Source organism: Haliotis rubra, unplaced genomic scaffold, assembly GCF_003918875.1.
Source record: "Haliotis rubra isolate DU_JTF1 unplaced genomic scaffold, ASM391887v1 Scf225, whole genome shotgun sequence".
Classification (NCBI taxonomy): Eukaryota; Metazoa; Mollusca; class Gastropoda; order Lepetellida; family Haliotidae; genus Haliotis; species Haliotis rubra.
In genome coordinates this window covers 85,139-157,227 of record NW_025766281.1, presented here as the reverse complement: position 1 = coordinate 157,227, position 72,089 = coordinate 85,139, and the positions used below count along the sequence as shown (strand labels likewise).

The 72,089-nt window shown below is 42.2% G+C and overlaps 3 protein-coding genes across 3 annotated transcripts; all 3 read left to right on the top strand.

Annotated features, from left to right (window-relative positions):
* Window positions 1-34,706: 34,706 nt before the first annotated feature.
* LOC124277668 lies at window positions 34,707-44,603 on the top strand. The gene is made up of 4 exons (XM_046713400.1): window positions 34,707-34,834; window positions 35,522-35,861; window positions 43,121-43,197; window positions 43,599-44,603. Exons 1-4 carry the CDS (start codon window positions 34,808-34,810, stop codon window positions 44,601-44,603), a joined length of 1,449 nt encoding a protein of 482 aa, XP_046569356.1. The 5' UTR covers window positions 34,707-34,807.
* On the top strand, window positions 44,604-48,476 carry LOC124277628 (phytanoyl-CoA hydroxylase-interacting protein-like). The gene is made up of 2 exons (XM_046713350.1): window positions 44,604-45,022; window positions 46,434-48,476. Exons 1-2 carry the CDS (start codon window positions 44,821-44,823, stop codon window positions 47,153-47,155), a joined length of 924 nt encoding a protein of 307 aa, XP_046569306.1. The 5' UTR covers window positions 44,604-44,820; the 3' UTR covers window positions 47,156-48,476.
* A 12,566-nt stretch (window positions 48,477-61,042) lies between these two features.
* On the top strand, window positions 61,043-71,372 carry LOC124277626. Its single transcript, XM_046713349.1, has 4 exons — window positions 61,043-61,213; window positions 66,946-67,057; window positions 68,608-68,741; window positions 70,834-71,372. Exons 1-4 carry the CDS (start codon window positions 61,177-61,179, stop codon window positions 70,908-70,910), a joined length of 360 nt encoding a protein of 119 aa, XP_046569305.1. The 5' UTR covers window positions 61,043-61,176; the 3' UTR covers window positions 70,911-71,372.
* The last annotated feature ends 717 nt before the right edge of the window (window positions 71,373-72,089 follow it).

Genomic DNA, 72,089 nt, shown 5'->3' with positions numbered 1-72,089 from the left:
AAGGTGGTGGTGAATGCTGGTTTTGTATAATCCTATAAGAACACCAGTTTAAGGGACCTTTTCACTGTTTTTTAATCTATTTAAACAAAGTGTGGCTACATCATTTCTGTTTGTTTATTCATTAGAAACAAAAAAAATTTCAAATCATCTGGTTCAAGAACATAATTACCAAATTCATTTTGTTCCAGTTTTGTAACAAAAACAAAAGTCAGTTCATGACATTATGTATTGTGTCTCCCATTTCTGACAAAACCAGCTGGATCTTTACATGTCTTTAAGGCAATGAATACTAGTTTAAATCACAACTTCTAGATTATTTTAATAAGAAGAACAAGTTGTCCCTGTACAAGACTGATATCTGATTTCTAGACTTGTCTATTCTATAAGTATAGAATTATTATATATGCTTGGACTTAATTCAATAGAGACTTAGAGCAAGGCTAATGTACAAATAGTATGCGTTATCATGCGTTGAAAAGTTGTCAACATGCAGATACTGTAAATGCACTGAAATCCCTGATCTCAAGATCTTCAAAGCATGATACAACAATTCTTTAATTTTCATGTCACACTTCGACCTAACAATTCTTGAACAACAGAATGAAAGATGTATTCTCCTCTATACTTTATAAAGATATTCTGCTTGCTGAGGTGTGGAAGGAATGTGACCAGATTAGTGTCCTTGTAACTTTCAGTTTCATACTTTTAAATAAACATAGAACCACAATCTGAAATAACAATGCATGCATACATTAATGAAAAAAAATGCAACCATAAAAAAACCAAAAAACAATCCTTCAAAACAAAACAAAAAACAGTTGTTGAGTTTTGTATCAGTGCAATGTATCCTTATAAAACATTGAGTAATACAGGTGTACATAATTGAGAAGAAAACATTGCTGAAGGGGCTGTTGAGAACAGGTGGCCGGAGGGGCTAAGTACAGGTAAGATTGTCAGGTAGATGTTTCAAGAAGACATTCTCCTACGTCATTGTTATAACTGGCAACTACCACCACTGTGAATTCCTTTTCACAAAGACTGAATGACGTTGGTGTTAATCTTCTGCCCAAAGATATTCCGACATCCTATCTCCTGGACATACAAGCTGCCCCTGGGAAGTCACATGACTTCCTGTATTGGCTACCCGCCTTCCTACTTCAGTAAATCCACCCTGACAAAGGCTGGGAGAAACTCCAGATCTTGCGAGAGTATGCTCATGGAACACAGACAGATTCATGGGGCCGACCACGATGGCTATCTCTTGGGGCTACTGGGGCAAGAGCCATGGCTCACCACAAGGACACTCAGCTCTATCTGCGATGCTGTCATGGTTTATGCAAGGAACTGTGGACTGTTTTAGAAAATAGATCGGATTTCACCCTGACCATCAGATGCCAGGATGTCAGACTCCAGCTTAGCAATACCTCAAGGACATTTACACTGGCATGTGGGTGTGTCACCAGGTGGGTCCTTGGCGTGATGAATCACTGCTTTTGGAAACAACCTACTGTAGCCACTGTTGAATGGCAGGTTCTAGTGTCTGATCTCATCCAAAATGACTACGATCACTGAAGTGGCTGTTCTAGTGTCTGATCTCATCCAAAAGACAACAGGCACTGAAGTGCTGTTATGGCTACCTGGTATGGCTACGTGGCTGTCCTAGTGTGTGATCTAAACCGATTGACTGTTATGGCTATCTGGCTGTTCTAGTGTCTGATATGACCCATTATGGCTATCTGGCTGTTCTAGTGAGTGAGTGAGTGAGTGAGTTAGGTTTTACGCCGCTTTTAGCAATATTCCAGCAATATCACGACGGGGACACCAGAAATGGGCTTCACACATTGTGCCCATGTGGGGAATCGAACCCGGGCTGTTCTAGTGTCTGATATGACCCATTATGGCTACCTGGCTGTTTAGTGTCTGATCTGACCCAAATGACTGTTGTTAAGGCTACCTGGCTGTTCTAGTGTCTGATCTAACCCAAATGTTCAATAATCTTATGCATACCAGGGCACTTCCTTAAACAATGACCTTATTCATCCAATTTCATTAAACTGAGTGAGAATGGTTTACGCGGCTATTAGCATTCTTCCAGCAGGGGACACCAGAAATGGCACCCATGGGGTGAATCAAACCTGAGCCTTCAGCATGCCGAGCGAACGCTTTAACCACTAGGCTACCCCACGCCCCAGTTTCAATAAAGATTTAGGATACTTCAGTGGAAACATGACAAGCTGTCAAGCAAAAAAGAGTACACACTTGAAAACTGGATTTAGCAAAACCACAATACCACAATTTACAACACCTCTGTCACTGAGTCACTGAAAATGCTGAAAACATCTGGGCCGTAAACAAACAGCCATTTTATTCCACGCATACACGTGATGTAATGCATTATCACTGATTAACTACTTGTGTCTTTTTCATTTCTACAGGGGCTTGGGGTAGCCTAGTGGTTAAAGCGCTGGCTCGTCACGCCAAAGACCCGGGTTCGAATCCCCACATGGGTACATTGTGTGAAGCCCATTTCTGGTGTCCCCCGCTGTGATGTTGCTGGAATATTGCTAAAAGCGGCATAAAACCAAACTCAGTCAGTCAGTCAGTCAATTTCTACAACCATCAAAAACTGGGTATATACTTTCCCTTGTTAATGTGGAACCAGTGTGCATGCTGAAACCTTGCCTCAGACCATATAATTCACTACTGACAAAACTAATAAAAAGAATACCTGTAACTGATTCAAATTAGGCAATAAAGTTCAGTGAATGGCCCCAGTCTATATAGAGTACCCACTTGATCAGATAAGCTAACACAGACAGTAGAAGTACAGAGCCCCAGGCTATTAACACCCAGCACATGTCTCTGTCTCAACATTACACACCACCATTATGTTCAATCACTCGCTTCATTTACTGTCAACTACACCAGTTATCTCGCAATATAGTCATCCTGTGGTTCAGTGAAAGTCATCAAGTCAGAATGTTGGGGTGTGTGGTTTAACAGATCTTTAATTGCAGAAATAAAGTTCCCTACTTAAACATATATATCTAAGAAAACATAAATAAAAACAATCCAAGAGCTCGGGAAAATTCCCATTATTGCCTAATTTCAGAGAGCTTGAGCTGAGGCAATCTGAACTTGCCCAATCATTGGGAAGCAGACTAAATTTCCATTTACTACCACCAGGAATAAAAGCATATAATTTATTAATACATTTATACTTAAATGCATAAAATCCAAACAGAACAAAGCTTAATTTCAGAGCTAAGGCAACCTAAACTTGCCAAACCTTTTATGTCGTGCATTCATTTTGACTTTATTCTCTAGGATCAGGGTGACAGAATTATTTGCTTCTATCAAAACTATGTACATTCACAGACTACATGTCAGTCAAATTCATAGTAACCCTTGGCATGTGCAAACCAGGGCCCTGTTCACAAAGCTCTCGTAAGCCTAAGATCTCATAACTTTTCTCGCAGCATTCGTACTTCCCATACTGTAACATTGACTTACGATAGTCATAGCGCTACGAGAGCTTTGGGAATGGGGCCCTGGACTCCTGATATAAATCCACAAAATGTTTTTTCTCACTCAAACAGACTTCAAACTTTAATCTTAGTGACGATGACACCTCCCCAATCAGTTGTAGGAAATGTTTGTCTGTCATGGTTTGGCTATATTTCACAAGACATCAATTACATATTGTTGCGTTTCTCACCTGTAACGCTGTATGATCTGGGAGTCTGAATGTCAGTATTTCACGCCTCTGTGTCAATGCTTCCATGTTTAGTAACAGCAATACCACAAACACCACTACGCCCATCGGAACAAGACAATTTTTCTATTGGTAAAATTGGTACCAGGTCCTTTTTCACATGGGGCATTGTGTTGCCCCTCACGGGGACATGAAGATGAGATTAATTGGCTGGTTGGCATGAAAATCTGAGGGGCAGACAGAACAGTCCGACAGTGTTAGAGGAAATCATTCGACTGCCATCATGTCAACCTGCATGTAAAGGGGCCTATTCTGACTCCCATATTTCAATCTTGGTGTTGATATATCACCGTGACAAATGGTGCATGTTTAAAAGGACTACTCACCACTTTATAACCCCCCTCAACACACATCTCATACAACCTCACAAAGAACACATTCTCGTGTAGAAAATCATCTTCAGATTTGTAACCCACTGATAAAGTTTGTACCAACACAGGTCTGATATATGGGTTTGTAAAATTGTAATTGAAAATACACTACATGTTTGTACTTTAACGTGTGAGTGTTATTGTGTCAGGGTGGGTATCAATAATTGGAGAGCGCTTGTTGAAACTAAACACAGTTGTGAGATTTATAAAGTATGTGATTTATTGATGTAACTGAATAGCTGTCCAAATGTTTGACTGAGTTGCACGTGATAATACTATATCTGTTTATTCAAGCATATTTTCATTAAGCAGTTTCTCCTATTCATACTTTATACACAGAAATCTTTGAATGGTATTTAGAATGAGTGAGTTTAGTTTTACACCACACTCAGAAAAATTCCAGCTATATGGTCTGTAAATAATCGAGTCTGGACCAGACAATCCAGTGATCAACGACATGAGCATCGATTACAGAATTGGGATACGTATGACATGTGTTATCATGGATATCAACTTCTGTGTTTAGCCTGACCAAACCGATCCCGATGCCGTTAGTCACCTTCTACACGACAAGCATGTGATTTTAAGGACTGAAGATCAATTCTAACCCAGATCTTCTGGTATATTTATTAGACAAATTGTGTGACTAGAGGGTGCTATGTACATAAATCCACATCTGTTTTGCCCTGTAGTTAAAATTTTATCAGTTTTTGAGGACAGTCAAGACTAATCTTTGCCGCTGATGTTTTATATATTCAAATTTCATGTAATGGTCATTACAAGTTTACACAACACTGTCAACATTTCCTGAAAGCCTGTCTTGAAATTTGCGTAGAAATGAAAGACACAACTAAACCATCTCCAAACAGAACAATAATTGTCTGACAACAACATCTAACTTCAATCACGTGACTCGCGTAACAAAGGGCTTAGAATGTCCAAAAGAATATTGTTTTAGTTTCAGCCAAATGTAACTGTCCAATCAACAGCTTATTAAACATTTAATGCAAGTCCATGAAAAATAGAGACATCTGTCATTAAAACAGCAATTTAACTTGTGCCAAACAAATGTATTATTTTCTAAACACGGAGATGAAAGCATGTGTGTAAAAGGTTGGAAATGAAGCATGGCGACTCTGGGTTAAATTAAAGGGGACTGTTTGAGGCGATTCTCCACATCAGCGAACAATACCGTTCTGCATCATTAACACCATGTGTGCACCGAGCATGTAGATTAAATAGTCCTCTCCATTAACACCGCCAGATACAGGATCAGGGAGCAAAAGACCCAACTAGCAGCGTGCGCTTATCTGGGGGAAATCAACATTCTGATATACAGATAAACAGACATATGTTCATACCTGGCTTAATCTGATAAACAGAATCAGATTCTTGGGTCTAATGGCCTTGTTCATCTAGGACTTATCAGCATTGATCAGCTGTGTGATAAACACATTTATATACTACCTGATTGTCTCCACGTAGAATGTATCCAGTTTCCAACTCTCCTTAGTTTATGTGGAGACTTAATGTATTTGACATATTCAGCGCCCATGCACGAAAAAAAAGTTTCAATGGGTGGGTGGGTATGAAAGAGTAAACATTCCACTTTGTTTACACGAGTCTAACATTCCACCTTTACAAATATTTCATTAGCATGTTAAAAAGATAAATATCACATCTCTTCCTTTTAGGATGCTCAGATAAAAATGGATCAGTCATGGGTGCTTGTTAGATGTTCAAATGTCGTCTTGGAATTTAAGTGTGGTAACATGAATATACTACTAATCCATGTTTGAAATGGTGAGTTTTGTTTCACTATGAGAGTGTTTACAAACGGCAATAATTTAGAAAGTTTGCCCATTGTCTTTTCAGTGAAATTTTAACACTATTTCAACTTATAGATGCCCAGGGCCCCGTTTCACAAAGCTATCGTGGCGCTATGACTGTCATGACTCTATACTGTAACATAGACTTATGACAGGCGTAGAGCTATGATAGCTTTGTGAAACGGGGCCCAGTACCGTACTCACTTGTATATTTTGTGTGCAATCTCAACGGCTTACCTGCTCTATTGTATGAAACTTAAGTAGAGAAAAGGGGCCCGTTTCTCAAAGCTATCGTAGCGCTATGACTGTCATAACTCCTATACTGTAACATAGACTTACGACAGTCGTAGCGCTACGATAGCTTTGTGAAACAGGGCCGAGGACCCTTGAAATTAGTAATTGGATCTTCTGGACCCCTATTTTTTATGGCAGGTAAACCCTGTAATCTATATTTGTAACAAGCGGGGATAAGATTTTCGAAGCTCTCTTAGCGCTAAGATAGTCGTAAGTTAATGTTAATGTATGGCACTTACGACTACCTTAGTGCTAAGAGAGCTTCGAAAATCTAGGCCCAGAATCATTAACTGCCTGCTGATGAAGGAGAAGTGCTGCCTCCTGAATATGTTGAACTATGGAGTTGGGGAGCTTGAGTCTATGACTTAGAATCATTACGGCACTGTACATCATACTTTGACAACATGGCAAGAATCTGTTGATAGCAAGGAAAATGTCACATTCTGGAAAAAAACATTCTTCAACATATTTTATCTTTTTCTATCAACTTATCTGAAAAACATGAATCAAATCTTCTGACATCAAATGTTTCATCTCAGGACAGAAGCTACGTCATCATCTTGTATGTGTGTTCGTGTAAAGGGGGAAGGGGTGGGGAAAGGATTGCATCCCTCTGTATCCCCAACACTCTGTATCTCCCACATATATATTTACAAGTAGTAAAATCATGTATTTGCTTATCACATTGTGACATTTTCTATTTTACTGGAGAGGGCAAGTAACAAACAGTTTCCATTGGCCACTGTTTCAACCCTACATCACAACCTCCTCCTAATTTCCCCCAGAATCTCCATGTCTGATGTCAGGCAGTAGCACAATGCTGTGGCCCAGAATCTTACACCAAACAACAGCAATGGGTGATGTTGACAAGGTAACAAGATTATCTCTGACCATAGCTGGTCAATAGATTAGGCAAACTTTTCACCCATATGACGTTAATTCTGCATAGTCCACCTTTATTTACAACTGACCACATTCCTCCCAGGGACTGGCCCAGGTAATCCCCAGCTATCAAAGAGGGTCGTGGCTCAACCACAGGTTTGATAAGCGGAGAGGAAAACATGTCTGCTTGCCGTGTGTACGCAGCCAGGAAAGCAAACAGAGCGGGGTCGTGGGGCCAGCACATGACGATGAAGTTAGGACTGGTGCTATAATGACCACTGGCCACTGTGAGAACTGGGAATGACTGGAATGTACCGGAATTTATTTGTCTTTTTCCACAGACCGCCCGGAGTTGTATCGTCACATCCATCACATGTTATCAGTCGAAGCTGATGAGAATCAACACTATATGAGAGCAGGGGGTCAGATTTGCAGTGTTTTGTTTCTTGAATTTGGAAATAGTTCCTTTACTAATTCAGATGTAGGGTGGATTCGTGTAATTTTACAGATTATGTAGCCCGGGTCCTTGTTCAAAGGTCTCACTGAATGTTTACTCATTCATTATCATGACAATACATAGAAATATTGTAACCAATCACATTTCACAAAGTTGCTTTTCAGATAGACTAACAACTAGTCTCTGAAATGAACATATTTTACACACAAAAACAGTTCATAATAAGAAAAAAACTATATATAATGAAAAGGAGCCCTGAAGCTTTCTACATTTTCAGACACCCTGAAACTGTGGAAATCTAGAATTGCCACATATTCTAAACTTGCATGGGCTTTCTTGGATATATTTGTTTCAGAGTCTGTATGACACTACTTTACAGATTATGAAAGACATAAAGTCCTAACCCACTTCCTCATTTGATCATAACCTCAAAGATCTGAAGAAGAAGCTGTGATTAGAGTGATGCTCTCCTATCCCCCCTCCCACTCTGCCACCTGCTGACTATGTGTGACATCACATATATTACCCTGTCATGAACAGGTGCTCATGCTGTCAGCCACTGGTTTAGCAAAACACTGATCAGCATAACACCAAAGACTTATTCTCCCCACAACTAATTAACATCCTGAAAGGGCTGTATGGTATTCAAGTGGTTAAGGCATTCCCCTGTGTGCATGGGTACAATGTGTGAAGACATTATTTGGTGTTCCCACCGTGATATTGTTGGAATACTTCTAAAAGTGGCTTAAAACCACACTCACTCGCCATGGACCTTGATCATTCTCTCTACAGTCACAGTTAAATGAACACAGTATTTCCTCTTAATTCCCTGTGTAAGGTCACTGATACAAGCTACTGGGATATCTAGCATGTGATCAACGGTATCATTACTGAAACTGGGATACCATATCAGATACATATCAGTAAGAATATAACATATATGATTTAGTACATGAATGTATGACAATATATAACACATGTAACTGTGAGCTATCATCAAACATGTAACAGTATTAAACAGTGGCAACATTGTTGTAAGCTGCCAAACTCTCTAGTCAAATACTACCTACTCAAGATAACTCACAGTAAAAACATGTGTTTACCACACACAGATGTATATTTGGCATTGATTGAAACAGGCTAATTTCAGTTTCACTGTGGACATTGTTACTTTCATTAACTATGATTTGACATGATCCTTAGGGAAAATATTTAGCTTCTGCATCAGTGGAGAGCATTCATTTTAAGGCCTTCATATAAAACACTGTTAACAACTACATAAACACACATAGGTATTACTAATATGGATAAAACAAACCTTTATGACTTTAATAGACATCTCACTTTGGAAAGTCCAACACAGTATGGAGATACAATGTTTGGAGACAATGTATGGACAGTGTATAAGACATAACTACTGAGTTTTTAGGTTTGTTATTATTATCCAACACAGTATGGAGATACAATGTTTGGAGACAATGTATGGACAGTGTATAAGACATAACTACTGAGTTTTTAGGTTTGTTATTATTATATACATGTTTGAGAAACAATTAATAGTGTTGAATTAAATTAGATGCTCCTTTTGTAAAATAAATGTCAACTTTTATGATCACTTTAAATCAAATAAATGTACAGTGGTGTTTTAAACATTGGTAGAGATCAGACAACCCTGGAACGTTTACACCAGTTCACTTTGTGATAAAATAACAGTTTTACTTGACAGGAGGTTCATAAACCATTTTCTCAAATTTCCAACAATAATTATATTTCACTAGTATCAGGTCATAAATTCTCAAATTTGGGGTCCAGTTCCTCGAGGATCCCCCTGGGTGTTTTATCAAATCATCTGGTCTCAGAGTGCCCTTCCTCCCCCAAATTCTTTCCCCTTGACAAAGCGTGATCAAAGAATTGATAGGGACTTGTTGGGGTCATAATACCCCACTGTTCCCCCAAAGACGAGGGACAATGGGGAAAATGTCCCCCCGTTAGCACGGTACAGAGTCCTCAACAAAGACGGACGCACCCTAACTAAATCATCTGTTTTTACGGTCTGTTTTGTTTTTCATAACAATCTACTGCCCGTGGCAGGGAAGATTTGCGGGGCTATGAACTCGTGAAATAGCAAGTTACTCGCCTGCTTGTGTATAACGCTTCAACGGGCCCTTCGGTCTGACCCGTCCAATATACGATGTCACTGGTCATAAACTTCAAAGAGAATGTCTGTCGCTGCGTCCGTAGATAAAACACCTGAGTGTTTGAATATCTCGTAACTGTTTTGTGATCAAATAAAAAAGGAAGAAATTCGCCCTACCTCCGTTGTATCCCCTGTATCCTAATGCCACTCGTCCTAAAAAAGCGGCTAAGGTAAAAATGAGAATGACAGTGCAAGACACCATTCTTCGCTATACGAGGGGTCGAGGCCCCGCCTGGCCACTCGTCGAAACACACAGTCCGATGGTATCCAAATTTGAAGTAAATCCACAAAAACCAAGCATATTGAAACACTGCCACTATTCAACAGGTGAAAAATCCATCGTTTTCAGGTAGATGTCACACGAACGCTCAGGTAGATTGGCCGTCGACTCTCTGGGCCATTCATGAGAGTTGTTCGTAGTACACACCGCCAAATGTGGCGTGACGTAAACACTGTAACGGCGGTCCCGCGTGGACCGCGAGAAAAGGGGCGGGGCTTATTGGAGTAGCGGGAATCCCATGCACGCGGGGACCGTGGATTAAAGGTATACTCCCGTTAACGGTATGACGATAGTACCGTAAAGCATGTAAAAATCGATGCGTATAAACTAAAATGGGTGTGACATTGTTTTTCAAACAATTTGTTGGTATATCCTGCGCAATCTGTGCCCCACTGTTTTATTCTTTGTATCCAGATTGACAACAGAAAACTTATACCGAAGACAGGGTTCATTTATATTTTAACTTTTGGCGAATTTTCTTGAAAAGCGACTCGATATAGATACTAAACCAAGCGCGGATGAAACGGGTATGTGTCGGGGAGATGTGTGTGCGCGTGCGTGCGTGTGCGTGCGTGTGTGCCTTCGCGCGCGCACACTCAGCATACAAGCTTAATTGTTGTAAATTGTATTGAAAACATATCATCATTTCATTTAAAGTACATTTTACACCTGTTTCTTGTATAACGCCACATTCAGCAATATTACAGCAATATGAGAGTGGGCTATGAATAATCGAACCTCGATCAGACATTCCAGTGATTGACATCATGAGCACCGGTCAGGGATAATTTATATGTTTACTTTTGTCGAATTGTCTTGAAAAGCGACTCGATATAGATACTAAACCTAGCGCGGATGAAACGTGTATGTGTCGGGGATGTGTGTGTGTGCGCGCGTTCGCGCGCGCACACTCAGCATACAACAAGCTAAATTCGAGTAAATTGTATTGAAAACATATCACCATTTCATTTAAAGTACATTTTACACCTGTTTCTTGTATAACGCCACATTCAGCAATATTTACAGCAATATGAGGGCGGGCTAAATAATAATCGAACCTCGACCAGACATTCCAGTGATTGACATCATGAGAAAACGATGACAAGCCAGTTCAGCGAGCCTGACCACCTGATCCCGTTAGTCGCCTATTACGACAGGCAGGGTTGCTCTGAACCAATTCTAACTCGTTTTTAACCTTCTTAATCGTTTTGTGTTACATTTACTGTTTTTGTGTTACATTTAACAGTGCTTAACTGTTAAGTGTGCGTCCACACAAAGCGAGGGTGTACGCCTCCTAGGGATGTAGTTATCTAGCAAGTGATCAGCGACTGGGCGGTATAGGACATGGTTATATATAGACAAGGTTACATATACACTGAGATTAACAGAAACAACAAACAGGATGACAAACGACAAGGGATGAAGCCGTATTGTCGTGGCCACAGGTTCATGACAAATGAGTGAGTGAGTGAGTATGGTTTTACGCCGCTTTTAGCAATATGCCAGCAATATCACGGTGGGGGACACCAGAAACGGGCGGCGGTACGATCGGAAGCTTCAACCATTAGGCTCCAACACATCCCCTTCATGACAAGACCCATGAAGATCCGGGTTAGAATTGATCTTCAGTAAACCATGCTTGTCAAATTACTCACTCAGTTGGCCGGTATATATTTCAGCTCAACGACAGCGGCCTGTATATAATTGAGCCTTCACTGGATAAACTAGTCTGTCTCACAGTCCCTGAACCACATTAATTTCCCTACTGCCAAGCCCTCTCTGCAGTGCTAAAGCCCTAAATAGAGCAAGTCTAGATTTCTTCAGGTTCTGAATCTCTGGTCTCCCTAGGGCTCCTTTTCAATATAAATGGGCTTGTTTGTTACTATCAAAATTATATATATTCAGAGACTAAGCCTTAGTCTATGGATAAACCTGTGGTTAATAGTGTGAGCAAAGATTCACGCCGTCGCTGTACACACTATGTATATAAGGTCGCAGAGGCCATTTTGTGAGTTATTCACGGGGAATATACACTGACTATATTCCCTGTAAACACTGTCCATGGTGTTTCAAGTAGTTGTCCACTCCTATGCGTCAATATATAAGAATATAGATGGCTATTCCTATAATACCTGGACTTGTCACTTAAGAAAACAGTAGCCGAATATGTCGAGTCATCACATTTGCAAGTCCACCTCATCCTACTGGACCTCTGTGCTACAGTGGGGCGGCCGCCAGCCCTGTGTTGGTATAATATACACTCGTGGCTACGGCTGATGTATATCGGGTATTCTTGATAAGGGCGTGAAATAAACTAGATATTCCACACCGATACCGATATACATCGCGTTATTGTTAACGGTAATTCGGTGTCTACTGTGACTGGCCAGCAGCTGTAGTGGACATGAAACGGCCGTCAGAACTTATGTATATTACAGACGCCATTTTTGTGCGTCTGTTCTTATCGCCCACCGTGGGCACGTGTTGTCAGTTGTCGATGATAAATCCGCTGTGACACTACCATCAATTCCAATTACCTATCTCTTCAGATGTAAATATCCTGGATTATCATTTATTGATGGAAATTTTGGGATACTGGGGATACTGCTTTTAACGTTGAAAACATGGAGCACTTTTACAGTTATTTTATTACTATAGATGAGATAGGTTAGGGTTTGATGTGAGAAATTTTATGTGGTGAGAAATATTCTATGAATTCAATTTGATCATAAATAATGTTTCAACTATGCATGATTGATCTGTATCAATCAGTTTCATTCCTGTGGGTTTCATATTCATTATTCTAAGACTTAAATACACACGCCCTCACCCTCGAGGGTGTTCGCGCCATTCACCATGGAGGTAAAAGTGTAAAACATGCGTCACTTTAAACAACTCACTCACTATCAATTCCCATAAAATACTTTTCAACACTGTGTAGTTCATAATTTGAGGAGATTATAAGAACGCTTGCTCACCTAAACAAATCTACCTTGTTCTCGTTAAGTGAATGAGTGCGCTTTTAGCAACATTCCAGCAATATCAAGGCGGGGGGCACCAGAAATGGGCTTCACACATTGTACCCATATGGGGAATCGAACCCGGGTACTCAGAGCGGACGCTGTTTATAACCACTAGGTTACCCCACCATCCCTCGTTCTCGTTAAGAACCGACGTTGACTTCAGTGTACAAGATAAAGAGTGAATATAGTTTTACGTTGCTTTGGTTGATAGCATGAACATGATCCACGCCGACGAATCTCCGATCCTCGTTAAACTGTTCTGACGACAGATATGTGACATTTGGGACCTCCCCGGCCCCCAAATTACCACAAGTGTCACCAGCAAAGAATGCCATAAAACAGTCCATCAATTGCGTATCAACGTTTTTGTGAAAACCATGACTGGATGCGAACGTCTTATTGCGAAATACTGTCCACCACAGACAGTCGATATTGATTCATTGCATTGATTCAATGACACAAAACAACCATCAATCCGCAATATGGTGAACATAAGACTGAAAAGCTTTCAAAGAACATGAACGCTGTTCAACACTTCCCGTTTGAGATAGCTCGCTCTGATTCTGTTTCTCCTTAGTGGTACACGGGGCATGAGTGGCCTGGGGCGGTGGGGTAGCCTAGTGGTTAAAGCGTTGGCTCGTCACGCCGAAGACCCGGGTTCGAATCCCCACATGGGTACAATGTGTGAAGCCCATTTCTGGTGTCCCCCGCCGTGATGTTGCTGGAATATTGCTAAAAGCGGCGTAAAACCAAACTCAGTCAGTCAGTCAGTCATGAGTGGCCTAGTTCTCAAAGGCGCCGCAATTAGCTATGCAGCGTTACGTCCCTTGATAGTGTGTTCGAATTTCTGTTCTCCTCCTTATGTTTCTTGCTTTGACAACACCATATCCGTGTCTTTCGCCAAAGTGCTACACGCCCGAGGCTTGCATAACTTCGGGGTTTCCTCCCACATTAAGCTGGCATGACGTCATATAACCAGACCACTGTTCGATGCTGTGTTCAACCCAACTTACACCAAAGCGGTACATTGATCTCTTAACCTTTTATCCCACATCAAACTGACAACATCCTTTTAATCATGATCAGCGTTAAACCCGACTCACTCACTCACTCACTCACTCACTCACTCACTCACTCACTCACTCACTCACTCACTCACTCACTCACTCACTCACTCACTCACTCACTCACTCACTCACTCACTCACTCACTCCATTGGAACATTGGCCGCTGCAAACCGAGCTCCCAGTTTATCCTAATCAATGTTCCCGTGAAGAATCTGGTTAGAATTAGTCTTCAGGAACCCTGCGAGTCGAAAGAGGTTCGCTGATAGTAAATATATGCTCATGACATCAATCATTGGAATGTAGGGTTCTGACTAGTATTTATAAACCGCCGTCCAATATCTAAAATATTGCTGTCAACAACTGCCTTAAACAGCAAACAAACATAATAATACTTTAACAATATTCCAGCAATGTAACGGCTGGGGACACCAGAAATGGGATCCACACATTATACCCATGTGGGGAATCGAACCCGGGTCCCTGGCGTTACGAGCGAACGCTTTAATCACTAGGCTACCCCGCCGCCCCGGCTCATCCAAGCTGTATAATGCTGTATATAGGTTACAAAGCTAATAGAATATCTACATATCACCACCAGCCACACTTACTCGGCAGCTGTCAGGGGTATCCGAGAACAGAGCTGTCTCAAACAGTTATAAGACAGACATCACGAAGTCGTATGCAGCCATAGATACGCCGGGGCAGTCGACGCCGTCCCTGACAGCGTTATTTTTCTCACTGATGTTCATCGAAGATTAATGTGATGGTGATATTACAGTATATCTCCAGGCCATGTGTGTTTTATATGTCGGAGACGGTCTGTTGTGATTGTCAGTCAAGTTCAGACCGTTGTGAAATCTCTGACGTTAATTCTCGGGAGCGTGGTCACCACCATCAATACGCTGACCGCAAATCAGTAGACACACTCTCATATACGACCAGACACATCTGCATCATGACATCTGACGCCCTAAAAACCTCTGCATCATGACACCTAACGCCCGGACACCTCAACATCATGACATCTGACGCCTGGACACCTCTACACCATGACATCTGACGCCCGGACAACTTTACATCATGACATCTGACGCCCAGATACCTCGGCATCATGACACCTGACGCCTGGACACCTCTACATCATGACATCTTACGCCCGGACACCTCTACACCATGACACCCGGACACATATACATCATGACACCCGACGCCCGGACACATATACATCATGACATCTTACGCCCAGACACCTCGACATAATGAAATCTGGTACCCAGACACCTCTACATCATGACACCTGACGCATCATGACTTCTGGTACCAGATACTTCTACATCATGACACCAGACACAAGGACACATCGGCATCATGACGTCTGACGCCCAGAGGCCTAGACACGGTCCCCTAATTTTCTAATTTTGTTTGTGTATGGTCCCTGACTTGATTGATCTATAGGCTGTACACAGTCCAATGGTTTACTGGTCTAGACTGTACACAGTCCAATGGTTTACTGGTCTAGACTGCACACAGTCCAATGGTTTACTGGTCTAGACTGTACACAGTCCAATGGTTTACTGGTCTAGACTGCACACAGTCTCCTGTATTACTGGTCTAGACTGTACACAGTCTCCTGTATTACTGGTCTAGACTGCACACAGTCCAATGGTTTACTGGTCTAGACTGTGCACAGTCTCCTGTATTACTGGTCTAGACTGTACACAGTCCAATGGTTTACTGGTCTAGACTGTACACAGTCTCCTGTATTACTGGTCTAGACTGTACACAGTCCAATGGTTTACTGGTCTAGACTGTGCACAGTCTCCTGTATTACTGGTCTAGACTGTACACAGTCCAATGGTTTACTGGTCTAGACTGCACACAGTCCAATGGTTTACTGGTCTAGACTGTACACAGTCCAATGGTTTACTGGTCTAGACTGCACACAGTCCAATGGTTTACTGGTCTAGACTGTACACAGTCCAATGGTTTACTGGTCTAGACTGCACACAGTCCAATGGTTTACTGGTCTAGACTGCACAGAGTCCAATGGTTTACTGGTCTAGACTGTACACAGTCCCCTGTTTAACTGGTCTAGACTGTACACAGTCCAATGGTTTACTGGTCTAGACTGTACACAGTCCAATGGTTTACTGGTCTAGACTGTGCACAGTCTCCTGTATTACTGGTCTAGACTGTACACAGTCCCCTGTTTAACTGGTCTAGACTGTACACAGTCCCCTATTTTACTGGTCTAAACTGTACACAGTCTCCTGTTTTACTGGTCTAGACTGTACACAATCCCCCTTTTTACTGGTTTAGACTGTACACAGTCCCCTGTTTAACTGGTCTAGACTGTACACAATCTCCTGTTTTACTGGTCTAGACTGTACACTGTCCCCTGTTTTACTGGTCTAGACTGTACACGGTCCCCTGTTATACTTGTCTAGACTGTACACAATCTCCTGTTTTACTGGTCTAGACTGTACACGGTCCCTGTTTTTCTGGTCTAGACTGTACACAATCTCCTGTTTTGCTTGTCTAGAATGTAAACAGTCCCCTGTTTTGCTGGTCTAGACTATAAACAGTCCCCTATTTTACTGGTCTAGACTATAAACAGTCCCCAGTTTTAGTGATCTAGGCTGTACAGTCCATTTTTTACTGATCTAGACTGCACACAGTCTCCTGTTTTACTGGTAAAGAGTGTAAACAGTCCCCTGTTTTACTGGTCTAAACTGTACACCATCCCCTGGTTTACTGGTCTAGACTGTGAACACTCTCCAGTCACCTGATTTACTGGTCTAGACTGTACACAGTCTCCTGTTTTACTGGTCAAGAGTGTAAACAGTCCCCTGTTTTACTGATCTAAACTACCAAAGGAGAAGACACGTGGAGTCGACTTGATATCTTTCATTAACCCTCTTACAAATGTTATTCAAACACATCTTGACCAGTCTTAATTCGCGACTATTGTTCCGTGTTATAAAGTTAATAGACTCCATGCCTAGCCATACATATGTCCACGCTACATATGCTGTTACCTCCTGCCACTGGCTGATGTATCACATAACCCTATATACGACGGCAGGTGATAACAAGTAATAGTAACCCAACGCCACAAGGCAATAGTCTTTTACCTGAATTGTATGTATACAACTGCATGGAAACACAACGAAGCACTTCTTCTATATTTTTGTGTACAGTTGTTTGTATTGTTTTATTGTAAATCATATTTTTTAACATATTTGTATTTGTTTGCATGTGACAGATTCAGTTGTCAATACAAAACCCAATCGATTACCAAGTCGTCAAAGGCACCGCAATTACTCTCCAACATAGGCAGCCGGTATTGATTCATTGTATAAGGATGTAAAACCAGGACAAGATGACACAAGACATCTATCAATCCTCAGTGAGGTGAACATATTCAGACTGAGTCGCTTCCAATGAACATGGACGCTGTTTAACACTTCCTCTTAGAGGCAGTTCGCTCTGATTATGATCCTCGAGTTTCTTTAATGGACTGACTGACTGAGTTTGGTTTTACGCCGCTTTTAGCAATATTCCAGCAAAATCACGGCGGGGTACACCAGAAATGGGCTTCACACATTGTACCAGTGTGGGGATTCGAACCCGGATCTTCGGCTTGACGAGCCAACGCTTTAACCACTAGGCTACCCCACCGCCCTTTCTGTAATGGAACACGGTGGCCTTGTGGTCAAATGCGCCGCAATTGGGTGTGTAGAGTTGCGTCCCTTGATATTGTGTTCGAGTCTCTGTTCTCCAAGATTTTGTTTCCAGCTAGTGTGTTTCACCAAACGGGTACCAAACGGGCACAAGTCTGAGACTTGCATTGCTCCGGTCTTTCCTGAAAAGGTCATTTCCAGTTGAAGCCATCTGTATAGGAACTGCAGTGCTTTTTAGTCAATTGCCCAAGAGGCATCAGTGGACAATGAACATTTTTTCAATACCTGTTATCAAAACAAAGAAGTGGGGTTTTAGATTTGTACATGTATAATAAGTGATTTTACTAATTTGAGACCCGTGAAGATCCGGGTTAGAATTCTTCAGTAACCCATACTTGTCGTAAAAGGCGACAGACGGGATCGGGTGGTCAAGCTCGCTAAATTGGTTGACACACGCCATCGTATACCAATAGCGTAGATCGATGCTCATGCTGTTGATCAGTGGAGTGTCTGGACTCGATTATTTACAGACCGCCGCCATATAGCTGGAATATTGCTGAGTGCGGCGTAAAAGTAAACTCACTCACTACTAATTTGAACTTTGAGGATATGTCAGCTCATATTTGCATGCATGTGCCTGGAGAAAAAACGGACAACCAAAACAAATATTTTAATAAACTTCCTTATTATATCATACATTAAAATTCCCCGCATGTCTGAGTCACGCATATACGTACACCTTGCAAGTAACAACACACGTGACACATAACGCTGCATGCCATTATGTCTACCTGTCACGCGTGTCTACTTGCGGGTCCCTTTGATCTAACAGGTGAGATAAATTGATTAAAACATCAAACGACGAAAAAGTCATATTTTATCCTTAACCTCTGTGAAAGTAGGTTGACGGCAACATGAGAAAAAACATGAATTTAATCATCAGGTGCACTCATATGCAATAGATCCCAGACACCACCGACCTGCTTAATTAGTTTTAAATATACTCTTGTCCTGTCCACTAAAAACATAGATCCACTCTATATGAAAGTGCCCTGTGCCAATTTCGCTGTAAAGTGGTCTCCAAGGCACGATGTGAGTTTAATAAACCAAGTGAGTGAGTGAGTGGAGTGAGTGAGTGAGTGAGTTGGGTTTTACACCGCTTTTAGCAATATTCCAGCAATATCACTTCGGGAGACACCAGAAATGGGCTTCACACATTGTACCTATGTGGGGTACGGAACCCGGGCCTTAGGCGTGACTAGCGAACGCCAGTAGTTTACTCCACTGCTCAATTAACCCATGAAGGGAATGAACAGGTGGTCACACACTGGCAGGTTTGAAAGTACATAACAGGGTGCCCACATGGTTATGGAGTGAGTCCTATATTCCAGTTATATCCCTGCGTGCCAGCTTGATGTTAGCCTGTCTCACAGTCCCTGAACCGCGTTATTTTTTCTCTGTCTAACCCTCCCTGCAATGCTAAAGCCCTAACTGAAACAAGTCTAGATGTCCCCCAAGTTCTGAATCTCCCATGTTACTGGGGTTCCTCTTCAGTTCAAAAGGAATTGTTTGTTTCTATCAAACTTATATAGAGTCAGAGACTAAACGTTAGTCTAGCTTGGTGTTGCGGGAAAGCTAGACTAACAACTAGTCTCTGAAATGAACATATTTTCCAGAAGCTATGGAAATCTAGACTTGCCACATTTTCTAGACTTGCGTGGGATTTCTTGGATATATTTGCTTCATGGTCTGTATGACAGACTAGGGGAAAGCTTGAAATGACACTTGGTCATAGGTTTCTGGTACATATAAGGGACGCAACTTTGTACAGCGAATTGGTTCCTGTATAAAAGTTGGCAGAACAGTGACTGAGTGAGTTTAGTTTTACGCCGCACTCAGCAATATTCCAGCTATATGGCAGCGGTCTCTTGATAATCGAGTCTGGACCAGACAATCCAGTGATCAACAGCATGAGCATCGATCTGCGCAATTGGGATACGATGACATATGTCAACCAAGTCAGCGAGTCTGACTACCCGATCCCGTTAGTCGCCTCTTACAACAAGCATGGGTTAGATGATTCTAACCCCGATCTTCACGAGTTGCAAGTGTGCGTGGAACTAGAGCGTTATAGCCAATACCTTTGATAGCAGTACTACATGGAGATGTATGTAGACAGTGCCAGCAAAGGACCCATGTGTTCAGTACTTGGACGTTAGAGACACCTCTGGTAGATATACTAGTTTAATTATTCACATCGTTCGTGTAGTGTTCCTTGGCGTTGAAATGCATGGTTAGAATTAAGCTTCGAAAAACCCATGCTTGCCATAGCTGGCGGGAATGGGTGTCGTATGAGGCGACTCACGGGATCAGGTGGTCAGACGTACTGACTGGGTTCTTGCATGTCATCGTATCCCAGTTGCGCACATCGATGCTCATGCTGTCAATCACTGGTTATCCCCTTCAGACACGGTTATTTACAAACCGCCGTTGGGTCGATGGGGGCAGCCTAGTGGTTAAAACATTCACTCGTCACGCCAAAGACCCGGGTTCGATGGGCACAATGTGTGAAGCCCATTTCTGGTGTCCCCCGCTGTGATATTGCAGGAATATTGCTAAAAGCGGCGTTAAACCATACTAATTTAACTCACTACAAACCGCCGTCATACTTCTGGAATATTGCCGAATGTGGTGTTAGCAAGCAAACAAATTGAAAACTTGGAAGGTTCCTTGGCTCTATTTAAACACGCCGACGTCTGACACTTGTATTACTGGAGGTCTAATGGCGTGTAAACAAATATACCATAATGAACTGACTTTAAATTAACCCCTTTCCTATCTTTCATGGAAGCTGCCCAAAGGAGGTGTTGTCACGTGCATTTCGACATACAACATGTGTTTCAGCAGGACGCGTGCTCGCGCGTGCCTTTGCATTGCGTGTCAACCTAACAAGTAGAAACAATTAGCGACTGTCTGTCGCACGCAACCTCGACCGTTTGAATGCCTAACCACGGCCTTGTTTTGACAGGTTTAATCCACCTGGCGTCATTAACGGGTACTATTGTACAGGGGAGACAATCGGGTATTGTCACGCTAGGATATTTGTAACTGGTTCACACGACGGCGAATATGAAATGAACGTTCAAAGTGCATAGGTGCTCTGTCCCAAATCTGCTGTCAGTGTTATACACTCCAGATACAATATGGTTGTATTTTACTGCGGTGTAGTGACGATTTGCTTCAGAACAGCCACAGAAAATTCTCACTAAAGTACATATTAGAGGACTTCTGAGGCACAAATTCGCAGTGCAGAGTTGCTTCCCTTGGGCACACAAGAAACTTATGATTGTGGGTTCGAGTCTAAGGTCTATCCTGTTACGTCTCTATGTTTATCACTATCATTCTCGCGGGTTTCACCGACTGAGACCTTCATCACTTCGGATTTTCTTTCCACATTAAGAGGGCGGTGGGGTAGCCTGGTGGCTAAAGCCTTCGCTCGTCACGCCGAAGGCCCGGGTTCGATTCCCTACACAATGTGTGGAGCCCAGTTCTGGTGTCCCCGCCGTGATGTTGCTGGAATATTGCTACAAGCGATGTAAAACTAAACCCACTCACTCTACATTAAGATGGCACGTGATACAAGTGGAACACTCTTCGAAGCGGCCTTAAACCCAGATGACTGGAGTGAGTGAGGTGGGTTGGGCTTTAGGTTCCTTTTAGCTCTAATCCAGAAGTATCATGACAGCGTTCTTTGATAATAGTTCGCAATAATCAAGCATTCAAGCGTTACATTCAGCCCACGTCAACAAACGTGTCAGGGAACGTTGATGTCACATGCGCCGTACTGCCTTGGTGAAAACTTGTACATTGTAACGCAGTGGTTTTAATAAGCCATTTTCCCATTAGGATTCACTTAAGCCAAATAATACACCACGATCCACTGACTATTGGCAGAATGCGACATGAAAGGTCCGACCTGTCGCCGCACCTGCGCACCTGTCCCCCTCGCTACGCTCCCACAGCCTCATTAACTCTCCCTCACGTCACAGGTGAGGAGGGGGTCTCTGGCTCGTGCCTAGGGGCAGTTCGCACGCCCTCGTCTCGTGCCCCTCGCATTTTGCTTGTTACCTGATAACAAGGTAACTCTACCTGTAGTAAAATCTAAGGTCAGTGCGCGCCATCTCTCGTGACATCTTTTGTTGATAAAGCTAATAAAACAACTTCTTTTGAATATGCTTACATTTTCATAAGGAAAGGTGCCCCTCATTTAGTTACATTTTAAATATCATTGATGTGTGTCAGTTCTGTATAAAACCTCTGGTCCCCGTTCCACAAAGGGATCTTAGCACTAAGAGCAACGTAACTCCCTTACCTTCACAATCGCTTTGAGGAACCGGGATCTGGTGGTCTAAACAATAACATTATATTTGTACATGATTTTGTACATGCCTACCCTCGTAACAGTTAACAATTGTGTACAGAAACTTCATTTTGTGCATGACATGAAGTGCATTGTAGACTTATATGTTCTCTCGTGGGTGTTGGATATACCACCATGCTTCTGCTTTGCTGTCGGCTTATATCCAGGTGTAAGACTATACTGGCCACATAAAGAAACTGTGCACACAGAAAATTTAAAGATAGGCAAACAGCGTCTTTATGCATAAATAAAGGTGTGAACATAGCAAGTATTGGAGACAATCAAACGCTCATGCAGGTGCCAGGCGACGTGACGTCATTGATGGTGGCCTATGGACTTGCAATGTGTTACTGCACGTGCAGCCTGTGCAGCTGCACACAACATGTGAAACTCTGAAATTGATGTCACTGTCGAAAGCTTGATCTTTGGTCATTCAAACGTTCACAAATTCACATGAAAAGTCACATGCACATCATGCCAAGATTAACATGTGCTCAACGTCATGAAGCCATTGGAATGGTTCGAGCAGGCATGAGCCAACAACAGGTGGCAGCACATTTCCAATGCCATCGTAACACGATATCTGCATTGGTCAGGCGTTAGGGAAACAGTAATGACGTCGCCGACCAGCCACGTTCTGGGCGTCCCCGAGTAACGACGCCAAGACAGGACAGATGGATTCGGGTGACTCATATCAGACACAGGTTCCAGACGGCAGTGACCACGTCCCAAACCATCCCCCAGGCCTTCATTTGGAAAATTTGGTAGCCTCTATGCGTCGTCGATGCACTGCTGTGCTTCACGCGCATGATGGTCATACCCGTTATTGACTTTGTGACTTCGACGGGTGACCCCCTACTCAGTTTTGAACTTCTGACGTCATCGTTACGGATATTGTTCATGTTCTTTAGACATGTTGTTGAGGCCCGATACTTCAGCTTATAAAGTGTCTACATCATGTCGTCTTTTCTGTGTTGTATTCCAATTCTGAAGGAATTTTCTGTGTGCACAGTTTCTTTATGTGGCTAGTATATATTCTCACAAGGCCGCCGTCTTCCATCCGGGTGTATTGCCATATTCTGACATGAGTGTTGGGTTATATCCGGGTGTAAGACCATGTCCTCACATTACTGTTGGGTTATATCCGGGTGTAAGACCATGACCTCACATTACTGTTGGGTTAATTACGGGTGTAAGACCATGACCTCACATTGCTGTTGGGTTATATCCCGCGTGTAAGGCCATGTCCTCACATTACTGTTGGCTTATATCCGACTGTAAGACCATGTCCTCACACATGACTGTTAGGTTATATCTGGGTGTGAGACCATGTCCTTACATGACTGTTAGGTTATATCCGGATGTAAGACCATGTCCTCACATGACTGTTGGCTTATATCCTGGTGTAAGACCATGTCGTTACATGACTGTTAGCTTATATCCGGACGTATTACCATGCTCTGACATGGCTGTTCTGTTATATCCGGATGTAAGACCATGTCCTCACATGACTGTTGGCTTATATCCTGGTGTAAGACCATGTCCTCACACATGACTATTGGCTTATATCCGGGTGTAAGACCATGTCCTCACATGACTGTTAGGTTATATCTGGGTGTGAGACCCCATTATATAACGCATTAAACAACAATGAAGCAAAAGCCCGAACGTAAAATACGTTGTTTCCATGTATATGTAATATACTGGTATTCATAAAACCTATCAAGTGAATCCAGTGCTATAACAGACATTTCGACACAGTAATAAGATTAGTGATTCTATATGCCCCCACTAGACTTGTTCAAAGGAGCTATAAGATCGTTGTATATCTGATTAATTCATTTTCTATATATATTGCCGGCCAGATATATCGGCGAGAGCGCCCTGTTTCGAGTCAAACAATGTAGACTAAAAAAGTAAATGTAGGTAGCCAAGTCAGTTATAACATACGCTCGTCACGCCGAAGGGTTTGATTCCCCCCTCACATGGGTACAATGTGTGAAGCCCATTTGTGGTGTTCCCCGCCGTGATATTGCTGGAATATTGCTAATAGCGGCGTAAAACTAAACTCACTCACCCATTGACTCACTCACTCACAATCACTTTTAGGAGCCAACATTATATTCTACATGACTACAATCATTATGTACTGAATCTTGATTTTTGTGCATGACATGAAGTGCATTACAACGTTGCTAAAAGCAACTTATGACAGAATTGGCACTCCTCTATGGTGAATAGTTCTAAGATGTGTTCGTATTCTTAGTTTAAGACTGTTTTCACTGTTGAACCATATATATTATCACCAAATAGTGATAAGTTTAGAATAGGTTTGGCTCGTTTTCATTGTAGTTCTCTTTCTTTAAAAATCGAAATGGGAAGGTACCATAATATTCCTGGAAATCAAAGTGTTTGTAAACTCTGTCATAGCTGTAATATCGAAAATGAACATCATTTTCTACTTGTATGTAACGCTGACAGTAATCTTAGAAAACAGTTTATACCACTTAAGTATTTTGTTAACCCAACGATTCTTAAGTTTAACCTCTTAATGTGCAATACTAATGTTGAAATAATGAAACGTGTTGCAATGTTTGTAACATATGCGAGTAATTATCGCAACTCTGTGGACCAATGACATGTATGTACCATGGGCTGATGGCTTACATGTACCCTCTGGAAACAGACATATATAACAACCGGCGTAAAACCATACTCACTCACTTCATACCTTTCGCGTTTCACAAGGACGGAGTTGTGTTATGGAGCCGTGTCGATGCCTCGCATAAGGGTTATTTGGGGTATCTATGTGCATTGCCATTGCCGAAATATACTGGCCAAGTCATCAGTACTTCATGACCCACATATGGCATTTTTATAACGCGTCACGCTCCACCTTGTATCGAACATTACACCTCTGGTGTCAAGGGCCACACTGTATGTAACTAACAGGTGCGCTTTGAATGATGTTTTATATCACCCGTCCGCTGTACGATGTACAGACACTGAAGGCGAAGAAGTGTTGGAATATATAGAAGCATGCCCTTTAATTAAACAAACCTTTGAGACCACGTAGACATTGTCAGTCAGTTACACCGTGCTCAGTTTTCACGTGTTGTCTGTTTTATTAGCTGTTGTAGGATTGAATCCGGATCCGAAACAAACTGTAGGAAAAGCCTTTGGATGACAGCGTTCGCTCGTCATGCCTAAAACGGGCCGATTATTCACATGTTTTAGATGTTACGGTGTATATTTGTAGATAGGGTAAACTAGTGCAAAAAGGGGTCGTACAAGCCATACAACGTGTTGGTGATGCATAACTGTTGTGTTATTCAGTACAGTTTTTATTGGGTCTGTATTCTTCATATCCGGGTGGAGAGTTCGCTACATTACCCTCAGTGTAGGATCCTCGGTTCCTCATTTTGCTGTCACCGCTCAGCTATTTCACGGTGGTTTGTAAGTATTAACACTAAGGAAAAGCGAGGCAAGTCTGTGAGCAACAATCAGGCCTGCTGGGTAGGTTGCATAAATTCAACCGGTTCACACATTTACGATCGTCATCTTTGTTTGCTCACACGAAAGGATCTCGGGGAGACAAGCATTATAGGTCACTTGGGATCTTTTCTAACTTGATGGACAAGCATAAGGTACTTGGATCTGCCCTGACCTGAAGTCCGCGCCGAAGGACAAGCATAAGGTCCTTGGATCTGTCCTGAGCTGGAATCTCCGCCGAAGGACAAGCATTAGGTACTGGGATCAGCCCTGAGCTGGAATCTCCACTGAAGGACAAGCATTAGGTACTTGGGTCTACCCTCACCTGGAATCTCCACTGAGGGACAAGCATAAGGTACTGGGATCATCCCTGAGCTGGAATTCCCCTCCAAAGGACAAGCGTAAGGTACTGGGATCTGTCCTGACCTGGAATCCCCACCGAAGGACAAGCATAAGGTACTGGGATCTGTCTCAGATGAATTGTCCGATTGTGGCGATCATCACCGGGCGTTGTCGCACTGTCGACCACTTCTAAGCCTGTCTGACGTATTGCCTGTTTGTCTTAGTTGCTGCATCAGTCTGATGACAGTTGATCGGGTGCAGCCGAAGGTTCTATCAATGAGGATGTGGTTAGCTCCTTGTTGGGCCATTCCGACAGCTCTCTCTTTCGATTTGCCTCAAACGTGGCATATTTTTGTGTTATCCAGAATTGAGCTTCTCATGCCGAATCACCTGGGGATTTGAACACGTGGCATCGGTGTGACGACCGAACGTCACGCGTATGTGCGTTTTAGTACCAAATATACCTATGAAACCATTATTAGTTTTTGAGTTTCCATTCATCGTCAAAAAGAAGGCCTGGGTTATGAGACAACGGTACAAAACAATCACTTACAGGCAGGGGGGACGTTTGACTGGGGGGACGTTTGGGGATACTTCCGTAGACACCCTCCCCTGCGGCTCTGTGACGCCATCGTCAGCTGCTTGTCGCGACATGAACTACAATAGGATTACTGTTTGGTCTGGGTTGTTTTATGTTACAGAAATATTCCAGCTATATGGCGGCGGTCTGTATACAATCGAGTCTGAACCAGACAATCCAGTGATCAACATCATAAGTATCGGTCTACGAAATTGGGATATGATGACAAGTGCCCACCAGGTCAGCGAGCCTGACCACCCGATCCCGTCAGTCGCCTCTTACGATAGGCATGGGTTGCTGAAGACCAGTTTTAACCCGGATCTTCACGGGTTCACGCCGGCACGGAACAGTGAGGGATTGAGTTTAATTTTATGCCGCACTCAGCAATATTCCAACTATATGCATGCGGCGGTCTGTAAATGATCGAGTCTGGACCAGACAATCAAGTGACAGTACGGAACAAAGTTCACTTTGAAGAGATGCATACAATGTGTGTACATAAACACAGGGGTAACATTTAGTTTCCACTCTATGGTTGAAAAATGGCAATGCCGGTCAATTTTGAATCAGTAGAAGGTGAATTATAAGTAGAAGGTAGAATTCCCTTAAAACATCCAATCAGCTGTATTCCACAAAATAAGTCTAAAGAATTATATTTATCACGTAATAACATATTGTTTGGACTTCCCAAATAAATTTTATAAGAAAGAAATACATGTCAGATATTATCAGTTTGGTATTTGAAACAAAGCACGGATCATGCCTCAGTGTACTCGACCAACGCGGATCCTATAGAGATATTTTACTGGCGCTTCTATAGGTTTCGAGTCGTTACACCAACTGACAGACCAAAGGTTAAAATGCTTCACGACAAATCTAATTGGGTGCCATATCTCTGAAAAGTTTATTCAGTGATAAGATATCATTATATCATATACGATTCAGTTTAATTTTATACTAGATTAACCATTATAAATTAACATACTAAGTACTTACAACCATTACAATAAAACATTTCAGCCGCCTGTCCTGCTCAAAGTGAGTGAGTGAATAAGGCTTTACGCCCATTTTAGCAATAATCTAGCACTATCACGGCGGATGACACCAGTACCGAATTACCTGGGGAATCAACTGGGTGTGACGAGCGAAAGTAATGCTTATGTACGGTTTTAGTACCAAATATATTTTTTTTCGGGCAGCAAAATAAATATACCTGGTATACTAATATTATGTTTTTAGTTTTCATTCATCATCAGATGGAAGGGTTATGAGACAACTGTACAAAACAATGACTTACAGGCAGGAGGAGAACGTTTGGGGATACCAGGAATGGGCTTCACACATTGTACGCTTAAATAAAGAATAACTTGTATTTATGTAAACAACCTTTCAGTATGAATGAACATAATAAAATGTAGGTAACCATATTCGGTAAAATTACAATATGTCAAACCTATATCCCTAATTCATTGTAATTTAACCGAATAAACATTGGTTATCTTTATTTTATTGCACTTGCATATATCAGTGTGGTCAGCAAGATGGCAGTACATATAATTGATACCACAAACATGATAGAATTTAATACAACAGAGGAAGAGAAAGGCGATGACACTCTTGTTGCTAATATATTTACAGTGGAAGCCCTCTTAACCGGCAGCCCTCCAATCCGGCACGCTCTCAATATCGGCACTAGAATTTGGTCCCGGCAGAAGCTAGTTAATTTATGATCATTTACACGCCCTCTAATCCGGCGTCAGTCTATTCCGTATTTCGGCACAACAAAGTGAGCGGAGTGTAGATCAGAGTGATGTTGAATATGACGACCATCAACATGTTGTTCAGTCGTATTTTACGGCACACGGAAGACCATTCTCAGGTTCAAAAAGGGAAAAGTTATCTAAATGTATTCAGGGCTTGTTCTGGCACCATCATCAGGTAGAACTGATGAAGAGAACAATAAAAAGAAGATGAAACCCAGAAAAGTCTCTATGTTCATGATCTATGCAATTGGGATAAAATCAACCAACCCTTCCATTACAACCCCGATGTGTTTGTAATGTCTTCTAGGCCTAAACAAAACTTTTCTGGAGCGTCGTTTGAATCATATGAATGATTGTATGTCATTAAATACACTGCTTGCAACATAATATAAGGAAATAAGACTGATGATTGACATTACTGTTTTTTATTTTATTTTATTTTTTTACGGGAGGAGGAGGGCGCGGTGGGTAGCCTAAAGGTTAAGGCGTTCACTCGTCACACCGATTCCCCTACATGGGCACACACACATGGGCACAATGAGTGAAGCCCATTTCTGGTGTCCCCCCGCCGTGATATTGCTAAAGGCGGCGTAAAACTAAACTCACTCACTTCATTTTTTGCCTGCTTTCCAGCGCTTGTGTAGGCTAAATATTACAAAGACCTATTTTTGATAGACGATGCATGTCGATATGAATGTCACAATCTCGTTGACAACAATTCGTTTTCATTCACCTTGTTCTAATGAACCAACACAGGCAACTCTCGATTAGCCTACGCAGGTGGCGCTGTCACACGCACGTGCAATCCGTGCACAACAAACGCGAGGACAAGAATACGGCTGTTCTCTTCATGACTTGACTCAAGTTGATGGCGGTGTCCAGTGCAGTAGCAGTGTACAGCCGGTGATTCGGGTAGGTCGCTTGGTGGTGTAGATCTACATGAGTGATTAGTTCAAATGTTACTAAAATTTATAAACCTACGCGATGATTAGGCCGTATTTAGTTTTGTAGGACTACTTTGGATGGTGACACTTGCAGCTTCAGCGGAGAGGTTACGCTGTCACATGATGGAGACATTTTGTTTTGAATTCTGTTTTTGCACAAATTGTTACTGTGTTTGTCAGCGCTGTAGCCATGGGTTTCAAAAAGTGGTTTAGATTTAGATTATATGGGCGGTGGGGTAGCCTAATGGTTAAAGCGTTGGCTCGTCACGCGAAGACCCGGGTTCGAATCCCTACATGGGCACAATGTGTGAAGCCCATTTCTGGTGTCCCCCGCCGTGATGTTGATGGAATATTGCAAAAAGCGGCGTAAAACCAAACTCAGTCAGTCAGTCAGTAGATTTATATTATCATCTCTCCTGTCCCTGAACCCACCATTATCCCTTCTGCCCAGTCCTTTCTGCAATGCTAAAGCTCTAAATGAACCAAGATTTGCTCAGGTTCTCACTTCTCAATTTAAAAGGAATTGTTTGTTTCTATCAAAATTATATATATTCAAAATCGGTAAGCATTAGGCAGGATTTAGAGGGGGGTGGGTAAAGCGTTCGTTCATCACCATGAAGGTCTGGGTTCGATTCTCCACATGGGTACAAAGTGAGAGGCCCATTTCAGGTGCCCCCTGCCATGGTATTGCTGGAATATTGATGAAAGCAGGGTAAGACCAAACTCGCTCATTCACTCTCACTGGATTTAGATGTTTTCCTCCCACCTTAAGCTGACCTGCCATTATATAACTGGAATACTGTATAAAACAATAGTAAGAGTTCCTCCCGTTCCCCCATCCCAAATAATATTTATAAATTAATATATGCTAAAATTATTAACTAAACCTAACACAGCAATTACCAGAGAACTCACAAAAATTACTAAAAGCCCCAAAATTAATTACCATATATAGGGTCGAACCACACTGCCTTACCACTGTTAACCTGTGGAAGAAAGAAGTGGGAAATGTATTTGGAACAGAAGGAACTCTTTCCACAGAGCATACCAAAATACATATGTTAAGACCTATACTGACTTTTCTGTATAAGTTATCCTAAGATGATGTCTTACAGGGTGTGCAGGGAGGAAGCTGATATTTTCAGCTAACTGTGGACCAAACATTAATATCTAATGACCAAAATAATATCATGCCAAATGCATGAATGTTTAAATGCCTGATTATTGAACCTCCCTTACCTGGGTTAGAATTGATCTTTAGTAACCCATGCTTGTCGTAAGAGGTGACTTAACGGGATTGGGTGGTCAGACTCGCTGACTTGGTTGACACATGTCATCGGTTCCCAATTGCGCAGATCGATGCTCATGCTGTTGATCACTGGATTGTCTGGTCCAGACTTCGATTATTTACAGACCGTCGCCATATGGCTGGAATATTGCTGAGTGCGGTGTAAAACTAAACTTCACTCACTTACTCAATTGAACCTCTCATACTCACATCTTGAACTATATATTTACTCAATCTTAGCAGACAAGTGATGATGATCCTTTGTTTTTGGAGAGGTATTAAATTCTAATGCCAGTTCGTATAACTCTTTCACTAATGAGGGGCAGTGGGGTAGCCTAGTGGTTAAAGCGTTCGCTCATCGCGCCAAAGACCTGGGTTCGATTCATCACATGGGTGCAATGTGTGAAGCCCATTTCTGGTGTCTGTCACCGTGATATTGCTGGAATATTGTTAAAGGGGCATAAAACCATACTCGTTCTCTCACTCTTCACTAATGGTAGCTATTGTGACTTGGATGTGTACTTTCAGGAACCTTTCAGGATTCCCTTACAAACAGACTTCTCCTTAAACTGGTGCAACATCTCCAACATGGACTACATCACTAACCAATACAACATGGTTAACCACAATACCATGAAAAGATTTGAAGCTTCTCCCAGACGAGCACAACCATGGCTCTTTCACCACAGGTTCAGACAGCCATATCCCAATGAGGTCTTCACAGATGCTGCCCCACCGGTTCAGACCGGTCCGGAAGAATCCATCATACACTACCGATAGGGGGTACGGTTACATGGGAGATAACTCCTGGGATTCAGAAAGGGTGAGTAAGGGATAATTCTTGAAATCTACTTGTTGTGTACCTTGTGCGGCATGAGCAAGATCTAAACTGCCTTTGAAGATATGACTGACCCATGATTTCATTGCAGTCTCAATATTTCTATATAAGGTGACAATTGGGGCTATTTTCACTGTTGTGATCTTATTTCACAAGTACACTTTTGCAATGGTATTTTTGATAGTAACCAGCTTCATAATGTATATACTCAGCAGCAAAAAACATCAGTACGAATTCAAAATTTGATAGGCACTGTAATCAAATCATTACAGAAATGGACATAATAAGCAGATCAAACACATTTTTTGTGTACAATATCGTGACACATCCATGAATAACTCAGCACAATTCCAAGACATTACGTGAACGTTTGCAGTCCATTCAGACTCTTGACTTCAGTATCTAGTGTGACCACCACGAGTGGCAATAACTGAAGCACAGCGTCTATGCATGGAGTGCACCAATAGATTGATGAAGGCCATTGGCACCTTGAACCACACTCTGAGAAAGTCGGGCGCAATAAATCGGCTGTGTTTGGCCTTGGTATGACATTATTCAGTTTCCTCTGAATTTCATCCGAAATATGTTCAATTGTGTTTAATTGTGTTTAAATCAGGACTAAGGGCTGGCCACTGCATAATGTTGACACGGTTCTGCTGTAGGAAGTCCCGTGTAGCTCTGACAGTATGGACCCGGGCGTTGTCATGCTGGAAAATGTTGTTCCGGTGACGTGCGAAATGTGGTATGACGTGGGGTCTGAGAGCTTGGTCGATGTAGCGCACCTCTGTGATGCCGCCTACTCTCCCTGGACTAAGGTTCTGGAACACCACAGGACCAACTCTCTGGTTCAGGCCTATTCCACCCCATATCATGCACCTCCTAGTCTCTTTCCATTACACATTGGTCTGAGTAACGCTGGCCACGTCGTCGCCATATTCTTGTTCTGTCATCTGCAGTTGATACGCAGTACCGCCTCTCATCTGTGAACAGAACAGTTCTCCATTGCCTGTATCGCCAGTTTTGGTGTTGTAGGGCAAACTGTAGACGTTCACGCCGATGACGAGGGGTGAGGATAGGTATACGGTAAGGTCTTCGGCAATGGAGGTTTCCACTGTTAAGACGTTGGCGTACTGTATCGGTACTGATTGGTCTTCCGTGTGTTCCCACTGTCTGGCGTGCTGTTTCGGATGCCTGCATGAAGGGATTCTGTAAATGCTGTCGCAGAACATGGCGGTCTTATTGTCTTGTGGTCACCCTTGGTCTGCCAGTACGGGGGCGATCATTTGTGGTGTTGGTGGCCCGGAAACGTTGCTGCAGCCTGTAGATGGTCCGAACGTTGACCTGGAAGTGATTGGCAACGGCTTGTGCAGTGTGGCCAGCTTCAAGTCTTCCTAGCGCCTGATTCCTCTGAGCTTAGGTGAGAAGAGGCATCCTGCTGACATTGTAATGTGAATGTTTCAACCAGGTTTGGGGGTGCATTTTATAGGGCTGGTCCTTGTGAACAGCAGGTGTAGCATGAGTTGCATGACTGACATGGAGAACACTGTACCATCTCTGAGGTCAGGTTGCATTTTTGAGACCATTTCCTGGGTTCCATTCTGAGTTTGGGAAGGAATGTCTCTGCTCAGGTAAAGTTGGAGATGTTGTCAAAAATATACGATCAAAACATTGAATGAGTTTACTGTTATCCGTTTCTGCGAAGGAAAATTCCGAACTGACGTTTCTTTTGCTGCTTAGTATATACTACAAACAAAAAGTATGGGAACACCCTAAAATTTGATGGTCATATATACACTTAACGTGGTGAGGTCATTTATACTCTGAGGTAAATGCAACTTTGTGTGTGATTAATATGCACTTTAAACGGCATGCTGGAACAGGCGTTGAAGAAACTGATTCAATATTTGTTGAGTGAAATGAAACATTGTCAAAAACTGAGAAAAACAAGGGTGCTGCAACACACCAGTGCCATGTTTGATTCAAATGCCCAAACACAACAACCTAGTGCATGTGGAAGACAGACTTCCCAAGTTTATATATGACTATCAAATACTTTTTGTTTGTAGTATATTATGTATTGTATTAATGAATGTAATTGAAATGAACAAATTATTTCTGACAATCTCAAAGTTTTAATTTTCTGTCCTGTTTCTACTCAAACCAAATGGAAGTGCCTCTAATCTGAAGTTGAAATTCTCCCACAGACAGGTTTTGAATTAATAAATCATCGCAACTATTCTAAGTGTTGAATGTTATTCAAAGCGGTGACAATACTGTGGGCATTTTAAATTTCTATTGATACGGTACTACTGTGGGGCAAATGATTGGAATCCATCAATTGTTTGATATGTTTTTACACTCCTAATGAGAACTAGTTGTCAGGGAAACTGGGAAACATGTCAAACTTTTACAAGGTTTTATTGACTACCATTATTTCAAGAGCTTGTTAAAAGGTCAATCACTATAATTGTTCATGTTCTTTTCCTCCTGTTCATTTACCTGAGTATGTAGCATAAAGTTTAAGAACAGTAATGTACAGATTGCCTGACAATTTCATGTGCAAATCCAGTATTTTGTTTTTAATACTATGGTATGTTCAGATTTGAACATAAACAGATTGTGTTTTTGTAATGCTCAATAAATCTAAAAGCTATTTTTGTAATTAAAAAATCTGAATGCTTTTGTTTTCGAATTTTGAAATCCGCAAGCTTTGTATTTTCTCATATGCAATAAGTCTGAGAGATACTGTTTTCATTTTCATCAATAATGCTCAAAGCAGTTTGTTTCATAAATATTACTAAATTTGAAACCTATTGACTACCCCAAGATGCCATATTTCAGTGTGCACTGACACAGGTATTTTAATGCAGAAACCACATCTCTTTTCACTGTTCTACAAAAACGACTATTTACTCATTTCTTTCAGCCTTACACTTTTCCTTTATGTTCTTCAGTTGCACCCACAGTATTGGAATGGTGTTAGACAAGTGACACCACGAAGCGACTGGCAGTTTACTGAGGACGTGTCCTTGACATGGAACACTGACCCATCTGCATATTTCGAGGGCTTGGAACAAACTGTTCCCCCCGTGCAACATCCAGTTTGCACAAGATTGGTCCGCATCCTGGTGTGATCTATCTGAACAACTGTATCCTCAGGAAATAGATCCCCAACAGCAGTATCCTCAGCAACAGTTCCTGGTTCCTCATCCACCTCCAGTTCAGCATCCCACTTCGGTGCAGTATCCAGTTCCTCAGCTGCCACCATGGCCTCAGGGGCCTATGCGTCGCAGACACCAAAAGAAAATGGTATCTAAATATTAACATTTGTTATATTTGGGATTACACTTTCTTAGGAAAGGACAAATTCTAGTACTTTTTAGTATCTAAATATTGCACACAAGCAATGATCAGATCACAGATGTGACGCCTAAAGATCCTGGTTAGAAATGGTCTTTAACAACCCATGCTTGTTGTAAAAGGCTACTAACAGGATTGGGTGGTCAGGCTCGCTGACTTGGTTGAAACATGTTATTATATCCCAGTTGTGTAGAACGATGCTCATGCTGTTGGCCACTGGATTGTCTGGTCAAGATTTGATTATTTACAGACCGTGGTCATATAGCTGGAATATTGCAGAGTGCTGCATTAAACAACCAAACCAAACCTAACCTACAACATATGCATTCCAGATGCTTGATTGGCATTTTAGAAGATGATATTTGATGAACATAGAGATTTTTTCTGGGTTACATCATCTTTTTTTTGCATTCCAGTTGTCTAGTCCATCTAGCAGAGCCGAGAATATATCAAATAGGAGTCAAACTTGAGTCTAGAATTATTTTGCAAAGTCTAGATTGCGTCAACTCAAGAGGGGATTGTTCTTAGCTCCAATTTTTTGTGTGGATCTTTATTTACGAATAAATTAACTTTATCTCTGCGATTAATAGTCAGTCTTGAAAACATCAGTCAGTGGTTTCGTTGTATGTGTTTCAGCAAAGGGTGGAAGAGCCCTACAGGAGGCTCCCCAGCTCCACTGGTGTCAGTCAGACCATCACAACTCAGCTGAAACAGATGAAGGCCTCCCTACAGTCCCTGTTAGTGACATGGAAACAAGACAAGCTGGAGTTGGCTGCCATCTGTGTGGCTGTGTACGATGATAACTGTCTGACCAAGATCTTGTGGCTGGACAAGCCCGGCACTCACATCTTCATGTTGTTTGGGAACAAGGGAGTGAGGATCGAGGTGTATGGCCTTGGGAAGGTCGGGAACAACAATGATGCCTTTTTTGTTTCAGTTAGTGGTCGGCAAACTTTGAAAGTGACACATGCTAAGGGTGAGTTGAAATGCTGATCTTTTTCAGCGACTCAAACATTTCAGATTCCTTGTTCTATAGTATGACTGAACATATTTTCGACCATGAATTTGGAAATTGCTTGATTCTGATTGGTCAGAGGTTTTCAAATAGTAATATGCTGCCTCTGACCAAAAGGGTTGATTTCACAGCAGTATCACTGCAGAAATTAATGTTGATAGTATATTATATCTCTTTTCGTCATTTTCAGTAGGTATATTTAGAAAATTAAATGTACAGTTGCAGGTTAGAGAGTACAATGTTCGAGTTAAAACAATTTTCGCCAGATGTGTGGCAATACATTTTATGCAGAAAATAAGATAGAAATCTTCAAAGAGAATGTACAATATTTAAAGTTTTGGGGATAACAGAACTTGGAATTGGGTGCAAGGGGTACCCAATCTCATGTTTGCTTACAAACTTACTGTGCTATGTGCTCAATGGCATTTGTTTTTGAGTAAAGTATTGGAGAGGAAACAAACTCATTTTTAACTAATCATGCACGATTTACTTCCTGCACTTATTGCTTACGGCTCGAAAAGCGTGGCTTGCCAGACGATGTCAAAATACGTAGAACTGCAATCACTTCCTGGTCTCGGATGCTACTCGTCTGCGCATGTGTCACCAGAAGGTGACGTCAGCCACCTCGGATTATTGCTTTTTGCGCGCCTCGCTAGACGTGTGGGTTTTGATATATTAGTGCCGTATTAACCTCAATAAATACCCAAACATCAGCACACTGCTGCTACCCAGCCTTTGGGACTGGCTTAAAACTTTATTTTTTCCTTATCCTGACTCATGCTCTTTTGCTTGTCTTCTTCTTCTTGCGAACATAGTGGAACACTTGTATCTCCTTAATTGAAGCTCCCTTCAATGTAAAATCACTAATTAGTACTCACCAAGAGTTGCCTCCCTTTGCCCCTGCGCGGGAAAGGCGGCGCCACCTTCTGGCCTCATGCTTCCCAGGATGTGAGCGCCTGTGTCTCCTTACACACTATATCCTTTGGTTATTCTTAGTTAGTTACCTCCTATAGGTTACTATAGAGGTGTAGCTAGTATCCTTCATTAATATGTATTGATAATTATTCGTATTTCTACTGTTTATTCACGGGATTTCGTGATTGTTCAGCTAGTTTACGTTGATGAGAATCTGTACTATTTGTAGATTACGTTTTTCTGCTGCTGACCCGCATGTAATATGCCCTAGCTGTACTACGCCTTGTGCGTTTGATTCACGTTGCAGTTACTGTATTAATCTATCTAATTCTGCTTTTAATAAATATCATCTTTGCGTCTTGAGAGACGTGCAGCAGATAGGTCGCATGCAAACAAGGGTTAGACATGGCCGATACATCGGAACCCCTAGCCAGTCAGCTGCTGTCGGACGACCCCCTCCTGTCTGGTGTTCCGCTAGAGTTTCCCTCGGAGGAGGGGCGTGGGATGCAGTCCGCCGCCTCCAAGAAGCGTCCTGCTTCCCCAGACATCCCGTCGTCGCAGCCAAAGTCTAAGAGGGCCTCGACATCTACTCAACGCAGACTCCGTACCCCCAGGGCAGCGTCTACCTCCAAGGGAAAGTCTACGAAGTCGTCAAGAACCTTCTCAGCCGAGATTGTTCCAGCCGCTGAACTGGGCCTCTACGATGACCAGCCGATCATCATCCCCGACCTACGCCACAAGAGACGACCGGTGTCAGCAACTGTGACGTCAGCGCAGATCACCATGCAGCCTGATGTATCTACACCGATGTCGGACGATCTTCCTGAGGGCCCCGTCGCTAACATCGCAGAGAGGGCACCAACTACATCGTCGTTGACCGTCCCAGACGACCTGATGCGGCAAATCATGATGATGATGGAGGACCGTTACAGACTGGAGAGACAACCAGCCCAGGACCTGAGCCTTCGCGAAGGCTCCAGCGTGAACGACACCCCAGAGGGACCCCCTGTCAGCGTGGCGGCCCACGGCAGAAGCCACCTTAAGCGAAGGAAGTCACAGACCACCTCGACGAAGGACCCAGATGTACAGCCGCCACCGGCGAAGGCCTTCGCGAAGGCGGGATAGATCATCACCTTCATCCTCAGATGCGGACTCGGACCACCAGACTTCATGAGAAGCCAGCGAAGGTCAAGTCATCGTTCCCCAGGACCCGGACGCAGAGGGCACCTTTATCAGGCTCTAAATCATCGTCGTCCAGAAGGTCATCGAGGGATTCCACAAGAGCTTCGCGAAGCTATCAACATTCACCTCACAGATCTCCGCGAAGGTCAACCTATAGACGCAGATCATCAGGCCGTTCACCAAGACGATCCCCTGCGCCATTAGCCATGCCCGATCACCTGCGCCCGTTCACCGCTACCGATCTCCTCGTACATCACCCACGTCGATCTCCACGCGGAGTCACCACACAAGTCTTCACAGAAGTCCACAGTCAGGTCTCCTTTAACGTCACCTTGTACAGTGGTAGAAGCACAGAGTCCACCATCTGAAGAGCAGCAACCTCTTATCAGCGATCCCGTGGTAGAAGATGATGGAGGCATCATTTTCTCAGGAGCTGAGATCACGGTATTGGATGGTTAACAACCTAGACCTTTCTTCACCTTCCAAAGGTGGTAACTCGGCATACTTACCTGATGAAGGAGGGGACGATGCAGGCGCTGTCACCTTACCTCCGATCGACCCAATTGCGGCAGTGCCACAGAATTTGGACACAGCCTTCCATAAAGCCATGAAAGTTCAAAGCGCCACACCTACCACACTTTCCGCTAAGAAGTTTTCAACTCATAATATGGACCCCCTTCCTCCAAGGCACAAGACATCGATGATAATTACAAGATGATCCACGATGTCAAGAATAAGAACTATAAGATTGATGATCGTAGAAGCTGGTTCAGATAGAAACCATGGCCGGAGCCGTATGTGTTCTTTGGCCTTAATAGATCTAGAGCGATCAATGAGACTCTTATCACCAGATTTCGTGACACGACTTCACAGAAGATGATAGGATGATCTACTTGGCCCTACTGATGCAAAGAAGGACCAGCAGTTCCTAACGGATCATCTCACATCAGTCTCAGCGAAGCTAACCTTAGCTCGTCATCAAGGCCTCCTCGCTTCCTGCAGCTGGGGTGAGCAGTTTACAGCTCCACTCTATACAGCCCCGTGGTCCTCACCATCCATCTTTGACGGGAGGGATAGAGAAAGTCTCTAGTCACTAAGGATTCTAGAGAAGTCCTTATGATAAAGTCGATGGACCAGCTAGCCAGCGTCATCAGGCAGACTTCACAAAGATATTCAGGGAGATCTAAATTCACTGGATTACAGAGAGCACCGGGATAGGAAGATGGCCAGCTCAGGGGAAAAGATTCTTTAAAGTAAGCCCATATGGCAACTACAGAGGAGGATCAGGAAGAGGCAGGGCACCCAGAGGTTCCCTTAACTATAAACAGCTGAAAGACAGGTTGAACGACTGGAGTCTTCCACCCCAGCTGTTCCAGTACAACCCGTCACAAGTGGGTGGACGCCTTCAACTACACTGGGAGAACTGGGGGAATGTTACAAGACCCTTATGTCTCCAACATTCTTCAACACCGCGGATATCATTATCCCACTACAGGCCACGCCTCCAGCTGACAGTCAACCCTCACAAAGTTCGACTTCCAGGCACAACTACCAAAGTTAAGAGAGGCTGTTACATCTCTCCTAACCAAGCAGGCCATAGAAGTACTAGATCAAATAAAGCGTCGAACCAGGCTTCTACTCCCCAGTTTTCCTAGTACCCAAGAAAAACTCCAAGGAGAAATACAGACTCATTTACAACATGAGCATATTCAACAGATTATCGCAAAGCCGCCAACGTTTCGCATGATACATCTTCCTCAATTCACGACAGTTAATTTGTCCCATGGATTACATGGCCAGTATAGATCTGCAAGGCGCATATCTACACATCCGATACATCCCAAATCCAGGAAATACCTACGATTTACACTAGGCGGGCTGCATTACCAATGGAAAGTACTCCCATTGAATATCATCGGCCCCTGGCTATTTTACAAGAATAACGAAACCCTATCGTCATCTATCTACATCGTCTAGGGCTCGCGAGTCGCGTTCTACCTCGATGACGGGATACAAGTAGATCAAGATCCACAGCGTCTCAAACTACAGTTAAATTACATCATAAAGCTACTAACACAGCTAGGATGGTTAGTAAACTTACTCAAAAGTCGGACCTAGTACCATCGCAAGATCTGCAATTTCTAGGCATTCGATTTATCAGGACTCTCAACCGTATCGTTGTACCAGAAGACCGATGGCTCAAGATCCAACAGACCATTCCTCTAGCCCTACTCTCTCCGTTACCACTACGACAATGGCAGAGCCTGTTGGGTCTCTCCTCCGCGTCAGCTCAAGACATGACAGTCAGAGGCAAACTACAGTTACGCGGTTACAGGTCTTCATCAATGCTCATCTCGACGACCTACAACCATTCAGTCTACCGAAACACCTCAGACCTCATCTACTATGGTGGACCAGGAGGTCGAATGTCTGAAGGTATTTGTTTAACAGAGCCGAATTCAAAACCCATCTATATGTAGGACGCGTACGCTCCAGGGTTGGGGAGCTCATTTCCGCCAACCGGACGGCTTCAGGGTTATGGAATCAGCAAGAAAGCAAGCTCCATATAAACATGTTAGAGATGAAAGCGGTAATCAACGCCATACTTCATTGGAGCACCATTCTACAAAAGCATCTGATGATTCATACCGACAACTCGGCCGGTGGCGTTTTATGTGAACAACCAAGGCTCAACGAGATCACTGAACCTATTGACTTTATGCTTTCAACTGTTCCATCTAATCGGACGATCTCAACTTATATGTCAGAGCATGTCACATTCCCGGAGCCAAGAATGTACTAGCAGACGACTCTCGCCACATCTACCGTCACCCGACAGAATGGATGCTCCATACAGAAATTTTTGCACAGATTATCAAGCAAATAGGAGCGCCGCTAGTAGATCTATTCGCCCTGCGCTTCAACAATCAGCTACCCGACATTCGTGATCGCCAGTCCTGGACCCGACGAGCATGGGCAGCGGACGCTCTAAGCATATCCTGGGAAGGCCTCAATGCGTCGCGTTTCTGCCGCCAGCGATAATCCCTCAAGTGTTACAGAAAATCAGACAAACACAGAGCCTCCAACTCACTTTGGTCGCACCCTACTGGCCAGCCAGAACGTGGTTTCCCATTCTAATTCAAGAACTCGGTCAACCAACACTAGAGCTACCAAAGCTTTTTGAATCTATTAGTACATCCCACACCAAACAGGTGCACGGAAACCCAGAAGTATTCCAACTTCATTATGGACTGTATTAAAATGTGTTTAAACAAGAGAGGATATTCAACCAGAGCGGCAAAAGCAGTCGCAGCTTTGCCTTACGCTTATTCTACACCATGCGTAACTTGTACGCAACGACAAGTGGCACAGTTTCGAAAATTACGCAGCAAATAAGGGATTTACAGCGAGAGATGCTACACATCCACAAGTGGCAGATTATTTGTGTTACCTACGCCAAAACAAACATTTAAAAGGCTCGACACTGTCAACATATCTTGCCGCGCTTAGTTCTGTGATAACTATGAGAGGCAGGGTGTCAAGCTAACCAAGACGCCAGAGTTACTGGCCTTACTTACGTGCTTTCCGATTGGAAGATCAGAAACGGAAGTTCCACGCCCCAGCTTGGGATCTGAATATAGTGCTCCAACACCTCACAAGTGAGGCTTATGAACCGTTGGAATCGACAACCTTTGAATTTCTCTCACAGAAAACATTATTCCTGTTATCTCTAGCAACGGCAGCCAGGATGTCAGAAATTCACGCACTAGATTATGAGAGGATACAGTTTGATGACAATCAAAACACAGTTCACTTGGGACTAAGATGGGATTTCATCGCCAAAAAATCAATTGCCAGGTCAACCAGACAAATTATTCCATATTCCTGCACTCTCCTCGATTCTCGGATCTCAAGATACACTGGACTTATCTCTATGCCCGGTCAGAGCTCTCAAAAATCTATTTACGACGTTCCAAAACAAGGCTTGACTGACTTCTCAAACGATTATTCATCCCTTATCGGCAACAACTCAGACAGAAGTCTCTCGTACCACCATATCTATATGGATAAGAACTGTCATACTTTCGCCTACAAGGCTGCAGGACTAGACCCTCCAAAGCATCAAATCCCCATGAGATCATTGGCTTTCCACACTCGGCGCTACATGGTAACTGTTCCTTAAATACCATCATGGAAGGCTGCTTTTGAACTCCGACATGGTGTTTGCTAATCACTATCTGAGAGATATCACCACCGAGGACGTCTCAGGTATTCACCATTTCGGTCCCATGGTCCTCGTGACAGCAGTTGACAGTCCCTCGTGAGACGTTAACACATAGTCTTACGAGAGATTATTATGTATATTTCATACCAGTATTATCCAGCTTATAACTCTACGGAGTTTTAGGGCTATTTATATGCTTAGTCTACTCAGCCTTAAGCTTGTACTGATGATTATGTTCAGTTGGGTAGCTTCTCCATATGGGAGTCGCTTTGATATCTTTATTGCTATTATCATAGTATATTATTTTGTAATACCCCATCTATGGCAGTGTATAAACTTATGGTTTATAGTAGCAGGAATTATCCAAAGTCAGTGCCATTATGAAGTTCCCGTTAAGGGGTTATTACAGTTATATATATATATAAATCACTAATTAATTTTATAAATCCAAAGTATTCTGTTCTTTCCCACCTCCGTTTCCGTAGGATTCTACAAGCAAAGAGCATGAGTCAGGATAAGGAAAATATGTATTTTTTGAGTAAAATTTATATTTTATACTTATCTTGACTCATGAGGTATCTCCCCTCCCATCCTCCCCACATAACACTTTGGATTTCCCTGTAAATTCAAGTGTTGGGCTCGCTATATCAGGAGAGAGTGAAGCATGAGGCCAGAAGGTGGCGCCGCCTTTCCCGCGCAGGGGCAAAGGGAGGCAACTCTTGGTGAGTACTAATTAGTGATTTTACATTGAAGGGAGCTTCAATTAAGGAGATACAAGTGTTCCACTATGTTCGCAAGAAGAAGAAGACAAGCAAAAGAGCATGAGTCAGGATAAGTATAAAATATCAATTATACTCCAAAAATTTCATTTTGAGTTTGTTTGCATTTATTTTTCCAGATTATTCACAGTGGGAGACTTTAGTGCTGAGGAGAAAGACCTGTGATCGTAATCTATTGGATGCTTTTGTGATGAAGGTTTGATGCTAATTTGTAACTAAGCTCAGTATGAGAAGAGTAACTTTGTTACCTCTTGATTCCTCTGGGATTCTAGAGCAGGCTACATCCCAATCACCCAGTGTTTCTTTTAAGATGACCAGGGGTACGGTTGGTAGCCTTATGGTTAAAGTATTCACTTGGCATGCTGAAGTCAGGTTTAATTCCCACATATGTTTGCTATGCAGAATTAAATGTCATGCTGAAATCTACCTTTGACCCTAACTTTTGAGTAGTATACATGTGAAGCCCATTTCAATGAGCGATGGTTAATTGTAAAATGTCACTCACTCACCCAAGCTGTGACCATTCTGATTATATTACCTATAATATAGCATTGTACCAAATAGATCAGTCTGAATAAAATATTTTCTTTCTTGTAGGAATATTTTCAAATGCACCCTACGCGTATGGTGCACACCCACTACAAAATGAGCGTTGAAGATCCAGAGGGCCAAACTCAGAAACATAAACCTCATCATCATTCTGTGACCGACAGACCTCTCAACAATAAAATGATCACTACAAGCACTGCCACACCAACACATGCATCCACACTTGCCCAGACCCTTCTTCAATCTGCTTGCAATGCTTTTCAACCCCCTACTACAGCATATACAGGCTTGTACACTGTGCAGAACCCCATTTTCCAAACAGAAGACTCAAGTGCTTTACTGGACAGAACAGTAGACAGAACCTTTAAAAATGCACTTGACATTATCGGTGCAGTCCTGGGCACCACCCCAGTGAACAATCAACAGAAACATGGCAAGTTGGATACCAAGAGTAAATATACCACACAAGACAACATCAGCATAGAAAAGCCTTCAAGTAATGTTTCTCAGGCTATCAACAAACCACACACATCGTTATACCCTATAATATGTTCAGATTCCTTGTCTGAGCTGTCAGGGTCGCCTACCTCCACAGATGATACTGACACAGAGAGCACATACACCTCACTGGGCACCACAACCACACTCCGTGAGGTGAACCAAAATATTGCCCAGTCGGGCATTGAGACACTTGGGTCATATGATGACACTGTCCTTACTGCTTTGGATGGTGCCAACATGGGAACTTCTGGCATCACCCTTGGTGAAGCCAACAGACATGGTGTTACCACAGATGATGCTACCAGGTATGGTGTCACCACAGGTGATGTTGCTGAAGTTTGTGCTGTTACTCCCAGTGAAGCTGTTGCCTGTCGCAATTCTGTTTCCAGTGAAAATGTTGCAGATATATCTTCTTTTCTTGTCCTTGATTCTATCGGAGACCATCTCACTGGGTCAGACAGTGACTTTGAAGGGAATGCCTTTTTATGTTTTGAAGAGTTTGATGAAACTGTGCAAGCTCCTGTGAAGAAATCAAAGCATAAAAAATGGTGAGATAAGAGTCTTTGAAGCCCCAGCTCAAGACAAGGCTGAGAATATTAAGCCTGGAAAGAAGAGACCTTTTAGTGAAATTAGTAACACAACAGTTGGTGGTAATATATCATCTAAACATGCTAAAAATAGACAGAGAAGAATAGCCAGAGCTAAGAAGAAGGGTCTGAAGAATGTGGAAACTGAGAGTCCACCAAGATTTGACCATGAGCGCAAGGAAATGTTGCTGCTGCTGCGGTTCTTCAAGTCGGGGAAGGTCTACTTTATCCGGGGACACACAGAGAATGGTGGATTGGACATACCTTTCTCACTTGTGGCATCTGAGAAATATGAAGCTCGTATGTTGGAGTTGGACACCGAAACTGCATCACTAAGAACATTCAGTATCAAGGGTGTCTCCAACATCCTCACCTTTACCACATGTGAGATTTTATTGTAGCTTTCTATTCTTTTAGGTTAAAAGAACAATGGTAATGACTCAAGAATTGACCAAGTATTCAAATTTCATTTTTGAGAATCCTATACTGGTACATTGAGTAAACTTTATTTCATTAGCTATAATTGCGGTGGGGTAGCCTAGTGGTTAAAGTGTTTGCTTGTCAAGCTGAAGCACCGGGTTTGATTCCCCACATGGGTACAATGTGTGAAGCCCATTTCTGGTGTCCCCCTGGAATATTGTTAAAAGCGGTGTAAAACCATACTCATTTGTCATGAACTTTTGGCCACGTCTGTATGACTTCATCCCTCATCAACCTGTGAAGGTCCGGGTTAGAATTGATCTTCAGTAACCCATGCTTGTCGTAAGAGGCTACTAACGGGATCGGGTGGTCAGGCTCGCTGGCTTTGTTGACACATGTCATCGGTTCCCGATTGCGTAGATCAATGTTCATGCTGTTGATCCCTGGATTGTCTGGTCCAGACTCAATTATTTACAGACCGCCACCATATAGCTGGAATATTGCTGAGTGTGGCGTAAAACTAAACTCACTCTCACTCATTGTTTTTTGTCCTGTTTGTCGTTTCTGTTAATCTCAGTGTATATGTAACCTTGTCTATATATAACCATGTCCTACCATTTCCGGTGTCCTCATGGAATATTACTAAAAGCAGAATGAAACTTAAACTAAACTCGCTCACTCATTAGCTATGAACTGTAGTTATTCAGCATGTTCAGATTGAATGGAAATTGACTGATGTTGGTGAAAGAAAATTGAGAATGTTGACGTGTACTTCTTTCACAATTCATCTGTGGACTGATAATTTAATAGGTTTTGTGAGGGTTGGGGGTGGGGGTGGGGGTTAAAGGCGTGGAGTTGCATGGTCTAGAGAAAGAGAAATGTGAAAAAATGTTTCTTTTTCATTCCACAACCCTCCCCAGAATCTCCCCTATGATAAATTACCACTCCGCCATCATGACTTACCTTACCTCGTCAGTTTTAAAGGGCCTATTATACAATCATTCTCAACTGAAATCAGATGGAAAGATAATGTCATATGTCAAATGTAACATGGGATTACACTTCTTAGTAGAGTACAAATTTGAAGTTCTTTTTCCCAGTCCCATCTGTGATTCAAACCCACACTCCCATCTAATCGCCAGCACCCAAAGTCAGTGATCTAACCCACACAGCTGCTGTGGCTTCTACAAAAATGGAAGTCTGACAACAGTTAATCGAGCTCACATACTTTGTGTCCTCCTATGACTTTAGAACCCAATAATGTACTCGAGTCTTTACTTTACTGAAAACGTTTAATCACAAATGTTACAAGAACACATGAGAAGTTTGTCATGGTTTACCAACTGTTGTACACAACTGTTCTTTGAATCCACAGCGCTGACCGTTGAACAGCTTGAGAGACTACAGGAAATGGCCGAGGAGTTCATCAGCTTGAGTCAGTCCAAGTACCACCACCTCAAACACTTCTACAGGAACAAGCCACCACCCTACTTCGGAGACATCTTCTACAACCACAATGGAGTCATGAAGCCCTACTTGAAGGACCACAATGGTGACCAGTTATCACCCATCAATGGGAAACTCAATGGTTTGTTTTTCAGTGCTTCGGTCAAGTTTTCCACAGGGAAAGTTCCATCTACTTCCTGCTTTGGTGCGAAGCGTCTGTATGTTCCTGCGGAGGTTCTGTTTGATGGGAACACCTGCTTGTATTTCACAGACTTCTACTGCACAAGTAGTAGGGGCCCTCACTATGTCACTCTTGTGATGACGAGGAAGGGTTCAGAGGCAGATCGGTTTTGTCAGACACGTTTGCGCCAGCTGAATCCTTTCAACAACCCCTTCTTGTATAAGAAAAACTGTTCGTATGGTTGGCAGGTATTCACATGCACATGCTCGGTTTGCTTGAATATTGAAGTGTTTTACACTGAAAATGTGGACATTAAGTGGCTCTTAGACAGACACAGGAACAATGCATATTTTGAAAACGTTGAAACATTTGGACAGGGACATAGCTCTCTTATGGGTATCCCAAAGAATACCAAATGCAAGGTGTGCAACCTTCAGTTGGGATCGCCTTTGAAAAGACAGCCTAAGTAGACCATGGTCCAGTGAAAACCAATAGCAACATTAGGGAATGTAAGAAAGAACATTATAGTGGTTGGGTATTGCATATACTACTGACAAAAAGTAAGGAAACTGGAAGACTGAAATTGAAGATGTAATGACAATAAATGTCTGAAAGTAATTTCAGGAATGTAGGTCAATATATATTTTGTCTAATTGGTCAATGAGTATATTATAAATTGCTGGCATACTGTTAAAATGTTTGCATATGGTTGCTCATGGTATTTTCCGCCATTATGCCAGAAGAGCTACCCCAGGCTGGGCCTCTCTCCGTCTGAGAACATCCTTTTGATGTTCTATCAGGGATGGCGGTGGGGTAGCCTAGTGGTTAAAGCATTTGCTTGTCACGCGGAAGACCTGGGTGGGGATTCCCCACATGGACACAAATTGTGAAGCCCATTTCTGGTGTCACTCACTCTATTGGGGATATGTCAGGGGACGGCCCAATATCCATATGCCTTCTCATTCAATGATGACAATGGCTTTATGTGGTGTGGTTGTATCTTGCAGTTCAAATTTTGTCAACTTATCAAAATACCCATTTAATCTCATAGCAATATACCAACCTTGGGCGAATATCATATTGCACTTCCATTTCCATAATGGCTGCAATATCTACATTTTTAAATGTCTCAACAGTAAGAAAACGTTAGATTGAACAGTCTGCTATTGACAAATCAGTTGCCAAGAAACATCTTCATGGATAAATACTCAATGTTTCAGTGTCTTGTCTTACACTATTCTGTGAAGGTTATGCCCCCAAGGACCCCATGCTTCCTGGCTCCTGCATAGTCGGCCTTCAGTGGCTGAAATTCACCTTCATGTTAATTGTTCAAAACTATCTATTGATGGAAGGAGCAGATTTAAACCTGTTGCAGAGTGCAATTAATGTAATGATGGACTTAGGTGTATTTTCTTCAGGCCTGATTTGACAATGCTTGTCTCACACTCAACAACATACACTTTTGGACTTTCCAGAAATTCAGCCAAAGAGAATTTGCCATCTTTTTCTTCAGACACTGTCATGGCAGCAGTTTAAGCATGCATTTAGCTGACATACATTAGGGACCGTTCATAATTAATGTGTGTGTGTTTGTGTGTGTGTGATGGAGAAGCATGTACAATGTGAATGACCCCCCTTAAAATTTCTGTACAAAATAAATGACTCCCCAGCATGTCACGTACAAAATCAATGATTCCCCCCTCCCCATAATTTTTAAGCATACCTTTAAACATATTTTTATGTACAAAATTGATGACCCTCCCCCTAGTACATGTGTACAAAATTGATGACCCCTAGCTCCCCAGAACAAAATGGGTGACCCCACTTAAAACATCATTTCCCCCATACCATACATTATGAACGACCCCTTAGTGATATATAGGTCCCTTATAGACGCTTACACTTCTGTATGCACATGCACTTACTTTTAATGAGGTTTCATTGTGATTGCATGTTGCCTTCAGATCACATCACAGTAAGTTTACACCTCAATGATACATCAAACTCATTAGTTTCCTTATTTTTTGTCAGTCATACGTACGGTTTAACATAAATGCATTCAGATGTGTGTCTGTAAGTTGAGTTGAACTGACCAGTAAAGGCATTATTGTGAAAAGCTATTCCTCCAAACCTTGACTGAAGACAAGTAGGGATAATGTCTTGTTTTAGACAGTATCATAAGATACAGTTTGAGCAATATCCCACTCTTTGAGAGTGTTATAAATTATTCAGACAGGGTAGTTTGGTATTAAGGGGCTAATTTGACCAGTAGTGTTCTACCACCAATATTGAGTTCATTTCTTGCCACATCCAGCCGGATAGGGTGCACGGAAGAATACCTGGCAACCATTCAAGCACTTGTGAGCTTCTGAGGTGATCAGTTTGTTGTAAGAATATTTTGTTTGAAATATATATATGCTCTTATTTTAATGTTGTTTTCAATATTGTCTTTTCACTCTTACCCTTGCCCCTACGTCATTGCAGTGTTATCAACTTCATCGCTCCATTAAAGAAAGACCTTGATTTGAAACGACCTTTCCAACCACAACCGACCTTGTCCATACCATACCTACTGCCTTAAGACCATAACCTTGTCATAGTCAACTGCACTTCCTATGTACTGCTTTTGTTTCAACCAAACTGTGTTTCTATTCCATGTCCTTACCCTTGATGTGCCTTTATCCAAGTGTCAATACCCACAAGGCATCCTAACCAAAAACATCCATACCCAGATTGCATCCGTACCCAAACATCACTACCTTTTGGCATCCATATGTAAATATCCATACCTTTTGTAGCTTTACCGAAATATCTGTACCCTCAAGACATCTTTACCGAAATATCTGTACCCTCAAGACATCTTTACCGAAATATCTGTACCCTCAAGACACCTTTACCGAAATATCTGTACCCTCAAGACATCTTTACCGAAATATCTGTACCCTCAAGACATCGTTAACCAAATATCTGTACCCTCAAGACATTGTTACCCAAATATCTGTACCCTCAAGACATCTTTACCCAAATATCTGTAACCTCAAGACATCTTTACCCAAATATCTGTACCCTCAAGACATCTTTACCCAAATATACATACCCTTAAGTCACCCTTACCCTCAACGCCCTTACCCAAATTTCCATAACCTCAGAGCATCCCAAATATCCACACCGGCAGGGTTTCCTTACCCAAATATCCATACCCTCAAGGCATTCTTACCCAAATATCCATACTTGCAGGGTTTCCTTGCCCAAATATCCATACTTGCAGGGTTTCCTTGCCCAAATATCCAAACCTGCTGGGCTCTTACCCAAATAGCCATACCCTCAAAGCATCCTTACTCGAATCTCTTTATGCATCTAATGTACATGTAAGGATGCATCTTTAGCATGTATTAACTGTCATTCGTGTTTTTTCTGTGAAGATATATTTGAATTTTCAGGTCCTTTTTTATATAAGAGTGCAGTATTTACATTATTTTGAGTGGTTTTGATTGGTGCTATTTATGATTGAAGATGATGCACTGTCAGACAGGATGATGTATGGTGAAGATCTTTATAACCTGTCTTTTGGATATTTTAAACATGCATTTGTGCTAACATTACATATTCCTTTGTTAAAAATGTATATCTTTTTTATATTCTATGAAACAATACAACTTAAATATATATTTTGAGTTTTGTCTTTATTCTATTTCTTGGAATGCCTTCCTACCGTCAGGGCCCACTTGCGCATGGTTTACCAGTGCTACAGTGATTGGAAGTCGCATACTCTAACACTGACTTCCCCCAAGTCTAGCACTATGATCACTTTATGCAAGTGGGTCCTGCTGTTTAATTCTGTTCTATGAATAGTTTTGAAATTACGAAGCAAAGCAATATTTACTCATTTGCCCCATTGGGGACACAGGTGCTTCAGTCATGCAATGCACCACATTTCACAGGCCCTTGTCTTTGCGAGGATTAAAGATTTAAAAATAAAAGATTTTGAGATGACGCTCGCCTGGAAATGATTCACAGTACAATAAATCATGATTTATTCTACTGTGAAGCATTTTGAGTCGGGGTCATCTCAAGTTTGTTTTTTAATCTTTAATGCTCGCAAAGACTCGAGGGCCTGTGCCACATTTTACAGTTCAGATTTGCGTCTTGTATGCCTGGCTGTGCCATACATGTTAATGACACACAGTTTTGAGTTTAAACCCAAGATTTATACTGATTATTAGGCATTCCACCATGGTGGTAACAGCATTACATCAGACTACCCTGCTACATGAAGTGTTCTCAGTCAAACTCTCTCAGCAGTTGCACCACAGGTGTGAAACATTAGTGTTTGTTGAATGCCAACCTCAGTGATGGCACACTGTAAAAAAAGATCAATTGTGGGCCAGACCTTCCAGTGATTGACATTATTTCTATTATGAACAACAATGCAACATATACTGAGTCTAAAAAGAAACTTCACAAAATGTAATTTGAAAAATAATGAATAATTTTTCTCTGATGATACATCTATGTATCTGAAATGGGATCCCTATCTTTCGAGTCTAGAAAAACGTTAGCAAAACCCACTCAAACCCATCCATTCCTCGTGCAAATGACGTTAGTGCCAAATCAGGTTTTGCACGTGCAGTCGATCACGTGATCTTTGCATCGAAGTTTTCTTCATGTGCACGTGTTTGCATTGGACTCAAGAATTGAAAAAACACTTTTAAACCACAGTTCTAACGGTACTTGAAATGCCACGATTGTCAAATGTGCAACGTGAACGTGCCGTTGGCATGTTGCAAGCGGGAAGATCAGTTATTGACGTCGCAAGAGCAATGGGATGCAGCCGTCGTACTGTGTATGACTTGCGAGGTCGTCTATAAATAAACTGGCACCACTTCTGATCGCCCAAGGTCGGGTCGTCCACGTGTGACGTCAAATCATCCTACTTCACCTACGTGACAGATTTCTGCCGGCTACACGAACCAGGGCTGAAATGTTTAGAGGTCGACTGTCCTCACAGACCATTCGAAATCTGTTGCGGGCTGCCAATCTCCATTCTCGACGTCCATATTGTGACTTGACATTCTGTATACCCATGTTTTGGAACGGGGGTGTAGCCTAATGGAACTGATTATGGCTCTGTCAGTGTATCGAGTACATCACACAGATCTCAGCAATGAAATAATAACAATTTAACCATCTTACCATCTCTTTTTCTTTTATAGTGCCCTGAAGAAAGAATGTGAAGTTTCTTTTTTGACTCAGTATATTTATCTCCCTGATTATCATCTTTGAGCTGTTAGCCCAGTGCAAGAAAACTACTAAAAATCATTGATAAGTTTCACCAACATTGCTGACACTTCCTGAGATTCGGGAGTGGCAGGATCTTGCTTGCGAGATCTTTCTTTTATTTTTGGAATCCTTAAAAACCTGATAGTGCCAAATCTGGTGAATGTTGACTTCAAAGCCACAGTCATGCATTACAGCCATGGTGATGACTTGTGCACAGGGACCGCCTCTGTGGTGTAGTGGTTAGACGCCCTGAGAGCGGAAGGCCGAGGGTTCGATCCCTGACCTCGTCATACCATAAGACGTTAAAATTTGGTACTTGTTGGTCCCTGCATGGGGCTCGGCATTTATAGGTACAACAAGGACTGGTCGGCTCGGAGTCAGTGTCTGTGTGGGGTATTCATGCTTCACTGCAGCATGGCATCTCAGTGGGCTAGCACTATAAAACCAGCTCAAGTCTGGGCTAGTACAAGCAGCCGCACATACACATACACACGCATGCACGTGGTCATATGAGCGAAATATTCTCAAGTATGACATTAAACCCCATGTCACCTCACCTCACTTGTGTTGATAAAATACAACTCATAGGTCAAATTGAATAAGTATCTTTAGTCCGTTTGACTTCATTTGAGATCAATGAACTGCTCACTAACACCAAATCTAATAATTCCAACAAAACCAAATTTTGTCACATGAAATAGACTGACCAACTCTAATGATTTGTCTCATAATTTTGGACACCCCGAATAAAACGTTTGACAAACGATCATTATTTTGTTGTCACTTACAGCTATTTCTTACGATGGGGGGACCACTTGCTGTTAGAACAGCCAGGTGTGCGAGTTGTACGTGTGAAATTGAAATTTCACTGCACACGCTTGTTGATTACCTGGTTGTTCTACTTAGGTCATCATCTGGGCTGTCTTCAATGTTCATATCTAAAGAGTGGCAGTGGAAGAACCAAGTAAAGTGGACACAATGTGCTGCTGGGGTTGGCCATGGCAAAGGCAAAATTAACATGACAGTTGTAGGTGTTGGTGTTTGCATGGCTCTATATACCATGGACCACTTCCATATGCCTCTACCATTGCTAGATCCGGGGTAGAATAGATCTTCAACAACCCATGCTTGTCACAAAAGGTGACTATGCTTGTCGTAAGAGGCGACTAACGGGATCGGGTGGTCAGGCTCGCTGACTCGGTTTACACATGTCATCGGTTCCCAATTGCACAGATCGATGCTCATGCTGTTCATCACTGGATTGTCTGGTCCAGACTCGATTATTTACAGACCGCCTCCATATAGCTGGAATATTGCTGAGTAATAGCTACTATACATCGACTGACAGAGGACATCAAAGGTTAGTCTATTCTGCCCATCCCTGAACCCGGAAACAAATGCAAAGGCTAGTTAGTCAAAATATGGAACTGCATCTTTTTTCATTTTTGTCACTGATGGTCAAATTTGGAAATGTCCCCAATAAGTCTGCCATAAAACCTTTTAAAAGCTTTACTCGGTCCTTGAATAATGTAACCTTGATCAAATAACTGGAGTAAGAGTGATATGATGCTCTTTGAAAGCTTGATAGATAAGTTGTGACATGTAAAAACCAAAAACTGGAAATATGGAGCCAGCACAAAAGCATATGGAGACTTATACACTCAAAGAACTGTACGCAGTGAACAGAAATGACAAATTTATATTGGTCACGGTTGCATTTGAGTATGGTATCTGTTGGGTCTTGGCAATTAGTTGTAATATCAATGCTTTGTACACGTTCTGGTCGTCATGAGTAGTATATAGAATGGGGATTCTGTGACAGGCCAATTAAGAGAGCCTTTATATGTCAATTCCGCTTCCAGCCCCCAGTATAAATTAACGATTTCGAGCAGAGACATCATTCGATGCACAGTCCAGACATGCGCCTTAGAAACTCCCCCAGGGTGGTTCTATTATAAGAATCTCATTTTCGCTAGGGCAACCCATTTTTTCAGCAACCACAAATCCATTTTTTCGACCCGACACCAAGGTTGCTCGAACTTTCAATTAGCCATATAGAGTTGCTACAATATACAGGATACACTCAGACAACAAAAACTATGGCAAAGCAAATTGCAGCAACTTTCCAAGAAATGGGCATTCGGTGCAGCAAATCAATCGCACACCACCTCCTACTGGAAAACATGCACGACAACAACCTTGTGTCCGATATCTCGATGGTAGACTATCTCGCCGGGGAAAACTAGGGCACACTAGATGCAGACTAGACAAACGGGGGCACACTAGGTGCAGACTAGACAAACTGGGCACACTAGACAGAACCTAGATGTTTGCTTGTTTTGCCAAGCATTGCTAAGCATTGCTAAGCATTTGCTAAGCATTTGCTAAGCATTTGCTAAGCATTGCTAAGCATTTGTTAAGCATTGCTAAGCATTGCTAAGCATTTGCTAAGCATTGCTAGGAGTTTCCTGGGAGAGGATTGGGATTCCTGTGGAGGATTTGGATTCCTGGGAGAGGATTTGGATTCTGGGAGAGGATTGGGATTCCCATATAGGCAAGTAGGAAGTATGGGTATATATATGCCCAGGAAAAACCAACCATGCCACCAAGAAGAGATTTGTCTTCTGGCAAGATGCAAGAAATATGCTCCCTTCGCGGGGTGCTCCCAGCAAGCGAGGTCAAAAAGCGCTTCGGTATTGGGTCCACAAGGCTGTACGAGCTATGGCGAGAGCCTGCTGTAGAACCTCCGACCAGCACGACTGTATTGCCTGCTGCCGGCAGCGTATTGCCTGCGGCCATCTTGTCCCCCAGTGAGCCGTCTACCAGCAGCGTATTGCCTGCTGCAGAACCGTCGACTGCGCCCACCGTCCAGGACTTCTACGACCGCTTGGGGAGGCTCGAGGATCGTGTGGAGCAAACTGCGGCGATGTCGGCTCGTGTGGAGCAAACCACGAATACGTTGCCGGCTCGTGTGGAGCAAACCACGAATTTGTTGGTCGACATCTTGTCGATGCTGGACAAGGACGACGATGAAGAGGAAATAGAAAACGTCGAGGAGGAACAAGAAGAGACCCGTCTGGATATCCAGAAGGTGCGGCAGATGCTAGAAACAGCCCAAAGGTGGACCTACCTTTCGCTAGCCGCTGTTTTTCTCTGGAAGGTCGTCCACAAGACCTGGAAATACAGCACACTGGTCGACGAGAAGACAGAAACGCCCAAAACAGTTTACACGGCCAAACACGGGGATCCCCACTATATGGCGTAGAGAAGTCGATGTGTGGAATGCAGCCTTTTTGGAAAAAAAGTATTGTAGTAGGGTATATGAACCATGCATTTGTTTTTTTCGTCGGGCGCATGCCTACTTTCTTTCCGCAATACCTAATTTAATTTTAAAAGCAGTTGGAATACTTAAAACGGGCCTAGACAAGTGTACGACTGCATTCGTCCTTTGCAACCCCAAGCCCGCGACTGTGCATCTGCAAAAATACTAGGCGAGCTGTCGGAGGGTCTGTCTAGAAAACTATACAATTGGGACAAGACTAGACTATTTGCTGTCGGCTATGGAAACAGTCTGTGGACTTGTACTTCTAGAGGTGGCGTTGTGTTGTAGTTTCTATTCGTACGATTCTAGCTTTCTTTTTGTTTGGCGTTGTGCGAATGGGCCCTAGACTACACAGAGCTGGGCTTTGCTTTGTCGACAGATCTATATCCGCTACGGCACTGTCCATCCAATGTCCGTGAACGGGTATGCCTACATCGTCTTTTGGCGCTCCATTTTTGTCCAGCGCTTGTAGATACAGGATAGTTCGCTCGGTCCCCCGGTACATCTGTTTTGCAAACCTGTGGATGGCATAGATCCCTTCTGGAAAGTCTACACATTTCTTGATGGCGGGCATTTTTGGCGGCGATACCTGGGCGATGGATTTCGTAGCCCTTTGTAGTTATTCTTCGTATTCCGACATGTTCTCTATTTCCTCTATCTTCCTGCGCTCGTCCAGATACTTCTTTCCCATAGGAGATGCCACTACCTGTATTTTCTTCCAACGAATCTCTTTGCCAGTTTTGTCGAAGAACGATCTTTCGGAGGATTCGATCTCGATTTGCAGGGTGTGTTCGTACACTTCGTCTCGAGAGAAATCCTTTTCTACCGACCAATACGTTTGTCGCTCGAAACAGTCTGTCTTCGTTCTCTCGAAGTAGGAATCGTGTTGTCGTAGTACTCTTTCTAGCCCCGCCGTAGTCCAAACAGTGCTTGTTTTGCCCATTGGCGATTGGAGGACGATGCGTGTGGAATGGTTGGTGGTTCGAAAGCTGAGAATACCGTATCGACCGGCTATTGCCCCTACTTTGTTTGTATTCGTATTGCAAAGCAATTTTCCACAAGCAGTTGGGATTGTCTTCGTTTTTGGATGTATGCTGTGGCTTCTGCGAAACTGTCTTGCAGAGCTTCGATCTCTTTTTTGCGTAGAACTGCTCATTCTTCCTGGATTTGTATTTCCTTTTGTAGCACCTTTGCGGCTCTTCGTTGCCAATTTTCTGCCTTCTCGGACTCCAGGAGCTCCAGCAATTTCCTTCCTCGTGCTTGCGTAGACAGAGTAGAAATTTTGCAATTGGCCGCTATGTTCGGCATTTCTTGGAAAGGTTGGTCGGATCCTTCTCTGCCCAGCTTTTGGCATTTTTTCTGCCTCCATCACCATTCGATGTGGGGAGTTGTCGGGAGAAATATGTCTGGATCCATGTCGGATGGATGTAGAGCTGTTGGCTTCTTGCTGGCAGCTAGCACTGTCTTGGTGTTCTCGCCTTTGGCATAGCATCGGAGTGGGTCTAGTTCCACTGTATCTCCTTCTACCGATAGGATGTCCACGCGGAATATTGGAACCCTTCGAAAACCGAAGTCTCCTATGGCCCAGTCGATGGTTTTGTCCCAGGATTCTGTGTTGGTTGGACGAATGTGTACCCCGGACACGCGTCCTGTTTTCGAATGTGCGTACCACGCAACGAAGATCGTTTGCTGTGGACGGTCGGCTAGGACCAAACAGTGGTCTATCTTTTCTGCGAGACGAAGCCACTGCGTTGCTGCTGGTTGTACTACGAATAGACCGTCGCCTGCTGGCGAAACCCGCTCCAACACGTCTTGCAAAACGTTTTCTGCTCTGTTGGTGGACATGTCTGTGTCTTGGCAGGGGTACAGGGACACTTCTATGCGAGTGCAACCTCGTTGTTGTACGTCTGGGTGGAGAAAGGTTTTCCGGAGATGCTCGTTTGGACAATCCACATAGTCGGCAAGATGGCCACCAATTGGTTCTCGGATTTCTCCGGCTTCGAAGTTGTAAACGACTTTGTTGTACAGCTTGGTGCGCATCATTTTGCCGGACTTTGTTGTCTCTACCCACGTGCAAACATGGTTGCCGACCGAGTGGGTGTTGTCCAGGATGGTGGATTTTCCGCTTTCGATCGCTTCCACGAGATCGCCTTGCTTGACAAATCCATGTTGGCTACAGAGGAATTGCACAAGCTGTTTGCGGTCTAGGACGCCGGAATAGTCTCGGGTGTAGTCGATGCTGTAGTCCATTGCCTTGTAGTTTTGTTTCTAGATTGGACAATTTCTCTTGGAGTTGGTCGATCCCGATTTCGGAGACGTCCAGTTTGGCCACAAAGACTGCAAAAGGGGTTTCGTCGTTTTGGGCTTTCCATGCTCGTAGCGATATCTGCTGCGTTTCACTTTCGATCTTTTGGATTGTGCTGGCAATAGGTCCTGCACTCGTCTTTTGCACCGTGTGGAGAAGTGTCGCATACATTTTGGTGGCTTCGGTATGCTCTTTGTAGGTGGTGCGTAGTATCCAGTGGACTAGTCCGACAATTTTTTTCCCGTGGCCGTGCTCTCCCGTCGTACATTGGACGTTTCCCTTGTGCTGCACGATGTCTTTGCGAGATAGATAGCCAAACACGTAGAGGTCGTCGACAAAGGGTTGAAGGCCGGAGAGTGGTTGCATGTGGGTTTCCCCGAGATTTCCGGCGAGATAGTCTACCATTGAGATATCGGACACGAGGTTGTTGTCGTGCGTGTTTTCCAGTAGGAGGTGGTGTGTGATCGATTTGCTGCACCCAATGCCCATTTCTTGGAAAGTTGCTGCAATTTGCTTTGCCATAGTTTTTGTTGTCTGAGTGTATCCTGTATATTGTAGCAACTCTATATGTCCAATTGGAAGTTCGAGCAACCTTGGTGTCGGGTCGAAAAAATGGATTTGTGGTTGCTGAAAAAATGGGTTGCCCTAGCGAAAATGAGATTCTTATAATGTCACGCGTGGCGGGGAAGTTAACTGGGGGCTCAAAAGTAGTAGATATACTCGGGCAGGATCTAAGGGCCTGACAAAAGCTTTATTTGTGAAATAAAGCCTTGCAGAGGCTTTTGTTGGACTTGGTCCCGGACAATCATTATATCTACTACTTCATGTCATGATTTATTCTGCTAAAACTATTTGATTGTTCATCATGTATACGGGAATACCACTGTTATTTGTTTGTATAAAATGTTGAAAAATGCAACAAAATAAAAAACTACAAAAAAAGAAGTCACAATCAAAACACTTTCAACCCCAAAACATCAGATGTGCACTTTATTGTGGATGTCAGTTTAGTCTTAGTGGAATTTACATATGCTTCTGCACTTGCAGGTCTTTTTTCCACCATTCCTGCCGCCATATAGCTGAGTGCGGCGTAAAACTAAACTCACTCACGTTTCCACCATTCAGAACATCTGAGTCTTCAGTCCAAATAGACCCGTTAAGATCCCGATTAGAATTGAACTTCAGTAATCCATGATTGTAAGAGGCGACTGACAGGATCGGGTAGTCAGGCTGGCTGACTTGGTTGACACGTCATCGTATCCCAGTTGCGTAGATCGATGCTCATGCTGTTTGATCACTGGATTGTCTGGTCCAGTCTCTGCTTTTAAATGTTCAGTAAACAATGGAAATTGTTATAGATCTTGAGAAAAGATAAGTCATGTTTAAATCAGTTACTATTGATAACCAGATAGTAGAAGTTGTAGGTCAGCATTAATAACTGGGGACCCTCATTGAGGTGAGGTGAGGTGAGGTGAAATTGGGTTTAACGTCATGCTTGAGAATATTTCGCTCATATGCATACAATGTGCATGCGTGTGTATGTGTGGCTGCTTGTACTAGCCCAGACTTAAGCTAGGTTTTATAGTGCTAGCCCACTGAGATACCATGCCGCAGTCAAGCATGGCCCACTCAGACATGCACATTATACTGACTGCGAGCGGACCAGTCCTTGTACCCATTAATGCCGAGCGCCAGGCAGGGACCAACAAGTATACCATATTTTAACGTCTTTTGGTATGACGCGGTCGGAGGCGGACGCTCTAACCACTACACAACAGAGGCGGTCTGGACCCTCATTGATTTCTTGCCCAAATGGGGTGCAAAAACGAAATACATACATAGTATATTGTACAGTTGTGGGTATTGTAATGTGTCGATACGGAAGTTGAAACAATAGGTTAACCAGAAACCTGTACATAAAACAATTCTGTGTGAAACCAATAGAGAAAGACGGCTGTATTCTGAAGTAAACTTGGTAAACGGTAAGCTGGTAGTGAAACATGTCTCTTGGCCAGTCTTGGCAAGTAAAACAAACGCCTTATAATCTGTGACGCCGCAAATAAATGAATTCACAGGCATCTCGACATCAACAAAATTACAAAAAGTTGATAAAGCAAATATTAATATCAAGCAGTAACTGGCATGTTTTATTTTCGGGGTATCAACGTCTTCCTCCTGGTAGCTGGAGGTGGTGGGGTAGCCTAGTGGTCAAAACATCCACTCGTCACGTCGAAGTCCCGGGTTCGATTCCCCACATGGAAACAATGTGTAAAGCCAATTTCTGGTGTTCCCCGCTGTTACAGTGCTAGAATAAAATTATTGCTAAAAGCGGGGTAAAACTAAACTCACTCCATCTGGTCGCTGACTGCGGATACCGATGTTTACGACAAACAGGGTCAAAGATTCATTCCTACCAACTAATACAATTCTCCTCGATTAGTTTCTGCTAAACGACTGGTTAGCGTTTAATCGATCGTGCTGCATTTAATGATAATCTCCGCCATATAGCTGGGATATTGCTGAGTGCGGCGTAAAACTGAACTCACTCACTAATGATAATCACGTTTGTGATGTTAAGGTGAAATCTTTTGCTGTTGTAACCAAATTTCCTTTGAAATAAAATGTTGAGATATTTTATCATACATATTGTCTCACTGATGGATTATCCATGCCTGTGATGGAACTGTTTTCGATTACACACAAAAACGGGTCACAGCGACCTTATATTGTGATCTCAGTGCCCTGCCGTAAAAATCCGGTTAGTCCTAGCTCCTATTTCGACGAGTTTGAGTCTTGTTAAACGGCGTAGGAACAGAGGGGGCTTGTGGGGGCTGAGCCCCTCCACTTTTTTCAAGACGAAACCATATCTACCTTACCATAACTACAATTTCATTTTGATTTTCAATACTTTTCATAAATTAGCTACCCCGCTCTGAAAAGCGTTCCTACGCCCCTGTTAAATATAAATTACATCTATGCATTCACAATTTCACATTCCTCGGTATGCTCAACAAATTATATGGGTACAATGTTTGAAGCCCATTGCTGTGATATTGCTGGAATAGCTCTAAAAGCGGCGTAAAACCATACTCACTTACTCACTCAACAGATTATCCACAGGCAATAAAGGCATGAGGGCGAACTTATGATGGGACTGGAACCTCTTGATGGTTGTGCAGAGCTCAACTGGCCGGAACACAGACATTCATCAACCTCGTCAAAGAATATCATGCAACCTCTCCAAAGCATGTTTTAGAAAAGGTTCAACTTGAAATGTTGATTACAGAACTACTTATCGCGCCATCGGCTACACTATACGAAGGGAGTTAATTCTCATTATCATAGTAAAGACGACAAGAGTTGCGAGCCTTAGTCGGAAGGTTAACATTCTTCCCGCGCTTACTGGTTTACCGCAAGGTACTCTGGGAAGAAGTGCGTGACGGAATAACCGATTATGACGTTCGAACGCAAGCTCCCCACAGCGCTGTTTGCCTCCCTGAAAACTGCCTGGTAGCAGGCGTCAAACGGAAGTGGCGCCAAGTTTAGCAGTTTGTGAACGTCAACTGGTATTGTCAACATACTCCATGATGAACTTCATAACATCAGTGATTGTAGCCTGTGGTAAGATGTCACAGTTCAGCATTAGATTTCTTGATCTTATATACTCACGTCTTATATAGTAAAGCGTTTATTTTGTCGGCTGAAAAGTAGATATAATCTAATTTCTGTTCAGATCTAATACGAGGCGAAACACATGACGCGCAGTAGTTGACATTATTTACGTAAACAACAACCAGAATTAATGTCAGATTATGAAACTGATTCAGTGAACAGTTATCGCGAATGTTTTATGAATCAGTAAGTATTCATGCTCGGTACTAAGCGTATTATGTTAACCCCCTGGATGCCACAGGGACATATATGTCCTTCCCCTTCAACCCTCAATTTCAAGTCCAATAAAAATCAAAATATCTCACGCACACAAATACACTTCACAGTTTCGAATTCTGCGGGAAATTTCCTGTTTCTTGATACCACCCACTATTATTTTAGACAAAGCTCAAGTGCTGAAAATGACCTTTCAAAATAGGCTTCATCGAAAATGTCGCCATTTTTGAATTTCAAAAATAACATATTCATGATCACTGATATCAGTTTTACATGAAATCGCTCATTATAATTCTGAAACGTTGCCGATGAATCTAGAATCGGTTGGGATGTTTTCGAAAATGCACTTACACGAACGCCGTATAGCGCTTTATTACCCACGTGGTCAACGTATGGGTAGTTGCATACTAATCTCGTACGTCACACGTGTGTCGTATCGCGTTGACCTGTGTCGTAACGACTTGACCTGAGATTCTAACGATTTGATTGGATAACCGATGACCTCTCAATTAGGTCACATTCTGACGTAACTATATTTTCATTCATAACAAACACGCGAATTCATTCATTCTACAACTTAAATGCATTGTGGGAATGTAAGCATCGAGAACGTTGCCGTGTCGCTGTTTAATTGTGAGTCGAACTGAGACATTATATCCGTCGAAAAACATAAACGCAATGTTTCCACCAGTGATGTTAGCCGAATGAAGCAACTGCAAACCAAGAAACAGGGTGCTACGGAGTAGTTTACTATAGGAGGCTGTACGAGGCGATGACAACTGACATGCATCGTGACGTCGGTTACCAAGGCAGTGACGTCATTTTGGTGTGACGTCATGCAAATATTGTACTACAGTACAAAACTCTTCCGCAACCCCTTTATGAAACCGGTTTCGGTTTGAAACCAAAATATTAACAAAAATACGCTATTTTGTCAGTTTAAATGCATGTAAGACGTGGGTAATAAATAAAATACCACACTCGGTCTCATTACATACGAATTATACGAAACTCGTGGCCTTCCTATGTTATCTGACCTCGCTTTCGCTCGGTCAGATACCACAGGAAGGGCACTCGTTTCGTATAATTCGTATGTAATGAGACCTCGTGTAGTATTCTCTATTTACGCCATATTGGATAGTGTTTACAAAATCACGTTTCGCGAAGGCCGGTGTTGAGACGCCTATTACATCACGTATATTTCATATTCAGCTTCGAAAAATGCATCACTGAATTCCCCATACATTTTAGAAACAAATTGCAACTGGTCTTTGTCACCAATACCAACTGTCCAGATAAAATGAGACGAAACATATTGGGTGTGAAAACGAACGCTGTGCTCGAAAGACTGCGCAGGTTCGAAATGTAAACAAAGACAAATTCCGATTTTACACTGCGTAGCATTTTCTGAAATTTTTCAACATTCATCCGTCTATTCATTGCTTGCAATGGCTCAATACCTTTGGAATATGCATGGAAAGAGTATCGTAGTAAGAAATAGGAAATTATAAACAGATACAATGCAATGATTTGATAATTCATAAGAAATTGTCAAAGTTTCCGTGCAGCGTGACGCCATGACTGACGCAAAATCACGCAGAACGACAACTGTAATTATCAGCATTTCTGGCTTCTTCTCTTACTTACGGTGAAAACGATAAAAACATATAACAATACACAGATAGTCAGAATCATTCTGATTACTTACATGTCACATTTATGTACAAACGATCCCTGAATCAATGGAAGGGTCCTCGCAAAATCCTGTGTATCCTTGACAGCAAAGCCGCCATTTTGTAAGAAATAGGTAAACGATAGTGATGTCATACGTCAACATTGTTGTACATATTAGGCAATTTCTTTGAGGTGAAGGTCGGTTGAACAAGAGTAAACACAATCGCCCAATCCTTCCGATTACACTGTCAGTATTATGATGTATATTTTGCGGATAGTTCAGATACTTTTTTATGAAACTGACCTCAGTATCTACATTTAGCCTTGTCCAATATCATATCATACGTGCATATAGGATTTACGGTGCTTTATTCTTTGAAAGTTTTTGATTGTTTGAATCATATTTACATAAGATATTGACACATTTAGTGCAGTACACCATATTCTAAACCTTTGCACAAGTGTTAGAAGATCAAACGTAGCCATAACTGCAATTACTTTAGTTCCTATGATGTACAATATTCAATGCATTTGAACTAATATTGCAGTTTCACATGAGCAGGTTAATGAACGGCGATTTGATTAAACCTTATATGTAAAACTGATAATATTTAATGAAAATGATTTATGTATGTTATGAAACGTATATGCACACACATTTAAAGGAATTGTCTTGTTCATTACACATTTTGTGTCGTTTTATAGAAAACAATTATGTATATTGATTGGCCAGGTGCGGGTTTGTCGGAAACGTTTTATGATTCACTATCATTGTTTTCGATAATATAATCAATTCATATTCGATTTAAAAATATTGTGATGACAGGATATCAAACTCTAACTATATTTATACGAAAATTGTTTAAAAATATATATACCATGTCATGTCTTAATTAATTTGGACAAATCTTACATCCATATTCTAATATTTAGTACGTACTAGTTCCATATATAAAAAGCTATCTTTTTGCATCTTCCATTGCATACTTATGAAGAGAAATAGCTACATAGTCATAAATAAAGAAAATTCTTATCCTTAACAAAATATTCGGGTGTTGTGAAATGTTATTTTTTATTTTCGTTAAATTGATGCCAAACAGGTGCGCGTGTTGCTCATGATAAGATACACAGTCAAACTGTCTAATTGTTGGTATATTCAGGACACTATTTAAATGGAAAAAACAGTCATTTTATGTTTTGTCTAAAGAATGTTAATTCTGACAAAGAAGCCGAGTCCTTTCACACAGTAAATGGAAATTAGGTGAGATATATACTAATCAGCATACCAATGTCGTCCTTTTCCGACGTCGCAAAAATGCATAAAACAAGCAATGACGTCAACTAAAATGTTGTATTATTTTCAGCAATTTCATTACATTCGAAGATATGGCTAGTATTCTGGTAATAACGATGCACAATTAGTCAAAATACATCTACACAAACAGGAGAATCTCAGAATATGGGAATCTAAGAACTAACTTATATATCGGATAGGGCCATTCAAATCGCTATTACGTGCTTTCACATGTAGTACGTTGTCATCTTTTCTTATAAACTGTGAAACTACCAAAGCGTATCCGCTCACATCCGCTCACATTGGGGAATAGTTTGGTTCACCGTGAACAAAAAATAACGAAAATATAGCGTCCGTATCCGCAACAAATTCTCTCCATGTGAACTGAGTTACATTGACCTAGTGTTAAGCATAACGGGGTTATGCCCCCTTATCCTTATACGTGTATGGCCTCTCTGTCGTTGTCTGACGTCATAGAAAAAATCCATTTTTGATATTTATTGCGAGCCATTTTTAATGTTGAGCGTATAATGTTATGCATAAGCACATAAATCCAATTCATATACACTTATGTCATTCAGATATCAGGCTGTATTTTCTTCGCTCACTCTTTCCGGAAAGATGCAAAAAAAGGAAATTCGTAGCACAGTGCTTTTATCGGTGAGCGATAAAAAGCGGAGAAGTTTACTGTTTTTTAACGCATAACAAAACTTTGGACAACATTTAGCAAGGTCTCTTTCTCAAACCGCAGAGGTTTTTGCGCTTATATTTATACCAACGGATAGGAAATTTAATATTCTACATTTCTGTGTAATTTTATAGCCGTACGTAGATCCAGCACCACGCGAGCGCAATTCTCGCAAAACGTTCACTTTTCAAAGCTATGAAAATGTGCGCCTGAAAAAAAACTCGGCAGCCAGGGGGTTAAGAAAATAACGGCGATCTGCAACGTGCAGTATTGCCCAGGAAAACCTTCATTTCATAATCTGGAGTATATGTGCTTGTTATTTCATGCCTTATTTAGCATTATTCTAGCTATGAACGGGGGCCAAAAATCGAGGGCAAGAATACTAGGTTCTGCCATTCTGGACAGGTGTGTTCAGGGGCTCCGCTGTGAGTAAACCTTTCTAAGTACAGTAGATCTATTTGAGGCACATCGCTAAAATAACTAAGTTTGCGTTTGAAGGGTCTAGCTGTTATCTAAATTTCAGTAAAAACATGCGGAACAAAAAACCCGAATAGTTTCAGATTAGAACAGGGTTGCCACAGGTCAGGGAAAAGTCAGGGAAGAAATGATTTTTTCAAGATCAGGGTTTTGGAAAAAAAGGCAGGGAAAATTGCCTTTGGTCAGGGAAAACTAGTTCTTTTCAGACTTCACAGAGGCAACAATTGTATGATTTGGAGTTCAATGTGTGTATTAAATGTGTTTTTGTATAGAGATTTGTATTATTCACTTTAATTCACTTGTTTTGGCATTGTCCATATGTAGACATTTGGAATAACTTCCATGGATGGTTGACACAGAAATGTGACCACATATTCAATCTCAAGCTCTCTGTTGAACTTTTTATATTTGGGGGTGAAAATATATTATAAGTGAAAAGTAGACACAGAGAAAAGCTAGCAGTTTATTTTAAACTCACAACAGTATTAGTGTGAATGAGTTTGTTTGTTTTTCGGAAAATGTCAGAATTTCTACCAGTAAGATTTCATACTGTACAAATGAGTCACCCTTTTCCTGGAGGTAATCCTCAATCTTGTAACTGCGACTTTCTGACAATAAAATCATTGAAATTAAAAACTTAAATAAATCAAAACTCTTATGTCAGTGTTTACCTGAGGTAATATTTCTGTGTAATATACTTCATCTTGATGTTAGATGGATCTCTGTGTTTGTTTGATTACATCTGATAACTTTGTCTTAAGATTTCACTTTGTCTTTAGTAAAATGTGTGGAAAGATCGTCTGTTGGGGAGTTTGGAGGCCCGAAATTTTATTTGTTTTCTTTTAATTTTGATCAGTGACAAATCAAATTGGTCAGGGAATTTGAACTTTCGTCATCTGTGGCAACCCTGTTAGAAGTGACAGAAGAATGCCTAATCACATTCCTGCCTGCCCTCAGGACTTTAATAGTTTTATTGTTCATGTGGGTTCACTTGAAAAATGCACATTTGGACCACTTAAAAGCACACATTGTTTTCAGTGACTTCTCTGACAAGTGAATTTGGAGTTATGCCTTGGCTTCTTGTGGGAGAAGAAATGTAGATGAAGAAAGATCAAGCTCACCATCTTCTTTATGTGTGTGCAAGGGTACCAGTCATTTAAAGATTTTATCACACCTGGGGATGAATTTTCACAAAGGCATGGAAAAGTGTTATTTTATGTGGGAATGAAAAGTTTGGGTTTGCTGCTTGAGATGGGAAACCAGGAAAAAATATGGACAGCTTTATGACCCAAATTCTTGATCGGTTACCTTGATCCTGTGCTTGTTCTTCAGTGGCTGCTATGTGGATCATCCCAATGGCAGAGGGTGATTGTGACTTAATAGCCTGTACAGTTCCACCCGCTTCTATGAACAGCACATCAAATGACACAAGTGCTTTCTGTGCGTAAGTAACTTAGGATCTACCAGTAACCTATGTTTTCTCAGCAACATCTGAAGCACATCTCTATTTGGTAATGAAAATAACCTCATTTGCTCATAAAGTGTGTCTAGAGCGTAAATAAGGCAGAGTGTTTTTAGTCCAAATTGACAATAGAAAATCTTGAAGTCTGTGGGGTCTGTCTTCAGCTAAATCACTTAATCTTCACAAGAAAAGAGAACACTTGAGAACTTCCTTTGAAAGTGAAAAACACTTCTGGGAGGGTTGGTTTCACTCAGCCAGCAGTTCGCAGTGTGCTAGTCCTATGAGTCTGTGCCAGAACAGGTGGGCAGACCTGGTAGCAGGAGCAGCAGCAGTAGCAGCAATGGTAGTAGCTAGTGGTGGTCTGATTAATTGAAATAATCGAAGATTGGTCGCAGTGACTATATGACCAAGCAATCGATCATGTTTTCTCATATTCGAGCACAAACAATTCTGGAACACTTGTTTTCATTAACAATATATTTCACAAGGTTGGTTTTGTCTGTTAAATTTCATAAGCACTACAATCTCGTTCCAAGTCATGATTGAATATATCTTAAAGACTCTAAGAAATTAACTTCCTTACATACTAGTCATCCTTTAAAGATATGAAATTTTGCACCAAAAACCCCCAAAGAACTACATGTTTTTTTCCCCTTATTTGAGCATTAACAAAAATAACCAGGAACATTTCATAAATGACAATAACCAATTATTGATCGGTTGTAATGAACCAATCATCAATTATGAGATTTTAACCAATTCCCAACACTAGTAGTAGCAGCAGCAGTAACAGAAAAAAGTCTCTCCAGAATATTGCATCAATACACCTCATGAAACATCTTGAGTAGTGTTCATTCTTTCACTCTTCCTCTAAGTGCACAAATATAACATTTTCAACTTACATTTAAAATTTACATAGATAATGGTCTTGCCTTACCTGCTTTCTCACCCAAATCTGATTGCACCATTCTAATTTTTATTTTCTAATAGATGCTACAGTAGCTTTGTTTGTTTACAATTTTCGAACAAAGGTTTCCCTTTTCCTGCTGACATAATAAACCTCAATGTCCATGCCAGACATGCCCTTGTAGTTCCAATGTCTCATGCAGTTCTCTCTGTTCCAGGCAGCAGAACGCCTACTATAGATGTCTGAGGGATGAAGCATCATCATGCCAGACATGCCCTTGTAGTTCCAATGTCTCATGCAGTTCTCTCTGTTCCAGGCAGCAGTAGCCTCTCTTTGTTCCTACTATAGATGTCTGAGGGATGAAGCATCATCATGCCAGACATGCCCTTGTAGTTCCAATGTCTCATGCCGTTCTCTCTGTTCCAGGCAGCAGAACGCCTACTATAGATGTCTGAGGGATGAATCATCATCATGCCAGACATGCCCTTGTAGTTCCAATGTCTCATGCAGTTCTCTCTGTTCCAGGCAGCAGAACGCCTACTATAGATGTCTGAGGGATGAATCATCATCATGCCAGACATGCCCTTGTAGTTCCAAATGTCTCATGCAGTTCTCTCTGTTCCAGGCAGCAGAACGCCTACTATAGATGTCTGAGGGATGAATCATCATCATGTAGCCTTTTTGCCAAAATTATCTTCGATGTTGCCATCACAGCTGTGAAAACTGTAATTGAGAATCTCGACAATTGTGAACTTACAAGTATGTTATTTACCATATCAATGTTATAAACAGACTGCCCTTTGGGAATTTGAGTAGCTCACCAACAACCTGTTGGTGTGGAGAGGTGGCTTAATTGATTGGATGGGTGATCTACATATGTTAGTTGTTAGAGTGGCATCTCAACCTGGCCAGGTGGAATGTTGCTTGATATCAGTCACTGGATTGTCTGGTCCGTCTTGATTACCACAGGTCTCTATCACATACAAGGAAATTGAATATTGAGTTAACAAGCAAATAAACCAGTACTGTAGGTCCAACTGATATACAGGGACAACTAACACAACTTGGGACCATCTGACCTGTGAAGATCCGGGGTAGAATAGGTCTTCAGCAACCCATGCTTGCAACAAAAGCGACTACTAACGGATCGCGTGGTCAGGCTCGCTGACTTGGTTGACACATATCATCAATTCCCAATTGCGCAGATCGATGCTCATGCTGTTGATCACTGGATTGTATGGTCCAGACTCGATTATTTACAGACCGCCGCCATATAGCTGTAATATTGCTTGGTGCGGCGTAAAACTAAACTCACTCACTCACTCATCTGGGACCATCTCATCTTTGAAGATCCGGTTTAGAATTGGTCTGTAGCAAGCTTTGCTTGCCTAAACACGTGACTCACACCACTGGCTGGTCAGGTTGGCATTTCATCATATCCCCATAGTGTAGACTGATGCTCATGTCATTGGCTTGTCTGGTGCAAATTTAATTATGCATAGACCACTGTCATACAGCTGAAAAATGACCCGTGAAGATCCGGGGTAGAATAGGTCTTCAGCAACCCATGCTTGTCACAAAAGGCGACTATGCTTGTCGTAAGAGGCGACTAACGGGATCGGGTGGTCAGGCTAGCTGACTTGGTTGACACATGTCATCGGTTCCCAATTGCGCAGATCGATGTTCATGTTGTTGATCACTGGATTGTCTGGTCCAGACTCGATTATTTACAGACCGCCGCCATATAGCTGGAATATTGCTGAGTGCGGCGTAAAACTAAACTCACTCACAGCTGGAAAATTGTTAATGACATACTGGCATGGTACCATCTGCTCAGTGGTGTATGTCAGACTTGTATGCTGGGGTTAGCCACCCACCACTGACAGGACCTGTCTTTATGCTATACCACTCTAGTGACAACAGAAGTCACTTCTCTGGCTCAGCAGTGACGAGTCTGGGCCAGGCAAACTTGCCTGGTTGACCTCAACAATCTGTTACATGATCCCGTTGATAGTCAAGTTGTTTGTGCTATTATCCAGGGAGCTTGTGTTAATAGACATCCAGTAACTTATAAATATGAGTAATACTGTTTGCTGCAGTAAAGGCGAAGAAAAATACATACTGAAATTTTGTGGAGCGTTTAGTGGTATCCAAGAATAAGGTAGGTTGGTGGGTTGGCTGTTTTGTATTTTTTGTGATAAATTTTATTTGCAGAGTGTCAGTAAAAAATTGCTTTCAAAAGAAAATAATGACTGGTTTACCTACATCAGCAAGATTCAACAAATTTGTACTTGATATAAAATACAGCTCAAGATGATGATAAGGCTATGGTGGAACTCAAGTTAATATGGGGGGCTCAAGAATAGGGTTGGGTGAGAATTGAGAAACATGAAGCACATCGTTTTTATAGCTGAAACATCTCTAATAGGATGCAGGTTAAAAATGGAATCATGAAACATCACCACCAGTGTGCAAAATAGTTTCCAAATTTTGCAAGCCAGTTGGGCTAGCTATGCCTGAAAGTTACTAGTCCACAGAATAATTCACTAGTTTGAAATTTGAATATAGACACAGGTTTCATCATTAAGCTGCTATTATGATGATAATTTTTATCAGGTCATAATCTTGCATGATTTGAAAGTGTGCTATAACTTAACAAGTTGGAGAGAGTGGTATATTTACAAAATGACAGCATGAAAATTCACTTGCCAGTCAGGCCAGTGACTGTGGAGATTTACTGACCTGACTGGATTTTTACTAGCCACAGGCTATCAGGCCAGTAGCTATTTTGCACACTGCACTACCCTTTCTTGCATGTTATCCTTGTCACTAAAGATGTTTGTTGTTTCAGGTGGTGCCTCGATGACTACTTCTTCAGTGGCGCTGTACATAGTGTATGTGGCAATCTCATTGTCTCTGTGGCATTAGCAACACAGGGTCAATATCATCCAAAAAATATGCATCATGGCTCAGGCACATAATGTTGGAACAACATATCCTGATATCTCACTGTTTAAAGAACCTGCTGTCACAGCTAACCACCATGATGGAACAACATATCCTGATTTCTCACACTGTTTTAAAGAAACCTTAATCTAGAAGGGTTAGGGTAACTAAAGAGTTGCTATTTATTATGAATTGATTTTTGTCTGTGATAACAGCATTACTAAGCAGCCCAAGCCATTGTTTTGGGCAGAATATTATTACCTAATCATCACTGTTTACTATACCTTGAAACTGTTTGTCTGTTGAATCTTTTCAACAGCTCAAAGGCCTGCAGTTTAATATTTACAAATTTAGCGTGATGTGTTGTTTTTTTGTACAAAAAGTGTTAATTTATTTGACTTAAACTTACAATTGTTACTGTTAATAAATTATTTTAAATGTTAATGCTTTGCTTCTTGCTGTTTTATGCTTATGACAGTTAACAGGCAGAGAATATATAGGTGTTATTTTCTATACACTGCTTATATTGTTTGCATGAAAGTCAAGCTCCTTATGCAGAGCCCTTTCTGGACTGCCTCTGGTTGGTTAAATACCCACCAGCTCACTGTGCATAACTCCCTCTGGTTGGTTAAATACCCAACAACTCACTGGGCAGAGTACCTCTGGTTGGTTAAATTCCCACCAACTCACTGTGCATAACTCCCTCTGGTTGGTTAAATTCCCACCAACTCACTGGGCAGAACTACCTCTGGTTGGTTAAATCCTCACCAACGCACTGTGCAGAACTACCTCTGGTTTGTCAGATCCCACCAGCTAACTGTGCAAAACTGCCTCTGTTGGTTACATCCCCACCAACGCACTGTGCAGAACTACCTCTGGTTTGTCAGATCCCACCAGCTCACTGTGCAGAACTGCCTCTGGTTGGTTACATCCCCACCAGCTCACTGTGCAGAACTGCTTCTGGTTGTTTAAATCCTCACCAACGCACTGTGCAGAACTGCCTCTGGTTGGTTAAATCCCCACCAGCTCACTGTGCAGAACTGCTTCTGGTTGTTTAAATCCTCACCAACGCACTGTGCAGAACTGCCTCTGGTTGGTTAAATCCCCACCAAACCACTGTGCAGAACTGCCTCTGGTTGGTTAAATCCCCACCAGCGCACT

Bases quoted from the DNA above. Each gene is read 5' to 3' on its own strand.
- LOC124277626 (XM_046713349.1), top strand. From the start codon at position 61,177: ATGATGAACTTCATAACATCAGTGATTGTAGCCTGTG. The intron at 67,058-68,607 runs GTAAGTAACTTA...TCTCTGTTCCAG, and splicing joins GACACAAGTGCTTTCTGTGC to GCAGCAGAACGCCTACTATA. The intron at 68,742-70,833 runs GTATGTTATTTA...TTGTTGTTTCAG, and splicing joins CGACAATTGTGAACTTACAA to GTGGTGCCTCGATGACTACT.
- LOC124277628 (XM_046713350.1), top strand. From the start codon at position 44,821: ATGTTGCTGCTGCTGCGGTTCTTCAAGTCGGGGAAGGTCTACTTTATC. The intron at 45,023-46,433 runs GTGAGATTTTAT...TTGAATCCACAG, and splicing joins CATCCTCACCTTTACCACAT to CGCTGACCGTTGAACAGCTT.
- LOC124277668 (XM_046713400.1), top strand. From the start codon at position 34,808: ATGCGTCGCAGACACCAAAAGAAAATG. The intron at 34,835-35,521 runs GTATCTAAATAT...TATGTGTTTCAG, and splicing joins GCAGACACCAAAAGAAAATG to CAAAGGGTGGAAGAGCCCTA. The intron at 43,198-43,598 runs GTTTGATGCTAA...TCTTTCTTGTAG, and splicing joins TGGATGCTTTTGTGATGAAG to GAATATTTTCAAATGCACCC.